Below are 69085 nucleotides of genomic sequence, written 5' to 3'. Positions count from 1 at the left end.
AATTATGTTTAAAACATAATAAACACTCGGGGTGCCTGGGTGGCTCAGTCGGTTAAGCGTCCGACTTCAGCTCAGGTCACGATCCCACAGCTTGTGAGGCCAAGCCCCGCGTCAGACTCTGTGCTGACATCTCGGAGCCTGGGGCCTGCTTCAGATTCTGTGCCTCCCTCTCTCTCTGCCCCAACCCACTCGCATTCTGTCTCTGTCTCTCTCAAAAATAGATAAACATTAAAAATGATAATAAAACATAATGGACATTCAAAACAGAACTTTCTAATTATTTTACTATTTTCCATTTTCTCTTTTCCATTTACTATTTTCTATTTTCTTAAGATTATTTTTACCTATTTTGTCTGTATGGTGAAAATACCGTCAAAGGCCATACTATGGCCCATCTCTTCCCAATTCTCTGCTCTGTGACACTGAAATCAATCATGGTCGGGGGGGGGGGGGGGATTTACCCCATGGATGTGGGCAACCTCTACAAACCAAGGTACTTCTCTGCTTAGAAAGGCATGTGTTAAAGATTTCCTAGTACACCATGGCCCAGATCTATATGTGGAGCCAGCCCTGGGTGACTTCCTGAGCTCCAGGCTCAGACATCCTACTGTCTGCCAAACACCTCCTCTAGTTCATCTGTCAAGCACCACACAGTCAGCCCCAATCATGCCCCAAACAAGCTCCCCATCGTCCCCACCCCCGAAGCTGCCCCATCTCCTCAATGCCTGTTTCATTTTGCAATAGCATCTCTCACCTGCTGTCCTGGGAACCTTCCCCGACTCATCCCTCTCCCTCTTCCCCAACACCTAAGTTACCTCCTGAATAATACCCAACTGTCCCTCCAGACCTCCTCCTGCCTCCCTTAGGCTTCCATGGTTCGGGCTCCATCATCCCTCCTGTGGATTCTGCCCCAGCTATCTTGTGATCTTGCTGTGTCCTCTATCCAACCCACCTCTATTTAGTCCCACAAAACGCAAATCGCATTTTGGTCTCTCTTGTGCTTAAAATCCTCAGTGACTTCCCAGTTCCTACAGTTGGAAGTACAGATACCCTTCACGTGGTCTTTCTCTCTTCCTCCTGTCCCTCCTGCTTGGTCCTTCTTCATCACCGATTCTGACATTCAGGGGCTCTTAGTCAAGAGTCGCAAAAATTGCTTCTGGCTAATTTACGTAGATAAGGATTTTATTATCCGACACTGGAGAGCTCAGAAACTCTCCAGGAAGGCCAGGGAGTCCCCCTTCAAGACCACACTGCCTGGAATAACGCCCCAAATTGCACCGCCAAGCAGACCCCCTGCCGCTACAGCCCCCGCGGATAAGGCAGCTTTTCCTGTTGGTGCTGGACACTCCCAGAAGCAGTGTCACCGCTGCCTGTGGTCCCTGGTAGGAGCTGCTACCACCAATATCACCTGCCCTCACCAGAGCAGACTGCCCTCCTTCCCTGATTCTTCGGGTTGCAAGTCTGGGACTGGCCTGTCTGGGGTTGAAGTCACAGGTCTTGGCTGCAAGAAAGGCTAAGAAAAAACCGTCAGCTCCTAGAGGGGGAGATGGACCCTGGCTCATAAGGTGGGAGATTCCCCCCAATATAGGAAGGGGAGAGTGTCAATGCTGAGGGCTCAAAAATAATGACAAATGTCCCTTATGCTAGCTTTTAATATTATACAAGTAAAATACTATTCAAAGTAAAATAACCAAGCAGCATAAGAAGGAAGGTGATAAAATGGAAAACTTTCTCTCCCTGAGTGTTCTCAGCCCCACTTGCCAGGGGCAACTACTGTGACAGTGTTTTGGAGGTCCTTGCTGGTGTGGTCCTTATATATCTAGATATAAGTAAATGTGTACATATTTGTATATAAGGGGTCTGTATATAACTATGTGTACGTATGTATCAAAATTGACTAGTTCCATATATGACGGTTTAGCACGTCAAGCTGTCACTTTACACTATTTCTTGCTATACTCCATGTCAGTACACATGGGTCCTGCTCATCCTTTGTAACAGCAACATAGCATTTCACTGGGTGGATGTAACACACTTCCCTAGCCAGTCCTCTATGGAGGGACACAGATTATTTCCAGTGCTGCAGTGAACATCCTTGCACAAATGTCTTGCATGTTTGTGTGAGTAAATCCAAGGAATAAATTCCTGGAAGGGGAACTGTTGGCTCAAAAGGAGCATGCATTTATGTTTTTGGTAAACATTGCCAAACTGCCTTCCAAAAAGCATGCACCAATTTGCAGCTCTAGCAGTGGCCTATGAACACTTTATTCCAGGCCCTGCACAGTCTGGCTGCCTCCTCACCTCATCACCTGTCACTTATATACCCTGCATTTCCAGCCACAGTGCCTTTGCCCATGCTGTGTCCACAGCCTAAAATACCCTTCCTGCCTGTCTTCCAGGTAAAAATCTTGCCTCTCCCAGGAGACCTATCACAGATGTCACCTCCTCTGTGTAGATTTCCCTGACTCCCCTAAGCTGCCAGAGTTCCCTTCCTCTAGGATACCATAGCTTCTTGGGCATAATTATGTCATAGCTCCAACTGAGGGCCTATGTGTGCCTGGCATTCTATGGCCATTTGACAATCACCACCATAACACACACACACACACACACACACACACACACACACACACACACACACACAAAGTGATCTAGTCCACCTCGTCATTCCTTCCTGGTTCTCCAGCTGCACTTCCTTTTATCTATTCCCAAGCACTGTCCTGTCTCAGTGCCTTTGCACTTGCCAATTCCCTCTCTGGATCTTGTCGATGTTGGCCTTGGTCCCTCTCTGGGGTCTCTGCTCCCATTGGCCTCCTCACAGAGGTCTTCCCTGGACACTCTGTCCCAAGTCCCCCCTCTAGTCATTCTGTTACATCAGCCGTTATCTTCATAACACTCCTCACAAGCTGAAACAATCTTCTTAGGTGTAAATGTTGACATGTTTGTTTTCTGTCCTGTGTCCCATTTCTGCACACACACAAACACATCATTGTAAGCTCCCCAAGGACAGGGACCTTGTTTTCCTTTTCCACTGTCTCCATTGCCTCAAACTTACCTGGCACCTGTCTAAATTCTCAATCAACCTTCGTTGAGCGAATCATCCATCATCCACTATTTTACAGAAAAAGAAACTGGCGTTCAGAAAGGAGAGCTGAGTAGCCCAAGGTCCCACAGTTAATAAAAGCACAGCTGAGATTCGAACCCCTTGAATCCCAAAGGCAACTGCATACAGCTTTTTTTTTTTTTTCCCCCTACTCTTGGCACTCTGCATTGTCTCCGCCGCCAGACTCGGCTCCTGGGGTCGGGACGCGAGTCTGACTCCCAAGGGTCCCCAGAGGAGCGTCGGAGGCCGCCCCCGGAGGCCAGCGGGCTCCGCGGAGATGTCACCCTCCCCGCCCCCTGTCAGTCAGGCTGAGGGGGCGGCGCGGCCGCCAGAGGGGGCGCTGAGCTCAGAGCTGCCGCAGCGCCCGAGCGGGAGCCGGAGCCCGAGCGTGAGAGCAGCAGGGCGCAAGGCGCGATCCGTGGCTGGCGACGCACCCAAGGCCAGGGCACTGCTGCGCCCCGGCTCAGGGCCCGCGCCCCGCCTGCTGCCGACGGACCTGGGCGCCTAGCGAGGCCCCGATTCCCCATCCGCCCCGAGCCCACCCCAGCCCGGCCTAGCCGAGCTCCAGCGTCCGCCGGCCGCAGCCGCAGCCGCTGCTCCATCCCAAGCCCGGGCTCAGCTTCCAGGTGAGGCGGCCGCGCTCCTGACGCCCGGGTTGGGGAAGGGCTGCGGATGGAGAGGGGACTGAGCGGGATGGGGAAGGGGCTGGGAGCAGAGTTGGGGAACCCGCTGGAGAACCGGGAGACGGCTCCGCTAGGTGCGTGTCAGTGTGCGCCCTGGGGTATGTGTGACTGCTGCTCTGTGTCTGCAACTGCCTGGGTGGCCTTGTGGACGTGCGCCCGTGCCCGTGTTCGTGTGTCAGGGTGTCCGTGCGCGTTTGAACGTCTGCGTATCCTGTATGTGCACGTGAGCGTGTCGGTGGAGAATGTTTGTGTGTATGGTCGTGTGACTCTGTCGTGTGTGTACGTACAGGCAGGCGCTAGGGCTGCGCGCCGAGCCCAGCACCCCGGTTCCTCGGGGCTGCAAGTTGCAGGGCCCCGGATAACCGAGGCAGTGGATCCTCCCGCGTCCCTGGGTTTCAAGGACGCTAGGACTCGTCGCGGCCCTGTGGCCTCACGCTGGGCAGGGGGTAAGACGGGAGGGGGCTCCCGGTCCAGAAGAACGCTGGGGTCTCAGGAGGGAGGGGAGGGGGCCCGGCGTCCAAGGGGAAGGGCTGCGGTGAGGGTGCGTGGCCAGCGCACCCGTGCCCGTGTGTTCGCCCTCCCCAGGCCGCCAGGATGGACGTGTTCATGAAGGGCCTGTCCATGGCCAAGGAGGGCGTCGTGGCCGCCGCTGAGAAAACCAAGCAGGGGGTCACCGAGGCCGCGGAGAAGACTAAGGAGGGCGTCCTCTACGTCGGTGGGCAAGGGGCAGGGCTTTGGGGCTACCGGTTCCGGTCCTTGGAGGGAGTGTGGCTGGGGTCCTTAGAGGGAGGGTGTGGGGGGGGAGGGGTCTGGGCAGGAGAATATGAGTCAGCAGATAGGGCCGGGTCAGCAGGGGTCACCGAGGACACAGCCAGCTGAAGGAAGCCTGGGTCAGTGATGACACCTATGGGGAGGGGGGAATGGGGGAAGAGTTGGTGAGGGTGAGGTTCAGCTGAATGGCCAGGGACCAATGTATTGGTCAAAGCAGGTAGCCTTTTATTTTCCCCCTGGTTCTTCACATGATTAATAGTTACCTGGAGTTGGAGTTGAGCCCTTACTCTCTGCCAAGTATTGTGTCAAGTGCCATAATGCCCATTACCTCACTTTTTGCTCCCGGCCCATTCCACAGAGGTCTAACTATGGTGCTCAAGGTCACACAGCTGCTGAAACCTGAAGCTGGAGTTCGAGCCAAGCTTTATGAACTCCAAAGCCCCTCTCCTTGCAGGCCCTCCCTCCTGGGGCTCCCTGTTCACCCTCCTCTCCAGCTACTTCCATCTCTGACTTGCTCTGAGGGTCTTCCTGCCTGCCAATGCCTGTGGTTGCACCATTGCCCTCTCTCTGGGTCCATCCTCCTAGCAGCTTCCAGCTGTGTCAGGAGAAAGACCAAGTGGTTAAAATCTCTCACCCCAAGGGTGAGAGGAGAGGGAGCCCCCAGGGTCATCGGCATAAGGGGATGCAGGGCCCCAAACTGACAATTACTGAATTTATATGGTGGTTCAGGGCTTACTAGTGTGTAGTAGGCAGAATTACCCTTCATGTGTGTTGAAGAGGGCTGGTTAATTCGCCCAGGTTTGTGTCAGATTTGGGATTGTGGCGATGTGCAAAATGTTTGTTGACTTCTTGCTATCTATGTACTAGGAGCTGCTGACTTTCCGGATAGCGATACAGATCATTCCCATAGTGGCATGTGACATCAAGTGGCTGGGATGGGGACCACTTCAGTAGGGGAACCCAAGGAGGTGGCATTTGAGCTGAACCCCAAAGAATAAGGAGCTGGGTGGGGGAGGGGAGTGGAGGAAGCAGAAAAGGCCTGAAGGAGACAAGCCTGGAGAGCAGAGGGCAGGAAGCAATGGTAGGGGATGAGATCAGAAAAATGGGCAAGAGCCAATTCATGAGAGAGCCCTTGTGGGCCAGGGCAAAGGATTATTACAACTGCCACGAGAGATGGTAAGCTAGGGACAGACATGATCTGATTTCAGCGTAGAAAGGTTCCTCAGGCTTTTGGGGAGAGACCAAATGCAGGGAGGCCTGCTGGGAGCTGGTATAGCTGAAGCTAGGGCACAGGTGATGGAGACAAGGCAGGGGCTTGAGCCCACACCTGCCAGGCCCCAGCTTTGGCCTCCCCCCTGCCTCCCCCCTGCCTCCCCCCTGCCTCCCCTTACCCAGCCCTTTCACTTCTATATGGATCCCTGGCTCCCTGACACAGTCTCCCTGCTAACAGACTCAAAGCACCCCCTTCCCCTTAGTTTGGCACCTCCTACTCCTCCCCCTGCCCAGGAACGCCTGACGGCCCCCTGTTCCTACACATTAAAACCTCAGCTTCCTATAGCCGCAGTTCATCGTCCCACCTCAGTCTGTATTTCCATCTCTGCAGATGCACAGACAGCATTGATGTGCTCTGTGCAGGTCCAGAAAGCACACCTCATTGTACCTGTCCGCATGGTTTCTGGTGCCTGAGATACCCTCCCCCACCCCCGCCCCCACCCCCACCCCCAGTCTCCTTTCTGCATATCTGCCTGTTCCCCATTTGTCAAGGCACAGACAGTGCTCTCTCCCCCCTTCACGTACCCTTGGAGGCTAGAAGTCCCCTCCCCACTACATGAGTTCCAGGACACCAAATCTGCCCTTCTCTTATCCCCATCCGACAGTGAGCCATTGGCCTGGGGCGGGGCACAGAGCAGGTGCCAACAAATGTTTGTGGGAGGACTGATTGTGTACAAGCAGCCTGCCCCCTGCTGTCTCCGTCTGGCTGACCTTAGCCCGGAGGATCCTGCCTTCCCATGCTGCCCTCTCCTCCTTCCACCAGCCTCAGCCCTACTAGACACCCATTTACCTATTCTGGGGTCTGCCAGCTGTTGCCTGCACTGCCAGATCCTCAGTATAGCAGACTCCCCACTTCCCTGAGGGCTCCTGCCCCCCACGTCAGATCACGCCATTTTGCCTTTCCCAGCAGCTACCCTCCCGAGAAGGCCTAGCCAATGCCATGGGTGTCAGTCCCCCTGACACCCATCGTGCACCTGAGACCCCTCACTTCAGCCAGAAGGAGAAATTCGCACCCCAGTTAGGAGAAGAGTCTTTAGTTGGAATGGAGTGGGAGCTGGCGGGGGTGAGTGTCCATAGGTGAGGTGTGGGCAGTCAGGCCTCAAGGACACCAGAGGAACCTTTCCAAATACGAACCTCCCAGCTCCAGCCCCACCCCCACCCCCACCCCCACCTGCTCACCCTGGTCGGATAGTTAAATGAAACCGGGGAAGTAGAGTGCTGGCTCTCAGGCGGCCTTCCCCAGAGGGGTGCGGGTATCATTTCAGGTGGAGAAGGGGCAGACTGTGGGGGAGAACTCACAGTCCTCAGGGAGCAGCTGTGGAGGGTTCAGTGCAGTGATGAGGGATGTACCTGTGGGATTTGGGGGCCCAAAGAGGCGGTGATGAGGCCAGGATGCCCACTGTTGTCTGGATCCTTCTGCCCACTCTGTAAACCCCATGCTTGCCAGAGTGTCTGTTCCCTCAGCTCGGAGTCCTTATGTGTGCTCCTTTTTGTCCCTGCAGGAAGCAAGACTCGAGAGGGGGTGGTACAAGGAGTGGCCTCAGGTACCAGCCCAGCCCTGGCACAGCCCCCTTCCCACACCTCGGGCCTGGGATCTGACTGGGATCTGGAGGTGGGGGGCTGGCGGTGGAAAAGGGTACCCCCAAAGATTCCTGAGAGTGTGCTCCATGAGGGAGGCAAGCCCTGGGACACCACGAGGGACAGATGCATCTATGTCTGCTTTACCTTGGCCCCCAATCCCCTTCTCAAATCCTATACCTGCTCCAGTGGCTGAAAAAACCAAGGAGCAGGCGTCACATCTTGGAGGAGCCGTGTTCTCTGGGGCTGGGAACATTGCAGCAGCCACAGGCCTGGTGAAGAAGGAGGAATTTCCCACTGATCTGAAGGTGAGCTTTCCTCTCGCCTTGCACACGCACACACACACACACACACACACACACACACATGCCAGGCAGGCACACCTGTATGGGTGCCACACCTTGTCTCACGTTCTGCAGGGCCCTGCTAGACTCAGCTCAGAATGAGTCTGCATGAAGTTGTGTATGGGTGTTGTGCTTCCTGTGGCAGTGACCCAGATCTGATTGTATACATGTATCCTGCTTGTGAGCGTGACCTCGACCACTTAGGGCCATGTCTGTATGTCACTGATTGTTCATTCATTTCTTGTCATTCAATAAGTATCCATGCCAGAGAGGAATTATTCTAGGGGTTGCCATAGTGAATATGTTCATGGACCTGACACTGTAGTGGGAGAAGATAGACAGTAAAAAGCCAACCAATAAACAAGATGGTTTCAGACAGGGATAAGTGCTATGAAGAAAAGACAAAGGTGATGCGATAGGGAGTCAAGCGGTAAGGGGACTGCTTTAGTTGGGAGGGCTGCTCTGACAAGGTGACATTTGAGCTGACACCCAAGGGATGAGGCAAGCCATGCGAGAATTGTATTTCGGGCAGTAGGGACAGCATGTGCAAAGGCCCTGAGGCAGGCATGAGCAAGTGTTGGCCATGGAGGAGGGGCGAAATATGCATCACATATTTGTGCAGGCATGTTCCTCCAGGGGGGAGTGACAGTGGCTGTCCACGTGCGCATGAAGGCAAATACTTTCATTAGAATACACTACAGCGTAAAAGCTATGATCTCTGAAGTGCTGCAGAGTTGGATTTGAATCCCAACTCCAGTGCATCCTGACTGTGTGACCCTGGGCAGATCCCATCACATCTCTGAGCCTGATTCTTTGGCTTTAAGACAGAAGATGAATACAATAGGGCTCTAACATAGATTAGGGATAATACATATTAGAGGTTCTCAAAACTTATGTGCGCATCAGAATCTTCAGGAGGTCAGGTTAAAATGCAGACTGTTGGCCACATCCCTAGAATTTCTGACTCTGTAGGTCTGAGATGGGACCCAAGAGTTTGCATTTCTAACAGGTACCCAGGTGATGCTGATGCCGCAGGTTCAAGGACCACACTTTGAGAACCACTGAGGTAAAGAGCCTGACTTGCATTCAGTGAGCGCTTAGTAAAAGATGACAGCCCTGCCATCGTATGAGTGATCCATACCTGCCCCCAGGGGCGCACGTGACCACAGGTGTGCATGGAAGTGCACCACCGTGACAGTGCGCTCTGTGGTCCTATATGTCTGCCAGACATTCCTCCTGTGAGGTGCTCCGTGTCTGTCCACATACAAGTGCAGACCGCCTTCGTGGGCGTGAGGATCTCTTCAACTTTTGGTTTGAGAGATAAGGGTACATTCTGCATGAGTGTATCCACTGGGCTCCGGGAGGAGACCCCACACCACCCTTCACTGCAGACATTTTACACAACTGGTCCTTTCCCCTGTTGGAAGTCTGGGACTTGACTCAGAAGTTCTGGTTCAAGTCCTGCCTATGCATTTTACCAGCTGTGTGACTTCCCGTTTCTTATCATTATTTCCAGGGACCGCTCCCATTCATTGATGTCTTGTACGGGCAGGCAGTGTTCTAGACACGTTACATGGAGTAACTCCACAACTATCTCACTTTATAGATGAAGGAACTGAAGCCCAGAGAGGTGAAGTGACTTGCCCAAGATCCCAGTTCCTGCCTGTCTCTCTAAGAAGGTGGTTGGGAGGATAAGCTCAGGTTACATCACCGGAGTAGCTTGGTGCCCCACAAGGCCGGCCCCTGTGCTGGGAGCTGGGGTGCTGAGAAATCCAGGTCTGAGTCTGAGTTGTCAGCCTCGAGGCTGTTTGTGAGAGGCCTTTGCACAGAACCATTTCTCTCAGGCCTCCTTCCTCCTACCAGCACTTGTGATACCTCTGCTCTAAGGGGGCTCAAGATCGTGGATTTCCTCTTTAAACAACAGCCCTTTGGGGTTACCGGGCATGGGGAACCCGTGCAAGTCCAGGATGCACATTTCTGAGTGTCTCCACTTCCCAGCCTGCTCGTGTGCATTATCGTGGGACCCTCCCCACATTCCTACTCTCATTTCCCATCCAAAGCAGCTGAGTTCACGGTGAAGTGACTTAACCTGATGCCAAATAGCTAGTGAGTGGCCAGGCTGGGATGTTTTTTAAGTAAACATTTTACTGAGGTACAACGTACACGCAGAAACCACACGACCCCATGAAATTTTCATAGAGGGAAACCCCCCCCCCATGTAACCAGCACCCACAGCAAGACACAGATCATCAGCCCCTCAGAAGCCTGCCTTAGACCTCCTTCCAGTCCCAAACCCCCCAGGCCCAGGCTAGGGTAAGATGAGTGAGGTGTCTGGGGCACAAAATTTGAAGGGGACACTCATTCTCGGGTCTCATTTGCATGGCCTTGAGAGTGAGTACCTTCTTAACATTTGTACCCTTATTCACCTCGCCTTTGTCCTGGCCCTGCCTCCCTTTCCAAGGGTAATTGCTTCTTGACTTCTGACACCACGAATGAGTTGGGTATTTTTCCACTTCATACAAATGTTATCATCAAGTACATGCTCTTCTGTACGTAGCTTCTTTCACTCAACACTGTGAGATTCAGCCATGTGTGGCATGCATTGTCATTCTTCATTCTTGTTACACATCAACTATCGTGTGATTAGCCATAGTGCACACCTCCATTCTGTTGTTGGACATTTGGGTCGTTTCCAAATGATGTGCTCAAGCTATTTGTTTTTAAAAAAGGTTTAAAGTTTATTTATTTGAGAGAGCAAGAAAGAGAGGGAGCAGGGAAGGAACAGAGAGAGACAGAGAGAGAGAATCCCAAGCAGGGCTCCTCACTGTCAGCAGGGAGCCTGATGCAGGGCTTAAACTCACAAACTGCAAGATCATGACCTGAGTCAAAATCAAGAGTCAGACACTTAACCAACTGAGCCACCCAGGTGCCCCACAAGCTGGGATTTTTAATACTGGGTGACTCTGAGCAAACTAATTTTTCCCCACCTCCCTCTTGGTGTACCCCATCTGTACACTGGGGGAAATGAGCCAGGTCAGGAGCTATAAACTCATGTGCCCACAGGGCCCACCTACACTGGCAATGTGAAAGAACTAAAGCTACCTGGATAGGGGTAAGGCAACTAGACCACAGAGGTGGTCAGGCAGGCCTTCTCAGTGCCAGCCCCCCAGGCTCCCAAGATTCTTACCTCTGCCCAGCAGGGAGGGACCGTGGTTATATGTGGAAAATGGGGAGGTGGTATACCCCCTACCTACAGATTCCCCCAGGGGTCCAGGAGTGTGCCAGCCCATATGTGGCCTTGTGCAGCCGTGCACGCACCCCAGGTTATTGTGTGCGCTGTGGGCAGCTAGCTCAGTCTTGTGTTTGTGCACATACATGTGCTCACCTGCAGGTGGCTGGCCGTGTGTCTGGCAACCCCCTACTTGTGTGCCTGCTGGTCTGCACCCATCTGGGCAGCAGATGCAGGGGGGAGGGGAGAGTCTTAGCTCACACATCCAAGCAACACCATGAGCTGTTGCTTCCAGCTTATCTTAAAATAGCAACCGCTGAAGAAATCAGGCCACACAGGACCCTGGGGGAGGGATGGGTGGAAGGTGGCAAGGGAATGGCTCAGAGCTCCTGCCCAGCCCTGTCTCAGAGCTTCCATCTCCCTCCAGCCCAGAGGAGCCTCCAGGGTTGTCTCTGGGGTCCTGATGCCCAGCAGAGGCTGACACAGGCAGGCAGGGATAAATGGGTGATTGAGCGTGCTCTCTCCCCATCCCATCCATCCAAGTGATGGAAGCGCAGGCGGCTACCAGCTACTGAGGGGACGGATATGGAGAGCCTTGTTTCCCCTTTCCACTCCCAGCTTCGTGGTGATCTGGGGTGATTTCACCCCTCACACCTTCACTCCACTTCTGAGGCACTCCAAATAAACAATTTAGTGAGAAATTCTGGTTGTACTGCCAACAAAGCCCAGCCTTCCCCCAATCAGCCAAAAGCTTCCCAGGGTACAAATTTCAGGAGCATCTCCAGCTGCCCTCATGGCTCTGTCCCTTCTCTGCCTGCAGCCAGAGGAAGTGGCCCAGGAAGCTGCTGAGGAACCACTGATCGAGCCCCTGATGGAGCCAGAAGGGGAGAGTTATGAGGAACCACCCCAGGTGAGGGGTGGCAGGGCTGGGTGGGGCTTTGGGCATCCTAGAAGATTGCCACCATTCCCAGCTAGGGTGGGAGGACCCTGGTAGGGTAGGGTTGGGCCAGGGAACTTCATACCCCCTTTTCTAGAACCAGGCCCTAGGAGGTGGCAACAGAGAGGGAGGACAGATGGCGCCTAGCACTGGGCCCCAGGCACCCCTGCCCTGGAAAGTCCCAGCTTCCAGGTTCCTCCCCTGCCCAGGGAGAGGGGCGTGCACTGTTCCTCCTTGAAGGGGAGGAGTCTCAGGGCCAGAACCTGGCCACTTGGTCTCCAACCACTTCCTCTTTTGCTCTTCCCCACTCCATCCCCCATCCCTCTACTGCAGGAGGAGTATCAGGAGTATGAGCCAGAGGCGTAGGGGCCCAGGACGGCCCCCCACCAGCAGCACAATTTCCTCCCTGTCCCCTGCCCCCCCCCCACCCCCCAGAGCCAGGGCTGTCCTTCTACCCCTTCCCCCCAAACACGAGATCTTCCTTTGCTCCGAGGGGCTCCCTTGGAGCCTGTGTTGGTGTCTGTCCATCTGTCTGTCCTACCCGCCCGCGTCCAATCCTGGGGCGCGGACAGGGCCGGGGCTGTTGCCCCCACGTATGTTGCCCTCCTCCCCACCGCATCCCGTCCAACGTCTGCGCGGGTGTAGCATGTTCTATGTATTTTTAAACGAAGATCAGAAAGCGACGGCTCCCTCCACACATCCCTGACAGAGACTCTCCGAGGGCCCCCCCGGGCAGCCCAGAGTCCCCCACCCAACTCCCACAACGATCCCAAGAACGTGGTTTTTTTTTTGTTTGTTTGTTTTTGTTTTTTTAAACCAAAACCAGGAGCCATGCTGTGCCATGCCCCCTCCCTCAGCCGGCCCAGTCCGAACGCGGGCGTCGTGTGTCGTGATTGTGGCATGGAGAGTCCCCCACCCCCCGTGTGAGCGTGTCCTGGGTGGGCGGGCCCGGGCGCCTCCCCCCTTCGCGTGTCCACGAATAAAGCCAATCTGTCTGTAGCCGCCGCCGCATGGGCAAAGGCAGGGTTGGGAGGTGGGTGGGGGCGGCCGACCGGCTTCCAGGTCCCAGACTACAGGTCTGGCACCCTCAGCCCAGGTACAAGACTGACCACCTCGGGCCTCAGTTTCTCCATCTCCTATCTTCCCCTGGGATGACCTGGAGGGAGAGGGTCTACGCAGGCTGGGAACTGCTGTTGGCTAGGTGTGAAGGTAGCCTCAGGCGCCACCTGCTGGACCGTAAAGCTCCTGCTGGGGTGCAAGGCCAAGGGAAGGAAGCTGAGCCGCACGCAGCAGGGCAGGGTGGACGGGCTCACACCTCTCTGCACACTCAGAGTAGGGACGCGGATGATAACGCACGCGCAGACATGTGTACGGGTATCCTGGTCCTTGCGCGCCAGCCCGAGTGTACGCACCTCAGCAGGCGCGCACGAGCAGACACGCGTGCACACACACTGATCGGCACGTGCAGACTCGCGCGCGCACTGAGTCACACGCGCGCCGCAGAGGAGCCCTCGGAAACCAGCAGCGCGGGCACTGAAAGACCCCGCTTGGGCGGGAGCAGAGCGTTTACAGGTGCATCCCGCAGCGCACACCTGACTAACACAGAAAAACCCACCCAAGGGTAAGGGGAATGGCAGTTGCCCCAGAAGGAGGCAGAGCTCGGGCAACCGATGTTCTATCCCTCCCGGAAAGGCGTCTGAAGGTTTTCAGCTTCGGCTGAGGTGGGCGAAGGTACGCAGAAAGCTGGGAGGCCGGCCAGGAGCCCTGAGAGGATCAGGATCGGCACTAGAGGGCCCCCAACACCGTCTAGGTGTGGGGAAGAAGGGGGCGGAGACGCCGCGGTGAGGCGCAAAGGCTCCGCCTCCGGCAGGGGAAGGCGCTGTTCTGATTGGCATAGAAGCGCCAGCTGAGGCTCCGCCCCCACCGGTGCCGCGCTGCGGCCTCTTTTGCCGCAGTGGCTCTCTAAACCTGGCTCGAACGGAGGCCCCGCCCCCGCCCTTGCGGAAGCCCCGCTTTGCTTTGCCGCAGGGGCCCCTAACCTGGTCTGCGCAAGACGTCACCCCCTTTTCTCCCGGATGCGACCTCCTTTCCGACTTTAGCCCTGCCTCGCCCTTTAGACCCGGGGCTGGTAGGAGCTTGCTCTATTTAATCAACTCCTAGGTGTTAGCGCTTCGTCTTTCCCTGAGTCGTTGGGGCCTGGAGATGGTGCCAGGGCCGCGTAGGCCTTGAAAGCTGCAAGAGACCCGTCCGTTCGGGTCACCTTGGCCTGCAGTATGCGAGCCATGATTTCCGGAAGTATTGGAGGCAGCTGGCAGACGTGTGCGTAGGGAGAACAAACCGGTGGGCTCAAGATTCTCTGATTCAATGTGTGGGTGCCAGGATCTCAGATCCCTTTTGACTGAATTAAGATACTATTTACAAACTCGTAGTTTGCAGGGATTGCAGACTCGTGGCCTTCACGTTAACCTTGGCCTGTGGAGATGTTTAATGTGCTGGCACAAGGTTTAAAGGTTTCTCATTTGATTCCAGTTAATGACAGTCCCTTTCCCTCCCTATTGTATTCATCTCATCCACTTCACTCATTTTAATGAACTACCTGGCTGGTAAAGAATGTAAGTTTGCCACCTCTTTTCCAGCTACCATCACCTGATCCCCATTTTTAGATGCTAAAATCAGGTACACCATCTGGCTTACGGGGAGGTTTATTCTTCCTTCCTGAGTGCCAAGCCACGCACCTGGTTTTCTGAACCTGGTTTTCTGCTCAGAGACCAATGTTGTCATCTGACAGGGTCACTTTAAATGCATTCCAGGCACAGGCCCAGATGCATCAGTGGAAGATACCAGCCCTGTGTCAGAGGGCAGTCCTGACTGTGGGTACACACGTGAGAGGACACCGCTGATGGGTTCCTCCCTTATGAAGGGATGGAACCATTTCTCAAGTGCCCAGTATGTCCCCAGCATCCAACACTTGTCTCCATTATTTTACTTGAAACCATCCTCAAGGATTCCTTGTTATTTTAAAGCCAAATTTATGGATGAGAGAATGGAGGCCAGACAGGCAAAGTTACCTGTCCTAGGTCATATTTCTGGGAAGTGGCAAAGTCCACATTCAGCCCCAAGCCTGAGTCCAAAGCTCACCTCCTTTGGAATTTTCCAAAACGACTTTCTCTGGGGGAGACAAAAAAACACCAACAATAGGGAAACGTGGAGGCAGCCACCGAGCAGAAATAACAGACACTTGTGCAATTTCATGGAGCCTGAAGTGAGATGAAAGGGGTTGAGCTGTGTGGGCACACTTACCTATGTGATGCAGGTGCATCTGCGTCTACACGTGTACATGGATGTTGCTTGAGTGTGTCATGTGTGATTATTTAGTCGTTCAACAATGCCTGCTCTGTTCTTAGAAGTGAGGGGCTGCAGGTCGATGCCTTGAGAGAGCTCACATCCTCTGGATCCACGAATACTTGGAATAAGATAATTTTGAGTTTTATGACAAACATAAAACAGAGTGATGTGATAGGATCTGACAAGGAGGGGTTGGTGACCAGTGTAAAATTGGGGTGGTCAAGTCAGGCATCTGAGGTGAGGTTAGAGCTGAAACCTTAATGAAAAGGAGGTTGGCATGGGAAGAGCTGGGGAGCAAGGGGCCACCTCTCTGTTGGCCAGCCCCGCCTCACCTGACCCACTCCTTCCCTTCCTTTGCCAGTGCTCTTTCTTCTACCTGGACAGTTCCACCTCTACCTGTTGAAATCCTTCCCTCCTCTGATCTTAGTCCGTAGCCCTCCAACCAGAAGTGATTTATTTCTCCTCATCACCCCTGTGCCACCCAGCTGTGCACAGAGAACCCACACCCCACACCGCACCCATATTAGCACTCAGAGGGTCTTTGCTGGCTGGCTAATCTGAAAATTGCCCTCTTCCCCCGATGAAGAGCTGGGGGCTGTCCTGGTGTTCCCACCATTCGCCTGTCTCCCTCCCGGTCTCCCCACCCCCATCCCTAGTAATGTGGTTCCACAGCTTTCTCTGGAACTTTATTTTTGTTTTCTCCCTTCCCTATTTATAGCTCTCTCCCCTCCGAACCATCCCTGCATCCATCCTGTTGCCTAGAAACTGGCTCTGGGCTGAGGGTGGGGGAAGGCCAGGCCCGAGCCCAGGCAGGGGGGAAGGAAGAGCTGTCACCCACTCCCCCTCTCGGCACCGCCCCCAGGCTCCCAGAAAGCCACTCCGCCCTCTGCCCAGCACCCACAGCTGTTTTATAAAAGATAAATCAAAATGTAAAAAAACAACAGCTTTTATGAAGTCCTTCACAGCCTCTAAAGGGCATGATGCGTGTGATTTCATTTGTGCCTCTCAATAGCCTACCCTGCCAGAGGCCTGCACCCATTTCTTCAGATGAGGAAACTGAGGCTTTGGTAAGCGAAGGACCCACAGCTGAAGTCTTCTCAGTAGAAACTCCGCAGCTCTGGATTTTTTAGACTTGGGATATTGGCCTGAAACACTGAAAAGAAAAATTTTTAAGTATTCAAAAAATAACATGATCCATGAATTGCAGAGGGTAGAGAAAAATGTCATGATCCCGCTGCACACTAAGCAATCGATCATGCCTCTGCCATGACCTCCACAACGCCCCCTCCCAAGCCACTCCACCATGCCCCTTTCGATGCCCCAACAATGGTTTCACCATGCCTCCCACCATGGGCCCACTATGCCACCTCGCAGTCCCCCTACCATGTTCCTACCATGCCCCACGATGCCCAGCTGTAGCTCATCTCTGGCCCTAACACTTATCTTCCACAGATTGGACCAGGAAACCTGAGCTTGGCTCCTGGCTCCGTCATTTCACCAAGCGGGGTGACCCTGGATAGTTCGTGGAACCTCTTTGAGCTTCAGGGTGCTCAGCTCAAAAGTAAGGATACTAATTTCCACCATGGCACTAATAAGAGAATTAAATGAGATACTGAGGAAAAAGTGCTTTGCAGACTGTGGATTGCTGAAACATGTGAGTGATCAATTAGAATAATAAATATTGGGGCACCTGGGTGGCTCAGTCAATTAAGCATCCGACTTCAGCTCAGGTCATGATCTCATGGTTTGTGAGCTCAAGCCCTGCATTGGGATCTGTGCTGACAGCTCAGAGCCTGGAACCTGCTTCAGATTCTGTGTCTCCCTCTCTCTCTGACTCTCCTGCTTGCACTCTGACTCTCTCTCTCTCTCTCTCTCTCTCAAAAATAAACAAACATTAAAAACAATTTTTTTAAGTTTAGAATAGTAAATAGTGTTATTGTTGTTATCATCAGGGCCAAGAGATGGGGCAAGGGAACCAAAGTGGGCCCTGGGATCAGAGAGGGAGCCCACAGCCTGTGTCCAGGAAGAAGGGCCTCTTTTCCTGGAAGAATGCAGGACAAGGGTGGAGACCACCTGAGAGCACCTGCAAACCACTGAGCAGTGGAGGACGGAGCCCCAGGTGCCTGATTCCTCTTTCTTTCTCAAGTGCCCCTGTTCCCTGTCCCTATCCCCTGCTTCCCCTTCTTCCTGTCCCCCATCCCAAGGCCCACTTCTGCCTTCAAAACAAGCTCTCTGGGCAGAATGGGGAAGAGGCCTGCCAAGGAGCAGCTGGGCCATGATTCAGCCTGAGTCACCCATCCAAATCCCAGGGCCGCCCCCAGCTGGGCCAGGGCCTGCAGCTGCCAGGGGAAGGGGGCTGGGCAGAGGGAGGGAGGGAGGGGCCTATGTGGGCAGTGGACTGTGCTCAGAGGTGCCTAGTCCAGGAGCTTTCATGAATATAGGGCAGTGCTGTGAGGGCCCGGGTGTGATGCATATGAAGAGGTGGGGTGGGGAGGTGACCCCATAGACATCTATTTGGGCCGACTGAAGAGGTAAGGTTTTCGTCTGTGTGTGTGTGTGTGTGTGTGTGCTTGCCTGCACATTCATGGGGTGTCACATGTATATCTGACTAAATGAAGAAGGGCTAATAGTGTGGGCAGAAGTTTGGCTCCCAGCTCTGTCACTTTCTAGCTGTGTGACCCTGGCAAGTTACTTAATCTCTCTGAACTTCTGTTTCCTCACTTATGAAATAGGAATAATAATATCAATCTGAGATGGTTTTCCGTAAGTGGTTTTTAAAATGTTTATTTATTGGGGCACCTGGGTAACTCAGTCAGTTAAGCATCCAACATCTGACTTCGGCTCACGTCATGATTTCATGGTTCGTGAGTTGGAGCCCCGTATCAGGCTCTCTGCTGTCAGTGCAGAGCCCGCTTCAGATCCTCTCTGCCCCTCTCCTGCTCATGTTCTCTCTCTCTCTCTCTCTCTCTCTCTCTCTCTCTCTCTCCCTCCCTCCAAAAATAAATAAACATTAAAAAAATAAAATGTTTATTTTGAGAGAGAGAGAGAGAGAGAACATGGGCGCAAGTGGTGGGGGTAGAGAGAGAGGGAGAAAGACAATCCCAAGTAGGCTCTGCACTGTCAGTGCAGAGCCCGACACGGGGCTCAATCTCACAAACCGTGAAATCATGACCAAAGCCAAAATTAAGAGTCAGATGCCTAACCAACTAAGCCGCCCAGCACCCCCACTTAAGTATTAAACGTCATAAGATGATGACTGTAAAACATTTAGGCAGCCAGTGGATGGTACAATACTACCACCACCATCATCATCTAGAGTATATTGGATCATACAGTGGTTGCATGACGATGGACACGCATCTGAGTGTTTGTATTCCTGTGTGTCTGTAGAAGCCCAGGTGGGTAGGGGGTCTGGATGAGTGTTTCTTAAAGGACTGAGTGAATGCGTAGTGTGTGTGTGTGTGTGTGTGTGTGTGTGTGTGTGTGTGTCTGAAGCAAAGATAAGAACTCTTCAGAAAGTGGGTTTATATGGCACTGTCTGCCATATGATCCACCCCCTCCCCCCCCCATATCACACCTTCCCCAGAGGCCATGATTTGCTGAAATTCAGCCTAGACCACGACGAGCGCTCAGGCAAAGGAACTGAGAAACTGCGGATGCTGCTGTATTGGGAATCTCACTTTCTCGAAAGCCTTTAGCCTCAAGCAGATCCGGAATAGGCGTGAAAGGGGGACTGTGTTTGATGGAGTGGCTATGAACATGAGAGAGCACGAGGGGCACGTGTGTGTGCGCGCATGGAGTTGGGGGTTGGCTGCCGTCTCTGCTCTGGTACAGGCTGCTTGTCTCCATGGCACCTGTTGCCACACACGCTTGCTTTTCAGAAAGTCGCTGGGATTGTTTATTCCGCCCCCAGCCTGGGCGCCAGCCAAGGAGCTGCAGGCACTTGTTTATCTTCTGGTGCGTACGAGCGTGTGTGGCTTCCCAGCAGCAAACCAACCCGAGGTACGTGCGCACACACACTCACACGGGTGTGGTGACCATGTTAGTTTTTACAGAATGAGCCCAAACCCCAGGATGAGTCATAACCCAGGCCCAGGCAGATTCACTCCACATAGGGACGAAGATGACCCCTCAGCAGCTCTAGGTAGACAACACACCAATTTAGCAGCCCCCAAAGCTCCAGGCAAATGTGAGAGCCAGTTGCTCTGGCTGCGGTCCCTGTGCTCTGGCCCCAACCCCAGAACTAATCACTGTACAGTGGTTGGCCAGGCCTAGGTCACTGCCCACTCCTAAAGCTGGCAGTGAGGCCCGTCCTACCCCACCACATGGGCTGGAGCGGGAAGGTGGTTCCCCAAGGCAAATGGAGGTGCTGTGGTCAGAAAAGGGTGCACAGAGCTGGGCCTGCCATAACCCTTGCATCTATCATGAGTGTTACACTATGCTTAGTGCTTGGTGGTTGTATTTCTCCCTATATCCTCTTCAGAGGTCTGAGAGCTGAGGTACATAGGATGATGTTGAGGCTCAGACAGACTTCAATCAAGGCTACATAGCTAGTAGCCGTCAGAGTCAGGATCTGAACCCACAGCCTACTTCTGTGTGCTTTTTGAGCTCTCACTCTGTCTTAGCAAGTGTTTTATTTTGTTGTCTGGAAATTTTCATTTTTAAGCATGTTTATATCAATAAGTTTGCATGGAACAAAAGTGGTTGGAGAGTGTGACAAAGGGCACAGGTGGAAAGAGGCCCTGACTGTGCCCATGTAGCAGACACAGCTGGATCTCTGACCACATGCCTTCAGATGCCCTTACAATTTCCGTACCCGCCAGCTAGACTCCCAACAGGTGGTACCTGAATCTTTGTCAAAAATCTGCCCCTGGGTTTTGGAACCCACTTTATCCACATGTACTGTGGGCCAGAAGTGCCTGGGAATTAACACACAGCTCCACGGGTGGGCCCTTCATCAATGTCTGCCAGGTGCTGGGATATAAATACACCAGCTCCTCTGCCTTCAGCCACAGGAATTCTGAGGTGTGCATTTACCCCATTTTCTAAAACTTCCTGTAGGATTAAGCTTCAGCCACCCACTGGGGTAGCTGGCTTAATAACCACCTCTTATTGGATGCCTTCCCCTCCTGGGTCACCTTTCCACTGCCCTGCTGGTGTCCCTACACCTCCCCAATAAACCACATTCCCTCAATCTTCATCTCAGGGTCTGTGAGCTGCCCCAGGACTCTGGATCCCATCCTCTTCTTCCATCCTGAGCATCTGGGCCTAGTCATTATGCTCTCCCTTCCTGGCATCTTTCCTTTCCCTCACTACTGGCCTCTCTCATCAGAATTCAAATGCCTCCAAATCTCCTCAACTTAACCTCCTATCCCACTCTAGAGATTATGATATTGCCTGTCTCCCTTCAAGCCCAAATTTTCTGAGAGAGTCATCTACTTGCTCTCTCTACTTCTTTACTCCAATTTATACATCAATTCCCCCACCCCAAGTCTGCCTTCCACCCCCACCGCTCCACTCACTGTGCTTTCATTAAATTTCCATTACCCTCTTTGCAAGTCCAGAGATCGCCTCTCAGGCTATATCTTGTCTTCCTGATACAGTTGACCGTACCTTCCTTCTGTAACATTCTCTTCCCTTAGCTTCTGAGACATCATTATCCTGAGTTTCTTCTGGTTTATCAGACTACTATTTCTCATTTTTCTTTGCAGTCTTTTCCTAGCTGGTACCTTAATGTTGGCGCATTCCTCAGGGTGGATGTGGGGCCCTTGTCTCACCTTATTTGGTCTATACCCTTCCTTCACATACTGACACCCCTCTTGTGACTTCCGTCACCAGAAACCTGGTCTGTTTCCAGCCTGGACTACTCCAGATCTCAGGTTTGGATTCAGATGTCTCAGCACGGCCACCCCACATTCTTTCCCAGGGCTCATCGGGTATCTGTCCTCCATCCAGTCATCTCTGCAAGGCGGAACTTCAGAGAAGCAGCAGAATCCTCTCTCCCCTCACAGCCACAACCATCCATGACCAAGGCCTATTGGCTTTACCCCTAAATAGGTATCAAACCTGTCCCCTCATCCATCCCAACAAGCAGTGCCATGGTTCAGGCATCATCATCTCTCACGTGGACAACTTCACGGCTTCCTCACTCATGCCCTGGTTCTACTCCTATCCACCCTCACCCTGCCCCAGGGGGACTTTTTAGGTCACAGGTTGGTTCTTGGCACTTTTCGTGTTTTATAAACCTCCCCAAGACTCGATGTCTTCATCCGTATCATGGGGCTGATAATGTTTACCTGGAAGGATTGTAGAGGGAATAAAATGAAACGATGGATGTAGAATAGGGTTTGTAAACTGTGAAGCGAAGTACTTTTGTGGGCATGAATGAGCAATTTTCAGGGCCTGAAACGTTAGGAAGCAGCCCTTGTGTGGTTGTTGTCCGTGGTGCTGAACACTGGTCCTGTACCCTGAGGTTTTCTGCTTCTCCGGGATGTTGGCTGAAAACGCCGGTTGGATAGACCTTCTTCTTTTAGCATCTGGATTTTAAAAATGATTTTAAAAAAGATAACGGTGATTTACGGTTCACTAGGTAAGCGGGAGGAATAGAAACTAGGGGTTTAGTGTGAGGTTTCAGGAGTTAGCTCCGCCATTAACTAGGTGTGTGAACCCAGACAATTAACCCATCACTATCTCAGGCTTCTTATCTGAAAAATGGGAATATAATATATAAATATTGTTCCTAAGTGATTGGAAATTGAAATTATATGACACCTGTAACAAAAACTTAGAACGGTGTCTACTCCTAAATAAGCGTTACATTAACGTTAGTTGTCACCATTTTTAATAGGTGGTTTCAAGGTGCAGGTGAGAAGGTTTTATCACCTCTCGGCAATTACAGAATTATTTGTTCTCCTCTGGGAAGTCAAAGAGGAGGGGACTATCTCCTCTTTCTGAGGAGAAACGTCAAGAAGGCCTCATGTCCTTGGCAATTCATATTCATCTGGAAGCCCCTGAACAGCTACTTCAGGTTCCTTCATCTTTCCAAGACTACTGTGAGATGATTAATGTTGGTCCCATTTTATAGATTGGGAAACTGAGGCTCAAAAAGGTGAAACTTGCTCAAGGGTACCCAGAGGGAAGAGAACCGAGCTTGCACAGACCAGAGAGTGGGCGGGCACTCTGGCTGGGGAGGCCCGTAGCGAGGGAATCGAAGGCGCCTCCCTCCGACCCTACTCGTGTTGCCTCAACTCGTGGGAGCGTGGGCGGCGGCGAGACAAAGGGGCAGGGGCGGGGCGCGGTGCCGGGAGAGACGGCCGGAAGTGCGGCCAAGGCGGAGGCGGGAAATTTCCGCGCAGGTGGATTTCGGAGATCGCGCCGACCCGGGTCCCTTTCCAGGCGCTGCGTGTCTTTGGACAAATGGCTTTCCCTCTCTGAGTCCCAATTTCCTCCTCGGTAATACAAGTAGAGGGTGTTCGCGGGGCTGGATTGAGTGAAACCTGACGAGCAGCGCGCCCCGCCCTCAATACGCGCGGCAAATGGACAGTCGCTCCGCCCCTCAGTCTCCCTGTCTGTGAAATGGGAACCCGGTCGAGAGGGGCGGGGAACCCAGGAGCCCGGGAACCTCGGTGAGGAGCGAGGGGCTAAGGGCGCCCCTCCCTCTCTCCGGCCTCCGAGTCCTCGCCGGCACCGCCCCCTCCCGGCTTCGGAGACCGCTAGTCGGCCAGCGCGCATGCCCGGGGCGGGGCGCTGGGCGGGAGCGCGGAGCCGGCGCGGGGGACGGCGGCGCGGAGTCCGCGGGTCCGCCCGCCAGCCCCGCCGGAGGCAGCCGAGGCCGCTCGGGCGGCGGCGGCAGCGGCAGCGGCAGCGGCTGGAGCTGGAGTGCAGCGCGCCAAGGAGACGAGCGGTGGCACAGCAGGGTAGGTGCCGAGCCCGCACCTGCTGCCCGCTATGGGCGGGCGGCAGCGACCCCATTCCTCTGCCCGCGGCCGCCCCAGAGCCGCTGTCCAGGGTCCTGGAACCACCTGGGTGGCGGGGCTCGCGCACCGTGCGAGGCGTGTGCCCAGCGTGCGCCGGTGTGTGTGTGCGCGCGCGGCCGGGGGCGGCGGGTGTCCATTTCCAGGCTCCTCGCAGGGGTGGGGCGGGGCGGGGGCGGGTCCCGCAGCCTGGGGCCCGGCGCTCGAGGGACCTTGAGGGCCAACCCTCCCTGTGTGTAGGACCCGGACCCTGCGCCCGGCCTCGCCGCGTGCGGCCGCATTGTTCGACAGGGTTGTGCGGGAGGGGGCGCTTCCCGCCACCGCGGGGAAGGGGGTCCACCCGCGTTGATTCATATGCCCCCTGGAGCGAGCTCTGTGCTCGAGTGGCTCCACTGAAACCACCGGCACTACTGAGCACACTCGCTGTCGCACACTCAGTATGGCATACACTCTGGGGCACCATCACACACCCCATTACACACTCACCGCGTTCATACATGGGCATCCCACTCCCGGGTGAGGCCACGATCTTCTCTCTCTCTCTCTCTCTCTCTCTCACACACACACACACACACACACACACACACACACACTATGGCCCTTGGTCATTCCATCCTACTCATACACACGGCCACCTGTGCACCCACCCAGTACGCTAAGTGGGAGCCTTGCGTATATACCCAGGCATAGCTACGCATTCACACCAGCCATTGCCTATCACAGAACACCCAACTCAACAATAGTCCCTTACCACAACACACTCACAGCCACCCTGCTCTGACCTGCTTCTGCCCATTCTCATTTGCTCATGGTATCCCTCACGTACCCCTAGACCCTGGAGTAGGCTGTGCACACACTCCCTCTCCCACACTCTCCATATCTTAGCTTGCTGCCCATCCCCTGCACTCACTCAGCCCAAGTATGTGCACCCCTGATTGTGCACTCTTGCCCTCTTGTGGATGAACGGATGGATGGTCTGGGTCCATTTCTGGAAAAAGGTATGGCTATCACCCTTTGCTAGACTCTTTCTCCCCTATGGCCCTAGGCAGGAAGCTTTGCTGCTCCAAGGATACTAGGAGACAAGGGGCGGAGAGGGTGAGGGGCAGCAGACCCAGATTGTCAGACACACGCACAGGCATACACTCACACCTTCTGGAGTACTGCAAGCCTTTGTTGGTCTCATCACCACGGGAGGAGGTGTTTGCAGGTGCCTGGCAGCCCTTGCTTCATATAGAGAAGAAGGAACGGACTGGCCAGGTCTCTGGGCTGGAAGAAGAATTCACAGGGGCTCCCCTGCCCAAGCATCTGTGCCTACAGCCAGGCCAGCTCTCCATGAGTGAGACCCTGAGGCCATGTGGCCACACGTGTGTACACCCACAGGTTCCAAGTGGCCCCCACAAGACATAAATACATAGGCCATTCTGCACATACAAGCTGCATGTATACACACGCAAGCTTTTCTTGAGCAGAATGCAGGAGCCAGGTCCTGCCTCTCCAGGCTGGCTTAAGCTGGCATAGACATCCATAAGCAGTCTGCATGCTCCTCTGCATGCGAGGTGAGCTGGCCCACACACCTAGGGAATCATTTCAATCTTCTACCTCAGTCAGGCCACATAAGTGTGCAGGCTTATCTGCTCATCTTGGTGGGCGTGTGTCTGTTGGGACATGCTTCCTCAGGTCCAAGGGATCAGGAGGACCCTTGGCCTGACCCCAAAAAGCAGAAAGGGGCTTTAAGAGCCAAGCGTCAGTGTCCAAAATCTTAGCTGATACAAGCAGGAAGAACCCAGGATTTGGGTTGAGACACAACAGGCTCTGAACCACAGCCCCCGGCACCAGCTGTGTGCCCTTGGTCAAGTCTTTTTTCCCTTTGACTTCAGTGTCTTCATCTGTGAAATGGGATGATAATGCCCCCCCACCCCCTGCCATGAGATCGTTGTGGAGTCTAGATGACAAAATAAGCCTGAGAGTGCTGGGCCCAGGGCTGAGCACACAGTGGGGAAAGTGATGGAGCTGGGTTCCAGTGAGAGGGTAGGGCATAAGGAGGGGGTTAGGGACCTGGGCTGCCTCTTGGAGAAGTGGCTGGAGGATACTGAGGCTCCATCAAGAGCCAGGAAGCACCCGGTAGAACTGTGAGCAGCAGAGCCTCTGAGAATGGTGTCTTGGCAGATCTTAAACCCAGGGCTGGGCCAGCGATTCTAGATATAACTACATCCCTTCCCCCATTTCACAGACTGAGGCCCAGACTGGAAATATTCACTCAAATTCATGGAGCAAGTCAGTGACCAAACTGGCACCTGACGCCACATCTTTCTAATGCCCTGACCAGGCTCTTTGTCCCTACCCCAGACCTTCTAGCATGTCAGAAAACAGCAAGCTGGGAACTGAGAAGCCAAACTCTTCCGGGGGGTGGGGGGGCAGGTGGCGCTTTCAGAAGAGGCGTGTTACCCACTGGGCCGTGCCTGCCTCTCAGTGTCCACTTCTGGAAAATAAGAACACAGCACCTGCCTGGAAGGTGTATGGGGCCTGCACATAGTAAACATACTACAGGCTTGATGTGCGTGAGGTCATCTCCCACCCTTCTCAGCATCTAGGTCAAGTGTCAAAAGTCAGGTGGCTAGAGGCCAAGGGGATAGCCTACATGAGAAGCTGGCTACAAGAAAAACCTTCAATGATCAATAGTAATGGGCAGCCAGCTTCAGTGCCCAGGACCCCATAGGGAAGTGTGGAGATTGTGGCTCGTTGGAGAGTGCACCCCCATCCGAGAAGGCAGCCACTGCTTGGCTCCAGCTGACTGTTGGCATGCAGGAAGCATGCTCAGATTGCCAAATTCTAGTTTTCTAAGAGAATCTGGAAATCTGATTTTGCACATGAAATCTTACAATTTTCAAATGTCGACCAGTTAATTCCTTTAGAAATTTCTTCTTAGCACTCTGGGTCAAACAAGCAGGTCTGAGGGCGAGATTTTGCCAGTTTGTGCCCCTGCTGTAGCCACCTCCCTCCCCCCCGCCCCATCCCCTGCCCCCTCCTGGGAGCACAGCTGGGCTCTGACAGGCTGAGTAGATAAAAACAGGCCTTCCGTGTACACAGCCCAGCCCCAAAGTGAGCAGAGCCCCGCACGCCCCTCATCTTCTCTAGTCCTCACAACAGCCCTGTGGGAGCAGGGGAGGCCTTGTCAGGGTCCCCAGTGAGGAGAAGGGACATGCCTGTGCTGCTTCCTTTTGCTCCCCTTCCAACTTCACTCCAGCCGCTCCAGACTTTGTATGGCTACTTCGGATGCTGCCCCCAAACCAAGTGCCCCACTGTTGCCTACAAGATGGCCCCTGCCCCAGGGTCCCCATTTTGGTGATGACCCTCATCCGCCCAAGTCCCATAAGCCCAAAGTCTGGGGGACACAGTGGTGAATGGTCTCAGCTGCGTCCCTATTCAGGGACTCGAGGTCTAAGCAGGGACCTAGAGGTATAAACGGCACATAACGTGTGTCTGGATAGGGGAAGAAGAAGAGGCCATAGGAACTCCAAGGAAGCTAGTGGACAAAGAAAGCTCACTGGAGGAGGAGGTGTTTGAACGGGGACCTGAAGGTTTAATGAGAGCCAGGCAAGAAGGTGTGCAGAGGCTGAGATGCGAGAGACTGTGAAGCCATGGATAAGCCCAGAGAGGTCGTGGTGCATGTGTGTGTGTTTGTATGCACTTTGGGGAAGTGCATACTGAAAGATAAAGCTTAGTGGGTTAGTAACTACACAGGGGCTTGGAAGCACATTATAGAATTGGACTCAACCCTAAAAGTAATAGGGAGTCACTAAGGTTTCTTTTTTTCCCCCATTTTTAAAAAGAGTGATATGTGCACACATAACCAAAATTTCATGAATCACAAAGGGGCATAGCAAAGGAAAGAAAGAAAGAAAGAAAGAAAGAAAGAAAGAAAGAAAGAAAGAAAGAAAGAAAGAAAGAAAGAAAGAAAGAAAAAGAAAGAAAGAAAAAGAAAGAAGGAAAGAAAGAAAAGAAAAAAAAGAGTCTCTTCCACCTCTGGATCCCTGGTCTCACTTCCCAGAGGCAATTGCTACTAAATTTCATGGGTTTCCTTCCAGAAATTTTCTTTTTATAAATAAACCCATATATGTGTATCTGACCCTTTTTGTATCTGCATGCATGGGGTCCCACTAGCCAGGCTGTCCCTGGATTTTTTCACTTAATTTATCTTGGGCATCCTTCCTCATCACTCCGTACACTCTGACAGCTGTGGGGGCTCCGTGTGGCTGTCTCATATTTCATGAATTAGCTTCTTGGTTTTCTTCTCGTCACCAACCGTGTTCTCTTGCACCCTCGGTGCACCACCGATCCTTCCTCATGACCATGCCTGGAGGTGGGCTTGCTGACCTAAATGCCAAGTGCACTGTAAACTTTGATGGGAATTGACAAATATCTTTCCAAAAAGATTACAACCAGTTTACTTTCCCAGCAAGAACAAAGACGGGTTGGAGCCAATGAGCTGCATAGTTGGACCAACATATTAGAAAGATCATTCAGTCCTTCATTTAACAAATATTCATAGGGAGCTACTTGCTTACTCTATGCCAATCATTGTTCTCGACCCTGAGGGTATATCCATAAACATGACAACGTTCCCGTCCTCCTGGAGCTGACATTTTAATGGGAGAGACAAACCACAAGTAATAAACAACTGTATGTAATATGTCAGATGGTGACAGGTACTGTGAAGAAAACTGAGCAAGACAAGGGCGACGGAGAGTGCCACAGTGCTGGGGACTATGGGTCAGGGAAGGTCCCAGGAAGGTGACCATGAAGATATTGGGAGAGAAGCCCTTCCAGGCAGAGGAACCAGCCAGTGCAAAAGCCCCAAGGCAGCGGGTGTCCAACGATCAGCAAGGCAGCCGGTGTGGCTGAAGCAGCATAATTGAAAGTAGTAGGGGGGCGCCTGGGTGGCTCAGTCGGTTGAGCATCCAACTCTTCATTTTGGCTCAGGTCATGATCTCACGGTTTCGTGAGTTTGGGCCCCACATCGGGGTCTGTGCTGGCAGCTCGGAGCTTGCTTGGAATTCTCTTTCTCTCTTCTTCTTCTTTCTCTGCCCTGCCCTCGCTCATGCTGGCTCTGTCCTCTCAAAATAAATAAAAACTTTTAAAAATTAAGAAAAAAAAAAGTAGTAGGAGACAAGGCCAAGATCAGTGATGGGGCCAGAAGATGCAGGGACATGTAAGGAGTTTACTTTTACTTCACACAGGATGGGGAGACACTACATGGTTCTGAGCAGAAGAGGGATGATCTGCCTTGGATCTTGCTAAGATCCCTCCAGCTGCTGTGTTGAGAATGAACTGTTCGGAGCAAAGGAAAAAGCCAGGATAATCCAGGTGGGAGATAGTGTGAGTTTAGTTTAGGAGATATTCTGGATATATTCTGAAGGGAGATCCATTATGTTTTACTGATGGATGGGATGTGGGGTGTGTGAGAAAAGTCAAGGGTGACTCTAGGGCTTTTGTCCCGAGCATTAGTGAGGTGGCTTTGGGAGAGATGGCAGGCAGAGCAGGTTTGGGGGGAACCCAGTGCCCTGCTCACTCTGGCTGCTGATATGTAGTGGGATGGAGTTGCTCACAGATCCAGCTGCCTGCCAGATCCTCTCCCTGGATGTCCCCCAGACACCACACGCTCAGCTTGTCTAAAACACAGCTCTGTTTTCCCCCAGATCTCCTGCCTCACACACACACCCCCACCCTGGCCAGAATCCTGAGGGTTGCCCCTACTGTCACCTCCTACAGCTGGCTGGCTCTTGTCAGTTTTCCCCAAGATTGCTCAATTCTGCCAACTCTCTATCCCTGGGACCTTTACTGTACCAGCTCTCATCTAGATTATTGCAGAGAAGGGCTGGGTGGAATGAATGAAGAATTGGAAGGATGAGAGATTAAAGAATGATTGGCCAACCCCTCTCCTCCAGCCTCCACCCCAGAGCAGTCTTTGAAAGCACACATTTCAGACTATGTCCCTCAACGATAAACCATTCACGTCTCCCCAGGGCCTACACAGACCCAAACTGGTGGGCTACAGACGTGTTTTGTTTGACCCACATAGTGTTGTTTTTCTTTTTTAACCTTGAATTAGGGTATTTTACGTTAAACTTCTGGGTTTCCTGCTGCTCACTGATACTACCAGGATGTACTTCTCCAAAGCAGTCCTTGGCTGGTGGAGTAGTGGCCCCCACTTCAGACAGGGCACGCACTCTCTGGTTTGTCCCTTTCCCCACCATTTCCTATTGTTTTCTACCCAGCCTGCTCCCCTCACTTAAATTACCTGCCTGGCCCCTATGGCATCAGAGTTTGTGACTCATGGTCTGGAAGACAAAAGCGTAACTTCTAGGTAGCATGCTGCACGGGGTGGGCTGACGAGGTAGATGAAGGGTGCATGCTGCATGGGTGATGGCAGATAAGCTGAAAAGTTAGTTGCAAAGGGCCTTGAATGCCATTTTAAGAAGTCTGACCTTTATCCAGAGGGCCACTGGGAGCAGAGAAGCAGGGGAGTGATATGGTGGGACAGGAGTGGACCAGATGGGGGCAGAGAACCCAGAGGAGGCCCAGCTGCTAGAAGACAGGTGGGAAGGAGAATATAGAGACTCCTCCCCACTAGGTCGTCCTGAGTCTGAGTCTGTTTTCTCTGTGTTTCAGAACCAGATAGCAGCCTGGGGCACAGGTATGGTCACGAGGGCAGTTGGGCAGTGCTGAAGACCCAGCCTGGCTCCAGCTTCTTTGAAAGAACTCCAGCCCCCCAGCACCTCAGCCCACAGCCCTCCGCTGCCCACAGGATGGGAGCCTGGGGGCTGGGAACCCAGCCATGAGGGACTCCTGCCCCTCCCAGCAAAAGGCCAGCCCTGCACTCCTGAGGCACACCCCTACCCAAAGCCCAGGCATGGACTCTAGACACAGCAGCCCCACTGGGGCTGGGGAAGGGGCCTCCTGTTCTGAGGGCCCTGGCAGGAGCTTGGCCTGCCCCTCCCTGACCTGCATCCCTCCCCAGGAGGCAGCCACCAAGGAGACATTGGGGGCACATGGAGCCTTGATCTCAGGGACACAAGAAACCACCTTCTCTGGGAAGCCAGACCCTGTGTCCTCAGTGAACACTGATCTCTCATCCTTGGAGAATAGAAATCCTGTGTTTTCAGAGAAGATGGATTCCAAGTCTTCAAAGCAGGCAGATTCCACTTCCATGGGAGAGGAAGATGCTGGGCCCTTGAGAAAGGCAGAATCCATGTTTATAGTAAAAACAGAGCCCGCAGTCTTGGGAAAAGGGGATCCTGTGGCTCCTAGAAGGATGGATCCTGTGACCCCAAGAAAGGAGGATCCTGGATCCTTGGGAAAGGTAGATCCTGTGTGTTCTGACAAGGTGGATACAGTGTCCCCAGGGCAGGAGGATCCTGTATCTGCTACCAAAGTGGATCCTGAGTTCCCAAGAAAGGAGGAGCCCAGGTATTCAGGAAAAGAGCTTCCTGTGGCCTCAAAAGAGGTGGCTTCTGCATCTGTGAGAAAGGCAGATCTTGTGTCCTTGAGAAAGAGAGATCCTGGGCCCTCAAGAAAGATGGATCCTGTCTCCTTGCTAAACGCAGATTCTGCATCTTCAGAAAAGACAGATCCTGGGTCTTTGGGAACACTGACTCCAGGGTCATCAGGCAAAACTGAGCCTGTATCCCCTGGAATAGTAGCTCTGGGGTCCTCAGGAAGGATGGATCCTACTCGCTTGGGGATGACAGATCCTGCATCTATGGGAAATACAGAAATTGTGCCCCCCACAAAAGAGGACCCTCAGTTCCTGGGGAAGGTGGATCCTGCCTCCTCAGGAAAGGAAGATTCCATGTCGACGAGAGTGATAAAAACTATGTCTGCTGGGCAGATGGGTCCTGTATTTTCAGGAAAGATGGAACCCCCATCTTTGAAAAATATGGATCCTGTGTCTTCAGGCAGGGTGGGACCGGTTTCTTTGGGGAAGGTGGAGCCTGTGTCCTCAGGAAAGCCAGAGCCCTTGTCTCCCGGGCAGGCAGAGCCAATGTCCATGGGAAAGACAGAGACCATATCATCACAAAAGGAGCACCCAGTATCCTCCACAAAGGTGGACCCCATTTCTCTGGGAAATACAAAAACAGCATCTTCTGGAAAAGTGAACCCTGAATTGAAAGGAAGAATAGACCCAGTGCCCTCAGGTCCAGAGACTCCCAAATTTCTGGGGACAGCAGGACTCTCATCCTCTGTAAAAGGCGAGGCAGTGACTGGGGGGGAAGCAGATCCACTGTCCTCAGAGAAGGCAGGTCCTATGGCCTCTGGAATGGTGGGTCCCACAGCCTCAGGGAAGGCTGATCCCCTGGCCTTGGGCAAGGCAGACACTGTGAACAGAGGGAAGGCAGAAACTATTCCCCCTGGGGAACTGGACTCCGTGTCTTCAGGAAAAGTGGACCCCATGACTCTAGAAAAAACTGTCCTGGCATCCTTGGGAAAAGCAGAAACTGTGCCAGAGGAAAAGGTGGATCCTGTGCCTCCAGGAAAGGGGAATCCTATGAACTCTGTGAAGGTGGATCCCCGGGCCTCGGGGAAGGCAGAACCCAAGTCTGAGGGCAAAGCAGAAACAAAGCCCCTTGGGCAGGAGGGCCCTGCGGAAAAAGCAGAGGCTGCATCTCTGCAGAAGGAAAATCCACTGGCTTTGGAGAAAGGGGAGCCGGAATCCTCAGGAAAAGCAGACCCTATTGCCTCTGGGAAAGTGGAGCCTGCGGTCCTGGGGAAGGCCGACGCTCCAAGCAAAGCAGAGCCCTCATCCTCCGGGAAGTTGGCCTCCCTGCCTCTGGAGAAGGCGGAGGCCTCCTCTTCCAGGCAGTCAGATGGCAAACCCTGCGGCCCAGGCGCTTCTCCCGCGGGTGCCGGTAGCGGCGGAGGCCTCCTGGAGCCAGCGCCAGCGCCCAGCACAGCGGTCTCCAGCCCAGGCCAGAAAGACCCGATAGTCGCCGGGACCGAGAGAAGCCCCGGCCCAGAGGCCGCAGGGCCCCCGGTGGGGCCACGGACTCGCGACAACTTCACTAAGGCGCCGTCGTGGGAGGCCAGCGCCCCGCCGCCGCGCGAGGACGCGGGCACGCAGGCGGGCGCACAGGCCTGCGTGTCGGTGGCCGTGAGCCCCATGTCTCCGCAGGACGGCGCGGGCGGCCCGGCCTTCAGCTTCCAGGCGGCGCCTCGCGCGCCCAGCCCCGCGCCCAGGCCGCCCTCGCGCCGGGACGCGGGCCTGCAGGTGTCGCTGGGCGCCGCCGAGACGCGCTCGGTGGCCACCGGGCCCATGACGCCGCAGGCAGCCGCGCCGCCCGCCGCGCCGCCCGCCTTCCCCGAAGTGCGGGTGCGGCCCGGCTCCGCACTGGCAGCCGCCGTGGCGCCCCAGGAGGCGGCCGAGCCCGTACGCGACGTGAGCTGGGACGAAAAGGGCATGACGTGGGAGGTGTACGGCGCCGCCATGGAGGTGGAGGTGCTGGGCATGGCCATCCAGAAGCATCTGGAGCGACAGATCGAGGAGCACGGCCGCCAAGGGGCGCCCGCGCCGCCGCCCGCCGCCCGTCCGGGCCCCGGCCGTGCGGGCTCCGTGCGCGCCGCGCCCCCAGAGGGTCCCGCCAAGCGCCCGCCTGGCCTCTTCCGCGCGCTGCTGCAGAGTGTGCGCCGCCCGCGGTGCTGCTCCCGAGCCGGACCCACGGCCGAGTGATCTCCTCCCCTTTCGTACGCCCGGGTTTCCAACCTTTTCAGGTTCCCTTCTTGACCCCAAGCTCCTAGAAGGGATCCCTTAGACGGGCGGGAGGCCCCCGAGGGGTGGGCAGCCTCTAGGGCCTTCTCATCCTTTTCTTTCCAGCCTCCTTCCCCGCCAGCCACACAAATGAACCCTCGCTACCCAGCCCCCTCGTGGTCATGAGACCACGAACCCAGCCCTGACACCCACCCTCCTGTCCCCTTACAGCTCTCACCTCCACTCCCTCCGGGTCACGCTGGGTGACCTCGGGGCCCTGCTCAGCAGGCCCAGCCCTGAGAGCTGAGGCAGGCTCCTGAGATGTCCAGATTGGTAGGCTGAAGTCATCAGTGGCCGCCCGGTCCCCAGAACAGGAGAGACTGTACAAAAGCTCCGAGTGTGCAAGGATTGGTGTGTGAGATCCCTGAGTGTGCAAGGCTCCAAATGTGAGGCCCCTGGAAGAGCGTGAGTGTGTGTCCATGCAGTGGGCTGGCCCCCATGGCCCCGGGCATGTCTTGCATGCTGGTAGTCATCCCCAATTCCTGTCTCCCTTTCACCTGGCCCCATCCCCAGCCCTATCTCCACCCTCACTGGACACTTGTTCACAATTCCTGACAGGGGGAAGGCAGCTGCAGGGGTGCCCCTGGGGGGCACAGTTCTAAGAGTCTCAGAAAGGTCAGAGGCTCTCAGACAGGTCTGGGAATCACAGACAGAAGCTCATGGAAGGTCTTGGGTCCCAGGCAGCCTGACAGCTGGTCTTGGGTATTGGGGGCAGGACGGAGAGCTCATTCTACAATCCCAGTTGTCCTCTCAAGGCTGCCCTCTCCCACCCCTCGTCCCCCCTGTGCTGTGAGCCCCACGAGTCCCTTGTGATCACTCAATACCCGTTTCCCCCCACCCCTCCAGCCACAGTTTTTGGCTACAAACTGTCACAATATACATTGGTAATAAAAATTTCCCCCAACTGTTGTCAGCTGTGATTGGCTACAGGCAGAAGGGGGGCAGAGCAGCAAGATATATTGTTGTGTTCAGGGAGGGGTAGGTGTCATTTAGGGGTGACAAGACCTCTTCCAAGGTGCAACGGAAGAGCGGGGGCCATGTGGGGTTCTGCAGCCTGGGTCCTGTGGCAGCGACATCACAGGTCTGTGGTGTCCAGGCCAGCATTGGTGAAGGAGAGCTCCTGCTGTCCATCTGTGTCCACCTTCCTTCCTGACAGCACTGCACCCAGGGGTTCCGTATCTAGCTCCACTGGACTGTGTAGGGGCTCCTTCTGTGGGGAGAAGGAGGGAAGGTGTGAAGGCAGAGACAAGATGGGTGATTTCCTCAGTCCTTAGCGGAGTGGGCCTTCAAGCCCACGACAGATGGCTCCTTTACAGGGGTCCCGCCTGTTCCTCCTAGGGCCTCAGTTTCCTGACTGTGTCCCAGAGGCGGTGACAGCCCCTAACGGTGCAGACACACTCAGGTGAAGGGGTGGGCCTGAAGGGGGTCTGTTCTGGCCTTTGCCCCAATCCACGGACAGAGGAGCACTTTGGTGTTCTTCCCAGTCCTGAGTAACACCAGGCCCTGTGTCCTGGGCCAAGGAGCCAGTCCTGTCCACTACCTGCCACCTGCATCCCAAGGCAGGCCACCGTGCTGGGCACAGTCTGTCCGTGACCTGGGCACAGGAGCCCCCTGGGGGAGGGATCACGTACCCCGCTTTACAGATGGCTGAGGCTCAGAGGGATCGCATGGCCAGGAAGAGGCAGAGCAGGGTTTGGATCACTGGTTGTTTTGACACTAAAGCCTGTCCGTCGCTGCCTCTGGTTGAATTTGGCATCTCCTTCTGCCACAGTCAGAGGGACACAGCCCACCCGGGGTCCCACCTGCAGTTCATTATGGCACGCACTCCCTAATTGGTTCTAATTGAACCAACTCGTCTATTGAACCAATGATGGCACTGCTGATTATTCGAGCCTACACCCTGCCAGCTTTCGTATAAAGGGTATGAACAGAGGGAACCAGGTTTTTTAGTACTTGTGTCATGCCAGGTGGTTTTTTATACCCACTCAAACTTCATCCTCACAAAGTCCTGCATGGTTAGTGTTCTCATCCCCACTTACAGATGAGAAAACTGAGAGCTAGAAGGAAGCCGCCCACCCAGAGTCACGGCGAATGAGTAGAAGAGCAAGGATTGGACCCCATTCCGAAGCCATGGGGCTTCCCGGGGCCTGGCGCAGGGACGTGCCCATGTCATCAGCAGGTCCTTCAGCTCTGTCCTGAACCCCACCCCTTCAGAGAAGGACCCCAAGTCAGAAGCCCCAGGCACCCACTCATCCCCCATCTTGCCTTGGTTTCCTGCTTGTCCTTTTCCAGGTCCACAGAGTTGTCATCCAGGGAATTGAGGCTGTGGGGGAGATGGTGGGGCTCACATAGTTAGCAGTCCCAGTCCTCCCTGTCTGTGGCCAAGAACCACCATCGCCTCCATCACTACCACCACCGACCAGCCTGGCTGCGCGGGCCACTGCTCACCTCATGTGGTCTAGGTCACTGGAGGAGGATAGGGACTCGAAGTTCAGATCCTTTGTGGGGAGGTTCAGCATAGGGTTGGCCCTGGAGAGAAGGCCTGTTTAAGCAGTTGGGAGCCTCAGACACCGCACGGGGCCTCTTACCCACCCTTTGACCCCCGCTCACCGCTCAGTGGTATACATGTTAGTCCCAGGGATGGCAGAAGCTGAGGGCATCACCCCTGCTGCTGTCCTCCGGGCCTCTTTGGCAGCCTTCATAGCCCGAAGCTTTCGGTGGTAGCTGTGGAGAACCAGGAAGAGGTGGGGGGCTACTCTCCCTGCACACCCACTGTGTGCCTAGTGCAGGCCCTGCGAGTGTGACTTCACAACAACCCCGGCAGGTGAGAGTGTTAGCTCTATGTACGGAGGGTACAAGTAGGAGCCAGAGATAGGATATGATTTGCCAAAGGCCACAGCTGGCCAGCGACAAGACCTGGAGTCAAATCCAGAGGTGGCTGCTGCCTCCAAATATATTGGAAAGGGAAAAAGAAGCAGTATTTATAAATGGATAGTATGTGCCAGACATCCTGCAGGTTGCAAGATGCACACTGCTTCCTTGTGTGCTTTGAGGAATCTAGTGTTGTGCTCATTCTGCAGATGCGGAAACTGAGGCTTAGGGAGGGAGAGATGAGCTGTCCAAGTTGTCACGACAGGTCTCTGGGGATTAAATACAGATATACCAGATGCCTACACCCAAACTCTTTCTACCCACCATATGTCTTAGATGGTGGGAAAGGTGGGGTTGAAGACGGAAGGGGTGATGGGAGCAATACCTCTTCCGGGTGCACACAAGGGCCACAGTCATGATCACGATGACCAGCAGCAAAGCCACTCCCAATCCTATGATGACACTGCTGAGCAGCTTTGGCAGGTCTGACTCCTGGCTCTCCTGGGAGCCCTGGAGAAGAAGCATGAGGGAGGTTGTGGGTTGACATTCCCCCTCCCAATGCCCCCATTACCTCCACCATGCTGACACTCACCAGCACCACCAGCCCCAGCTGCAGCAGCCGCGTCAGGGAGTCCTGGTCATTCCGGATCATCCTGGCCACAGAGCCCCACTCAGGCCCGAGGGACATTGGCATCCCCCAGGCTTCCTGCTCACCCTCCTGCCCACCCCAAGGGCAGCCCCACTCACACACTCAGCTCATCAAGTGTCAGGGCAGACCCATTCGAGAAGACAAAATAGGCATCGAGGTAGGAACGGCCCCGGGCCCTGGAATGGGGCAGGGATGAAAAGTAAACAACCCAGAACCACCCAGCAGGTCCCTCATACTGCTGCTTCTTGTCCTCCAACCACTGGGACTGTGGGCACTCACCGAGTCATGGATTCTATGTCCTGAATGCTCACAACGTAGACAGTAGTCCTGGTGGCCTGAACGAGGGCCCTGCAAAGGGGGACGATGTCGCAGAGGCATGGGGTAGGGGCCCTAGTACAGCCTGTGGCCAGTGGAATTAGGAATTGTGTTAATTAGAAAGGGGCACCCTCTCTGAACAGCTTCATTGGCTAAGCAGGTAACACCTCTGCAAATCAGGCAAGGCAGCCCCTTCCTCTGGGGCTGGGTTTATGACTTAGCAAGCAGAATGCCCTTGTGCAGTGCACAGCCTTCACAACTGTACATGGCGGCCCTATTTAGGCCTCTCTCTACCCAGCCAACCCTAGGCTTCTAGGAGCATTGAGAAAGGAACTGCAGGTACAAGTATGGATCAAAGACAGAGACAAAATCAGGGGTAGGTCAGGGACAGAATCGACATACATTCCATCCAGGTCCTGTCAGGGATCAGACTCCCAGGCCCTGTTCTTCCCCACAGGCCCCTCTGGATGCCCCAGACCTACGCTGTAATCTCTTCCATGTTGGCGCCCACCTCCTCCTTGTTCATGGAGAACTGCAACCTTACACGGTAACTTTGGTCCACAGTGAAGAGCTACAGGAGGAAGGCATGGTGAAGATGAGGCACGAGGGACCTGGGAGCAGGCAGAGGGTACTAGAGGCAGGGCCAAACACTCACATTCAGGGTGATAATGGCTTCCTGAGCAGGACCCACAGAAGGTCTGTCCCGGGCCTGGACTGTCACTTGGTAGGTGCCTTGGAGGGTGGAATCGAGGTTGGTCACCAGCCTATTGGAGATGGAAGAGCACAGCTTGGTCTTGGGACCCAACTGAAGTCCTCTGGAACCTACTTATGTACCTGCTAGGATGAGGAACTCACTGTCTTGAGGCCCTCCCTTGGGTTCCCCCCCCCCCCATCCAGGGGCTGCCCACAGTTACTCAATGTAGCCAATGAACACATTGGCCTCCAATGAGGTGGAGACCCGGAAGAAGCCCTGGAAAGGGGTCGTGGTCCCATCCTTGGCGATGAAATCCACTTGGAAGATGGAGAACAGGATGGCCCCATTGTTCCCTGAGTCATCGTCTTTGGCCTGGGAGAAAGAGTGGATGCCACCTGGGAGCCAGGCTAGGCACCCCTCCACCCCCAGCAAGACTCAGCAGCTAAGATGGCCTGGGAGACTGGTCCCATTATCTCCATCAGCTTCTCCAGGCCACCTCAACTAAGCAAACATTTTAGGCAATGTTCTTGCTCTGCAAATCCAGGTTTGGACAAGTCCCTGCTTCTGGCCCCCTAACTCATCAAGTCACTGCCCAAAGCCCTTCCCATGTGGAAATCCTGCCTTGCTTCCCCTCACCCACTGCCACACACACACACACACACACACACACAAGCACAAGGACACTCAAATTTCCTGAGTAGCTACTGTGTGCCAGGCACCTTCCCTTAGATCCCTCATTTCAGTATTTACTGACATTGGTACAAATTCCCCTAGTAGGCCATGAAAGCGGAGGTGAGGGCACAAACATTTTTATTCATTCTACCGCCTTTAGAGAAAAATATACCAACATACAGACCATGAGCCTGCTGTTCAGAACGAAGCCAAAACTGGTGTTTATGTTTCAAAAAAGAGCCAATTTAAAGAAAATGGGTCAAAGTTATGGCCAGACTCATGACATTGGACTGCAACCGGCTGAAGATTTGAAGACTCTTTAAGGCTTGAAAGAACCTGGAGAGGGAGAATTACTATTCCCATTTTGTGAGAAGAAACCAGAGCTCTGAGAGAGACGCTGTGCTGCTGAAGGCCCAGCTCGAAGTAGGGAAGGTCAGGCCCAGCCATCTCCAACACCCGTGCGCTTTCCACAGCCCAGGGACTGGCATACCACTCATCTGTTAACCCCAAGACTACTGCTGGGAACTGCCAGCTTCTTGCCCAGGAAGGAAACTGAGCTCCAGAAAGGCAGGCAGCTCCCCGGGTCGGTAAGAGGCCCGAGCAGGCCTGGTCCCCAGGGCTGTGTGGGAGGTCTCAGCCTTCTGTGAGGCGTGGCCGGCACCTTCTAACAAACACACCCACATCCAACACCATAAAAACGCTGAAAGTATGTTTATAATTTTACTCTGAAAATTACTTATCTCCAAGGAGCTCATTTAATTTACAGTTGCTATGATTTCTCCGTATTGCTCAAGAATTCTGGTGTAGTGAAAGAAATCTGGCCTGCAAATGGTTTCTATGGTCATGAGAATTTTTAGAAAAACTAAATAACAATTAATGGAGTTGAATCATATCAATCAGGCATGTGTTTGTTTCCATCCTGGGGTTTTCTCTTCATGTGTTGGAGCCAACAAATTTCCTGTCTAGTGTTAAAACATTTTAGGGGCAGCTGAAAGGCCTGAAGGCCTTGGTCCTGTGTCTCCTGGGGCTAACGCGATGGACAAAGGCGGGAGCCAAGGACTTACCTGGACAGAAGCCACCTGCTGGTTGGGCACCACAAGTTCTGGGATGATAACTACAAACGTGGACAAGAAAGGGTCAGTGGAGTCGGGGCCCGTGCCCACTTGTCTGAGGTGCTGACCACAAGCCCAGCTCAGAACTCATTCCCCCAAACTTTCCCTCGACCTCTTTGTCACCAGAAACCCCCATTACAATGGCCTCTGAGCCGTTAGTTAGCAGCTCATCCACCTCCCAGTGTGCAGATAATGAGGAAACTGAGGCCCAGAGAGGGAGGGAGGGACTGGCCCAGGGTCACATATGAGTTGGGGCAGACCTGGGATAAAAACTCAGATCCCCCCTCCTTTTGAAATCCTGGGAAAGAGGCAGGATTGGGGACCTTTCTTTCTTTCTAAGGGCCCACTTGGGGCCTGAGGAGGGTCTATGGGAGCTACCTAAAGGTAATTCTAGCAGAGTATGGAGGGAAAGGCTGGCTGCTTACCGAAAGTCTTATTGTCAGGCAGAAAATAGGGTTTATTATCATTCGTGTCCTCAATGGTGATGGCGAGGCTTCCTAGAGGAACAAGGTTGGCTCGTTCTGGTCTGTAGGCAAAGGCCTGACCCAGAAAGCCTGGGCCTCAGGCACACTCCCAGCTGCCTCCCTCCATGCATCTCCCATCCTCAGCCCCCTCCCCTGCTTTTGACCTGAGGTGTCCACTCAGTCTCCTCTGGCCTTTGTGGCAGGGTGTATCCTCCCCATACTTCAGAGAGGGTAAGCAAGTTGTCCAAGGTCATCCAGCAAGAGCATCAGGCCAGGATTGAGCCCAGCCTGGATATGTCCCACCTGACCCCAACATTGTCCTGACACTTGCTAGCTGTGTAAGCTAGGTTATTGAACTGGCCGCTGTGTGCCTCAGTTTCCTCATCTGTAAAATTAGATAGGGATCACCTACCCCACGGTTGTGTGGGAATAACATAAAGAAATGCTTATAAGGTGCTTGGCATAGCTCTTGGCTATAGCAAGTTCTCAAAATATGCTAGCTCTTAATGTGGTTATTATTGCTATCATAATCAAAGGCGGGATACGAGCACTCTGAAGCATGTTCCTTCCTTTACACTGCCTCACAGAATAATAGCATTATTATTCTACACGCGTGTTTTCTTTTAATCTGTACAGCCAACCTACTACCCAAGTCCACTTGACAGATGGGTAAACTGAGGCTTAAGGAGGTGTCACAACTTTCCCAGTGACACAGCTGATAAGGGCTAGAGCCAGAATTCGAACCCTGACCTTGTAGGTCCCAGCCCATGGCTGCTATGCCGCAGCCTGCCAGGCCACCTCACCATTGTCGCTGTAGGCCTGGAAGCGGAGGTCCGTTGTGAGGTCACAGGCCCGCACGACTAGCGTGACCAGGTCACAGGTCTCGTAGTCAATGGCCTCACTCTGATTGATGAACACAGAGCCATTGGCCGACACAGAGAACCAGCCACGGCACAGGCTGCCCACGTTGACCCCGGCCTTGGTGCAGATGACGTTCACAAGCTGTATCTCCAGCTGAGCCATGGTATCCACATCGCGAGCAACCACCTCAGCCACCAGGCCATGCTGCGAGCCATTCTCAGCCACACGGACGCCCCGGAGTGAGGCTGAGTCCAGAGTGGGCGGTTCATCATTCACATCCTCCACAGCCACAAGGATTTCTGCTGTGGCCTCTCTCCCCTGGGGGTCTGGGTTCTCGGCACTCACTGTCAGATTGAAGAAGGGCTGTGTCTCGTAGTCCAGACTCACATCCGAGGGCAGCCAGAGGCGGCCCTCAGCCCACCCAGCCTCCAGCATCGAGCCTCGGAGCACGAAGTTGTTGGCACCACTCCCTGAAAGACTGAAGCTGATGCGGTTGTTGGCTTCCGTCTGATCCGCATCCCAGGCCTTCAGCACGCCCACCAGCTCTCCTGTGGGTGAGGACAGAGTTCACAGGGACCCCTGGCCCAGGCATCGGTGGCTTCGTCTGCTCTCACCTCCCTCAACTGCACCCTGGGGGGACCAGATGCCTCACTGGGCCCCAGCCCCAGTGCCTGGCCTGACCCAGGAAGGACTTACCTGGGTCCCTCTCCTTCACCGAGAAGGAATAGATGGACTGGTTGAAGACGGGCAGATTGTCATTGATGTCCTGTGGGCAGAGGTAGTTCTGAGCCCAGGGACCTCAGGAGGACCCACAGTTCGGCCTCCTCCGAGCCCATCTGAGAAATCAGTGCTTCCTCTGACCCAAGGCACAGAGGCTGTCAGTGTCTCCTCAGAGATCACCGTCCACTTTGCAGATGAGAAAAGGGCCTTTGAGAGGACGGAACTAGCCCAGAGCGCACACCTGGGGCTCACAGACCGGTCGCGGGACCTCTGAAGTTAGTTCTATGATTTCAGGGAGCCCCACCTCCTTCTTGTTTCTCTGACCACAGCTCAGAGCCACCTTAGACCCTGCCTTCCAGAAGGGTGGTTGAGCACCCCCATCAGTGTCCCTGCTGGCCCAGCTCAACTCCCCATCTTTGGATTTATTGTGTTGGCACCAATGCCACTGTTTTCTGTTCTCACCTTCCTTCTCTGGCCCTGGCCACTCACACCTACAAATGCTGCCACTGTTGTTACAGCACAGAGCTTCCTTCCCAAACACTGGTGTGTGTTGGGGGCAAGGGGTGCCCTTGGCTTTTCCAGCCCTTCCCCGGGGTGGCCCACAAGTATCTGCTTTTGCTTTCAGCTTTTTTAAAATAATGGTTCAACAGACATCTTTGAAAACAAAGCCGTGTCCCCCTTAACTAGATATATTTTCTGGGGGTGATTTCCCAGAATGGCATTGCTGGCTCAATGCACACGGCCAGCCGCCTCCGAAGTCGCAGGGGTCGCTAAGAGCACAGCTCTGAGTCAAATCCAGCTCCCCCTCGGCTTCACGCATGACTTTGACTTCTCTGGGCCTCAGTGTTTTCATTCTGCAAGATGGGTCGTAGTGCCCAGTCTAGGGGCTGTTATGAGGACTAGTTCATGGGTGTGAAAGGACCTACTTGCTCAGCTAATGCAATTCTGCTTGCTTCCTTCTTCGTGACCTACTTCACCCCAAGGACAGTGAACAAGCTGGCAAGTCCTAATTTGGCTTCTGTTCCTCCATGTTCCCTGAGGTCTCACTCTGATCCTTGTAGGAAAGCAGTGCATCCTGACCCAGTGGGACACAGGGCTGCTCTGTGGGATGTTGCGGACTGTGCATCGCACAGCCCTAGGAGGCGCCAAACACATCACGGACATTGTAGAGGTGCACATTTGTTACAACACTTTTCTGAAGGAAGGTGCCCTGTGGGCTGGTGGCGGCCTTAGAACCAGAGAGACTGGGTTCAAAACCCGATTCTGCGACCCTAGGCAAGCTACGCCACCTCTGTGCCTCAGTTTCTTGATCAGTAAAATGGTAATAACCATCCCTACCTTGCAGGTGTGACGGAAACCCCACAAATGCTGATTTTCATCCCTTCTGTTTACCCCGGAGCGGTGGTGAGGAGATAGGAGAGTTTCAGGTAGAACTTTGTGAATGATTATTAGAGCCAATACAGTGAGTAGTTCGTGCCTTATCTGTGGGAGAAACGTTCCAGGAGCCCCAGAGGATGCCTGAAAAGGCAGATGGTACCTATATGTACTGTGTTATTTCCTATACGTATGTACCTATGATAGGGTTTAATATATAAATCAGGCACAGAAAGAGATGAACAATAGCTGCTAATAAAATAGAACAATTATAACAATATACTGTGATAACTGATAATGCAAATGTGGTCTCTTTCTCTCTCTCAAAATAGCCTTTTGTCCTGCACTCATCCTTCTTACTGTGAGGCTGTGAGATGATGAAATGCCCATGTGATGACATGAAGTGAGGTGGATGACATGGGTGTAGTGATGTGGCGGTGGGTAGCTACTGACCTCCTGATCATGTGTCAGAAGGATCATCTGCTTTGGGGACGCTATTGACTGCGGGTCACTGGAACTGAGGAAAGCGGAACCGTGGATAAGGGGGGGCCCGACTGTATTCACGGAGTACCTTCCTTGGCCCAGGCACTCTTCAAAGCCCTTTCCATTCACTAACTCACTTTAGGTTGTTTTTATCACCATTTTACAGATAAGGAGCATGAAGGCACAGGGAGTTTGAGTGATTGCCTAAGGCCACACAACGGAGCCAGAATTCTAACCCAGGCGGCCTGGTTCCCGACCTCTCTTGCCCACCATACCGCAAAGGGCAGAAATGTGACTCAAGTTGGAGGGGTGGAGTGCTGGCCATACGCAATGAGCTCCCCAACACAGGGCCCACCCTGGCACCCCTCCTACGGCCGAGCCAGGCCTTACCTCCACATTGATGGTGATATTGACTTCAGTGCTGAGGACAGGCACACCACAGTCAGCCACAAGCACGGTCAGCACAATTCGGCCCCCCAGGGCAGGCTCAATGGCCTCTCGGTCCAGGGGCCCCTGGTTTCTGAGGATCCCTTTATCAGGGTCCACTGAGAAGTTGTGGCTGTAGGGGCCAGGCAGCAGGATGAAATGCAGATGGCTGTTGTTGGTGTCTGGCTGGTCGTTGTCGTGAGCCTGTGCGGATAACCAGCATTGGGCCATCAGCTCTCAGATGCTCCCCAGCCCCCCTTCTGCAGCCTGGCCTCCCCCTCCAGCACTGGCACGCAAGGGCAATAATTAGGCCTAAAGCCAGCGGGATGCTGGCCAATCTCTCAGCCTCAGTCTCCCATCAGAGGGTCAGATCAACAGCTTGCAAGAGTTCTGAGGTCTTAAGCTCCTGATGTCAATCATTTGCCCCACAAATATTTCCTGCCTACCTACCGTGTGCCCAGCCCTGTTCTAGGCACCGGACAATCACAGAGCCATGACCAAGGCAATTCCCTCATGGAACTGAAATTCTAGTGGAGAGGGGGCATGGGGGAGTATGTTATAGCTATTCAAAATTCAAAAACAGGGGTGCCTGGGTGGCTCCGTCGGTTGAGCGGCCGACTTCGGCTCAGGTCACGATCTCACGGTCCGTGAGTTCGAGCCCCGCGTCGGGCTCTGGGCCGACGGCTCGGAGCCTGGAGCCTGCTTCCGATTCTGTGTCTCCCTCTCTCTGACCCTCCCCCATTCATGCTCTGTCTCTCTGTCTCAAAAATAAATAAATGTTTAAAAAAAAAACCGAAAAAAATAACAAAATTCAAAAACAAACAAGTATAAAATAAGCGTGAAGTCCAACCAGTTTCTGATTTTCCCACAATGACTACTTCAGTGCTGTTGTTTTTGTTTTTGTTTTTTTAACCCGTTGATTCTTCACCCAATTCGTGTGTGTCCGTGCGTGTGTGTTCCTGTCCCGCCAGGGTCCTGAACACATGTGCTTGGTTTGCCTTCGGGGTGGTCCAGCATGGAGAATGCAACAGGTTCTTTCAGTCCTTTGCATATGCCTTCCCCTCACCCCAATGCCTTCTACGCCTCTCTGCCTGACTCCAGGCCAGGTTGGTGATTGCCCGGGGCCTCTACGTCCCCTGTGCTGTCTTTCACACAGCACGGGTGACACCCTTGGGTGACTCTCTGGCACCCTCCCCTAACTGAGAGGCACCTGCAGAAATATGGTGGATTCATCTGAGAGGACCTGGGGCCCAGCAAAGGGGCTTTGAATCCAGGGCTGGGCTACTCTGACTTGGAAGCAAGTCTTCCTCCTTGCCCATCCCCCACCTTCAGCTCTTTCATCTCAGCTCCACTGGGACTTGGTTATTAAATGCCTCCTGTACAGGCAGCCAGAGATGTTTGCTCCAGAAGCCTGACCCTGTCTGTTCACCCCTCAGCACTTTGAATTTGGGCCAGTTAATTCACCAAGCGCTTCTCGGGGCTAACGCCGGGCACCGTGGTTACAGCAGCAGGTCTGAAATGCTCCTGCCCCAAGGAGCTCACAGAGCAGAGTGAGAAGTTATCAAGGAAAAAGAAGAAAAGGCTCAGGTTTCAGGGCAGAGAGGTCTGAGCTCTGGCTCCAGGGCTGCCACTTACTCGCTGTGCAAGCCCCCAAAAGTCACTGAACTTCTCTGAGCCTCAGTTTTCTCCTTCTGTGAAATGGGGATCATTACAGCATCTGCTTCACAAGTCAGTCGGGACACCAGAGGTGGGAATGTGCCCTGGAAACCACACAGCCCCAGAAATACGAGAGCATTCTATGGCCACATGATTGTCATTCTGAGGACCTGGTTTCTCTCCCACCTCTTACAAGACCCCCTATCGGATGACTCAGGGGAGATGCTTGTCTCTGATGTTTCTTTGGAGCCAATAGTGGGTTTTTATCTCATAAACTCTGTGAAGCTAGCCACTGATATTTCCTTTTTTGCATTGGCCATCAGGGAGCTCAGAACTGAATTTTCAGCCCACTCTTAGCAATTGTGTGGCTCTGGGTTCTAACTTTACCTTTGTGCCCATTAGCAATACCATTCTTATTTTCCCTTTTTCCTTATTTCCCCCATTTTTACCTTACTTTTAATCAAAATCACCTCAAGTCCCTTTTGGAATGAAACGGGGGGCTGAAATTAAAAAAAACTATATGTTTTTGAGGGCTTGCTCTATGCTAGGCTTTACACTGAGCACTCTGAATGCATTATCTCATTATTCTCTAGTGGCCACAATTGTCCTCATTTTCCAAAGAGGAGACGGAGGCCCAGAGAGATAGATTAACTTTCTCAAGACCACAGAGGAGAGCCCAGATTCCATCTCAGGGCTGGCATGACTACAGAGCCAGGCTTGGTCCCTTGTCCCTGTTCCACCTGCCAGGTCCAGGCCGGCTCGCACCTGGATGGTCACAAAGACATTGCCCTCCTCCTCCTGGACAAAGATGTTGTAGGAGCCGGTGACCACAGGCGGGTTGTCATTGACATCCAGCAGGATGATATGCAGTGTGGTGGAGGTCGACAGTTTCCCGCCGTCTGTGGCCTGCAGCGTGAGGTAGTACACAGCCTCCTTCTCACGGTCCAATAGCTCGCTGTTCCTCACTGTCACTGTCCCTGAGTCTGGATCCACCTCAAAGACGTCTGCCCTGCACAGGGTGGCCAGAGTGAGCAAACAAAAATATAGGATGCCCACTTAAATTTGAATTTCAGATAAGCAATGAAAAATATTTCAGTATGTCCCAGGCAATATTTGCAATCTACTTATTCTAAACAAATTATTTGTCGTTAATCTGAAATTGGAATGTAACCTGGCATCCTATTTGTTACCCACCTACAATAGCCCCACTGTGAGGCAGAGAGGCGGGCCCGGGTCCCGCTCATCCACCTGCCCCCTGCCCATGCTGAGACCTTACCCGTTCCCCGGAAGCAGGCTGTAGGTGATGCGGCCCCCATCACCCGTGTCAGGGTCGAAGGCCTGTGAGCAGAGAGTTAGACAATGGGACACTGTTTGGAAATGATGTCACTCCCTGTCAGCTATGCAACTGATGGGGACAGGGCTGTCCTGCTTCTTGACACAAAGGGAGAACCCCTAACACACTGAGATTCACAAATAGACTCCCCACGCATATGTGTACACACTGGCTAGGACGTGATGACATCAGGTGATACAGAGACATGGCAGGGTCACGGTCCCCAGGTCTGCCCTTCTCCATGTCTCTCCTGGCCCAGCCCACTCAGGTCCCCATCACTCACATGGATGCTGTTGGTGACCACAGTGCCGTCTGGACTGTTCTCCGAGATACTGAGGTTGTACAAGCTGTGGGTGAATGTGGGTCTGTGGTCATTAACATCCCTAATGTGGATGGTCACCAGGGCAACAGAGAAGTTCCCACTGACTGAATCAGTGGCCACGACCTGAAGACAAGGGAAGAGCAGCAGCATTGGGACCAGAGCACCCGTGGACCGCACTCCCCGGCACCCCAGAGCACCCCTCACCTGCACCAGCATCACTGTCTGCCTCTCGTAGTCCACCAGTGCGGGAGCTCTCACAAGCACCTGCACATCCACTGAGCCCGCCGCCCGCTCGGGGGAGACACTGAAGGCTTCGGCATCGGGGCCCCTCGTGGACAGCAGGAAGGTGCCATTGCTGCCCTGTAGAGTTGGGCATATAGTATAGCAGAGCCCCCACCTCCTACAATGCACCAACCTGTATCTTGCCTGTGATCCCTGCCCATAGGCTCCTGCCTGAGGAAGCCCAGACTTCTGAAGTCCCATAGGTGGGGCACTGGTGGGGGGCTCTCGAAACACTGAGGCAAGAGGGCCCTGGGGAAGCTGGGCTGTGCACTCCCTGCAAATGTGAGCTCATCGGAAGAAGACATCTCTAGGTGCCTGGACTCCTGGCTTGGGCTGGAGAGACAGAGCCTGGACACATTCCCCTCACTCCCAGGAGACGTTACTGAGTCTTGCTTACGAGCTCCCACTCAACATGCTCCACCACCCGTACCAACACCAAATACCAGTAATGCCCAACATCACCCCATTACCCATAGCACCCTCCATCCCACACCCCCTCCGCTCTACTCAACACCAACCACTAACTCAACACATCTACCCACCCACCACCACCCAGTGCCATCCTCCCCTCCACATTTTGTATCAACTCAATATCACCCAATACTACCAAATACCATCCATAGGTATTCATTGCTCAACACCACCCCGCTCAACTTCCACTTAAGAATACTCTCCAACGCAGCACTCATTCAGATCACTCTGTGCTCAGCACTGCCACATCCCCCAATATCCAATACTGCCCAACACCCCTCAACTTCACTAAGCACCCATCACCACCCCCTCCTCAACACCACTGAAAACTATACTCCATTCAACATTACCTAGTATCCAGTACTAACCTCCGCTCAACACTGCCTTTCTTTTCACCACCACCTAGCACTGCCCTGAACACATGACTACCCATCAGCATAACGTAACCCAAGATTTCCAAGTATCGCCCAATAACTCCAATTTTCTACCACTGTTCATGATCAGCACCAGCAACACCCACCACTCACCTCCCCACCTTGCATCTTAGTACCGCGTTCTATGGGTCAGTCTCCACCTCCCTCTCTCAGTCATCTCCCAGCAGCACCCTCACCCAACCACCCCTTGTCTGGGTCCACCTGCCTTGTCTGGGTCGTACACGACCATGGTGAGGTCATCGATGGGGATGCGGGTGGAGGCATGCTCATCAACATAGCCAGTGAAGTTGACTTGGGTGTCTTGGGGAGTGAAGGTGCAGGCTGGGAGGCTGCAGTTGTAAAACTCGGGTTTGTGATCATTGACATCCGTCACCCTCAGCGTGACCCATATGCTCACCTTGGCATCTTGCCCATAGATGTTTTGGTGTGTCTCGGTGGCCTGAGAGCAGAGCAGAGGCCAAAGGGCAGCACTCAGAGAACAAAGGCTCAGAGAGAAGGGAGATTTAAGGCCAGAAGCTGAGAGTTGGGGTGCAAAAGGGGGCAGTGGAGCCCTCACTCACCGTGACCTGCACCTTCACCTCTTCATCCTCCTCCAGCAGCTGCTCACGGTCCAGGGAACCATTGACCGTGATCACCCCATCTGGCCTGATGTCAAACAAGCCGGGCCTTGTGGAGTCTAGTGACAGGCAGTAGGAGCTGCTGCTTCCAGTGGCTCTGGCAGAGCCCCCATCCCTCCCCCAGCCTGGGAACACCCCCATTCTCACTGGAAATGCTGTAGATCATCTGGGAATTGATGCCTCTGTCACTATCCACAGCCTCCACCTTCAGCACTGGGGTTCCCTGCGCAGAGAACCACCCGGTTCGATGGCCCAGACCCTTTCCTTGCCTCTTGGGCCCACCCAGGCCCCCTCCTTGTCCTCTAGCACACCTGGGGTGCATCCTCAGTCACAGAGGCTGAGTAAAACTCCCTGATAAATTGGGGGTCCAGGTCCGGCTGGTCGACCACAGAGATGGACAGGAAGACAGGCGAGGAGCACTGGGTGATGAAGCTGTTGTTGTATATGCCGCCTGAGTCCTGTGGGGAGACAGGTCCCTGTGAGCCCGGGCCTCAGGTCACGGCACCCCTCCGTCTGTGCCCCCACTCACGCAGGCCTCCAGCTCCAGCTGATAGAAGGCACTTTTGTTGTTGTAGCTGAGGTTGCCATTGAGGATGATGGAGCCATTGGGCAAGATCCTGAAGAGGTGCTGGCTGTCTCCAGTGCTAGGGATGACCTAAGGCAGAGCACAGTCAGGCCAGGCTCCCCTCTGAGAGACCTGGGTTCAAATCCTGGCTCTGCTCTTGACCAGTTCTGCCACTCTTACCAGGTCACATAACCTCTCTGAGCCTCAGTTTTCGCCTCTGAGCGAAATGAGCTCAGATATTTCATCGGTGGGTTGAGAGAAGGGTCAAATGAAGTAAAGTATGTGCTAGGCACATCATGGGCACTCAGTTAACAGGAGCTATCACTGGCAAACTTGTCTTCAGGAGAACTGAACACCCCCTTGGACAAGACACTGAACATCTCCAGTCGGCCACCAGGCGGTGTGATATGAACTCAGCAAGGGCCCAGACAGTGCCCTGGGCAAGGAGGTGAGAAGGAGGGTCCTGTCCACAGCTTGGCCAAGTGAGGTCCAGCAGGGGCCAGCGAAAGGTTTGGGAGCTAGGGCTGGGCCACCACAAGGACACACACTGTCCTCAAGCCGACACTCAAGGTTCTTGCAGGTTGTGTGGGAGATGCTGCCCCCTGGTGGCTATGAGGGGCAGTGGGACCTATACTCCCAGGGACTTGCCAACGCTCACCGCCTGTATGGAGTACACCACGGCTCCTGCAGACTCCGTGTCCGGGTCCTTGGCCACCACGGAGAACACCAGGGAGCCGACTGGCAGGGTCTGTAATGAGGAACTCTAATCCATCCCCTCCATAACTGAGCACTCACTTCCCCTCCCTGAGCTTCAGTGTCCCCAGCTGTACCACAGGGATAATGTATTCCAGAGCCTGAAACCCAGTGTTCCCCTTTCCCTCCCACCTGGGCTGGGCCTCTGGAGACAACTGGGAGGGGGGGGGGGGTAGGGAGGGGGGAAGGTTACCCCCTCTTCCTCTCCCCAACACCTCAGCTGGCTTCTGATTTGCAGAGCCCCTCAGGATAAGGATGAGCAATCATTCAGGAACCCAGGATGTGTCACCCCCCTGCTCAAACTTCCCATGGGCTCTCTGTAGCCTGTAGCAGTATATTCCAGACAGCACCCTGCAAAGCTGGAAGGTTCTCTGGGGAGGCCTTTGCCAGCTGTGACCTGTCCACACCTTCACTATTTCCACAAAGTGGTCAAAGTGATTTTTGAAAATCATGAATCAGACCACATCACTCTTATGTTAAAAACTCTCCAATGTTTCCCCCATTCTGTCCAGAATAAGGTCCAGACTGCCTATATGGCCCTCTGAGGTCAGGCCACTGCTCACCTGTCTGACCTCACCTCCTCCTCACCTTCTACCCTCCGTTCACACCCACTTCCTGGCTATCCCTAGAACACCCCAAATTCATTCCCAGCTCAAAGCCTTAGAATCTGCTGTCCCACTGACTGGACCATCCTTTACCTGGAGCATCCCATGGCTGGCTCCTTCTTGCCAGATAGGTCTCTGCTCAGATGTCACCTACTCAGAAAAACGTTTCCTGGCCACTCAACCTAAACCAGCCCCCTTCCTGGTCACTTTCCTCCATTTTGTCCTGTTTCATGCTCTTCATAGAACTTAACACTGTGTAAAATAATCCTGCTTATTTAATGTTTTATTGATTATTATCAGTACTCTTCATTAGAATGTGAGCTACTGAGGGTGGTGACCAAGTCTGTCTTATTTACCAAATATTCTCAGCACCAAGGACACTGCCTGGTACATAGTAGGTGCTCCATCACAGTCAAATGGCTGCCTGGATTTCGCTGGTCTTGTGTCTGGCCTAGTATGGGGTCCGACATCTTATCATCTTCAAAGCCACAGGGTAATGAAGATCCAGGAGTGATGTTGTATTTGCTGCTCAGGGACCATTGGGGAACCTCCTCCCACACAAGCAGTTCAAGTGGGGCTGTCCTCCCTTGCTAGAAGGGAGGGCTCATGTACAAACCTAGCCAATCAGAGTATTCCATACCTCTAGGTTCATGGGCACATGACCCAAAATGAGCCAATGAGAGTCAGCTCTGGAGTTTTGGCCAGGACTATGGAGAAAGAGGCACTCTATGTTCAAGTTGCAAAGCCTAGAGTTTCAGAGAACACTTTCATCACCACAAGAGAGAATGGCCCCCTTGTCCAAAGATGGGGACAACAAGAGAAACAGAGCTGAGACATGGAAAGAAATCTCTTCTTGATCACATGGTTTGAGTACCTGAATCCAGCCATGCCTAAAGTTAGTGTACCTCTGAATTTTTCAGATACATGAGAAAACCAGTTCCTTTAAAAAAAAAAATTGCTTTCGGGGCGCCTGGGTGGTGCAGTCGGTTAAGCGTCCGACTTCAGCCAGGTCACGATCTCGCGGTCCGTGAGTTCGAGCCCCGCGTCAGGCTCTGGGCTGATGGCTCGGAGCCTGGAGCCTGTTCCCTCTCTCTCTGCCCCTCCCCCATTCATGCTCTGTCTCTCTCTGTCCCAAAAATAAATAAAAAAGCGTTGGGAAAAAAAAATTAAAAAAAAATTGCTTTCATAACTGAAATCATTCTAATCCAGTCCGACTGATTAACATGTTGCTGTAACTATTGTTCATGGGGTTACATTCCCCTGGATTTGGTTCCTGCAGCTGCCCCTTCTAAGAGGTGCTTTTCCCTGATCTGGACCCCCTGCTGGCTGTCTCTTGTTCTTTGCACTCTAAGAACTTCTGGGATGCCCGCATCACACACACACACACACACACACACACACACCCATTAAGGCAGATGTTACCTCATTGATTTTGGTGGAGAAGCCAGTATTCTGGAAAACGGGAGCATTGTCATTTCTGTCCTCCACGATCACATGCATTTCCTTCTGCACCTGCAGGTAGGAAAGCCCAGGTGAGCCTGGAAAATGTGAGCGCTTGAGAAGACAAAGGGAGCAATGTCTGGGTTGGGAGTGCAAGTTGACTTCACTTCTCAGGCAATTAGGCAGTATGTGGGATAATCTTGTATTCGATACAACTTCAAACACCAGAAAAGTTGCAAGTATAGTACAGAAAACTCCCAATACTCTTCATCTAGATTTACCCATTGTTTGATTTCTTGCTCTCCATGTGTTTACAGAACTATTTCAGAGTAAGTTGCAGACATAATTAGGTCATTTCTAAAACATCTAAAATGTGCCTGTCCTATTATAGGAATGGTCATTTTCGCTTGTTTGCCATAATTTGAAGCTGTGAACAAACTTAGGTGTCTATCAGAGGAGACCAGCTAACACAGTATGGTACGTCCCCACGCTGGAAAATACTACAAGAAACAGGTCGTGAGCAGACATGGGCAGAGCTCCAGAGCCAATTGTTGAGTGGACAGCATAGTTCAAGATAATAAATACAGTAAGATCCCACTTGGGTTTCAGAAAATGCACAAAAACGACAATCTTTCTTCCGTGGATGTATGTATATATCTACATACATACATACGTGTGTGTGTGTGTGTGTGTGTGTGTGCGTGTAAATGCATAGTGAGGGGTGTGAAAGAACAGTGACCGTGGACGCTTCTGCTGGGGTGGCTAGGGAAGTGTCATCCCAGGGACTTGAGCTTTAGTTGCAACTTTCGAGATGTTTACGAAGAGAGTATGTTCATGAATATCCAAGTCATTAAAATGATTTTTTTTAATGGACAGAGTTTGGGGAATATGTTATGAAGACAAAATCCTCCACTTCCACAGACATAAGGCACAGTGGTATAAGTGTGTTATTTAGAAACATGAGCACGGATACCAGCTTGTTCAGCCAAGGGAGTTGAAAGCAATTGGCTCAAAAGAGCTAAGGTAGGGAGGTATTTAGCACCTGTCTTTTATTAACATTTATATTAATATAAATTAATATAATTCATGTTATACTTATAAACAGCATATTTATATAATTAAAGTAAATTAATAATAATATTAAAATCTTGGTAATATTGCGTGACCCAAAATGGGCAAGTATAATTTGGATGAAAATAAACATCAAATTCAGCTTTTGTTAACTAGGGCCCTCTCTGCTTGCTTGAGGTAGGGGACAGTCAGTCAAGAGTGGCCTTTGGTCCTCCGCTCTCTGATCCCAGGACCACCCTGCCCTCCCTTCCCCCCTTCCAACTCACTGGGTTGTTGTGACCGTCGCTCACGGAGATAGTGATGGCGAACAGGTAGAGCGTCTGCAGCGGGCAGAGAGGAGAGGCCCCGAGGTGGACTCCTGCTCAGGGTGGGAGCACAGACAGGGCCCCCACCTCCCCGCCCCCTCACGGGGCCCTCCCAGGCTGCTGCCCTTTACCTCGTAGTCCAGAGGGCTGGCCAGCTTCACTTCCCCAGTGGCTGGGGTGACAGTGAAGAAGTAGGCAAATTGGCCACTAATCCCATAGGTCAGAGGGTCCTGGTCACGGTCCTGAGCTACCAACCAGAAGGCCTCGGCACCTGAAGGTGGGACAGAGAATGCCCACAGTCCATGGTCACCTCTTCCGGCGCTGGCCTAGCTGAGCTGGGCTAGGGGCCCTGTGTTCTCTGGGACCTCCCGGCCACCAGGGCTCTGCCCGCTGTGGTCATAAATGTCAGGTTTGGCTGTCGCTCCTCAGCACCCACTCCGTGGCCTTTTGATAACATCATGCTGATTTCCTCTACGGTGAGACCCCATCTGCACTGGACACGGCAGGGTGGGCTGTTATCCAAGCATCTCCCTTTCCCCTGGCCCTGGGATTGCCTCCCTGGAATTGGTTGAGAAGAGACCAGAGATGACTGGAATGGAAGTATCTAGCTGCAGCCTCTGGGTGCATCTTAGACGAGGACCGCTGGAGTCCCTCTGGAGGTGCCTGGGCCTCCTCTAAGCCTTTCCTTCACCCGGAGACTGTGCCCCCAGAGCCTGCCAGAAACACCATCTGCGCAAATGAGCGTCTACTTGCTGGCCTCCCAGGAGCCCGGCTCTTTCGTTGAGCCTCCGGAGGGCATGTCCCTGGGCAGAGCAGAGGCTCAGAGATAGCGGGGGACTTGAAAATCCCAAGGCCTTTAATTCTCCAGTCTAAAAGAAACTTTTTACAGGTTCATCAAACCGTGCTCCAGGGCCTCGCCTCCTTTATCACATCCAACCTCCGCTCAGCCACCTCCAGCATCAAAACTTACTCTCTCCTCAGCCAGCCCCTCCCATTGTTGGACAAATGTCCATGAGCAAGGGCTCTCTCCATCTCACCAAAGTGTTTCCCTGTAACTCCCACCCACAGGTCCCCAAAGGCCACAAGCTGGGGTGCCCCTGGGCCCCTTGCTACTTGTAGAGGACCCACAAGAATATTTCATTTCTGTCATAAAATATAATTGTAATATTTATTTTAGAGTAAGGGGCTCACAAAGGCAGAAGTGCCGTGTGGCTCAGCGCCCAGCCTGAGGGCCTCAGGGACCCAGTCCTCCCCTTTTGCCCATTACAGCTTTTCAGAGACAAGCTCATCAGCGTGCCCCGGAGTCAGCTTTCTTTAGCCAAACGGCCCCAGCTCCTCCCACAACTTCTTGGACAGCTTGGTTACAGTCCCTCCCCTCAAGCCCCCTCTTCCAGGAAGACCACCAGACCACTGTTCTGCTAAAAAGATGTTAGTGTCTGCTTTATTTTTCCTTGGTCGTGAGACACGCTGTCAATTTAATGACTGTTTTGGGGGGGAGAAAAGTCACTCTGGGTTAGATGACTATCTCAATTGTAAGACACAACCTGGTTCAATTACAGTGCAATAGGATGTGGCCCTTATGCCTAAGGAAATATGGGAGGTGAGCAGGTGGGTGTAAATCCTTATGTGTTTATATTTGTCCATGGGCATAGAAAGATGTATCAGTGGGGAAATGCTCTTTAAATGCTCTTTTTTTCAGGTTGACCTGAAAAAAGAAATAAAATATAAAAAATCAATACAAGACACGTATTAGGTCTCTGTGTGTAAAGAATTATATGGTTTGTCACTAAACGAAAATTGATATATTTAAAAAATTTTAATGTGTATTTATTTATTTTGAGGGGGGAGAGAGAGAGAAAGTGGGGGAGGGGCAGAGAGAGAGAGAAAGAGGAAGAGAATCCCAAGCAGGCTCCAGGCTATCAGCTCAGAGCCCGACACAGGACCTGATCCCACAACCTGTGAGATCGTGACCTGAGCCGAAATCAGGAGTTGGACACTTAACCGACTGAGCCTCCCAGGCACCCCTAAAATTGATATTTAAAACACCGTAATTATATATTTTTTAAAAATCTGCCTGATGAAGCTAAACTATTGTATAGCGTGAGTGTCAGAAAAAGAGGTCTTGTGTGAGAGAGAAAGGACAGGGAGTGACCGAAGGGACGAGAAAGGGGACCTGGGAGTGTTGGCAACATCCTAGTTCCTGATCCAGTGGAGGTTACATGTGAATTCAATGCACTTTCCTGTACATATATTATACTTCAAAATAGAAAGTCTAGTTCGTGAGTTCGCGCCCTGTGTCAGGCTCTGAGCTGGCATTGTGGAGCCTGTGTGGGATTCTCTCTCTCTTTCTCCCTCTCTGTCTCAAAATAAAATTTTTAAAAAAAATAGAAAGTCTAAATGACATAGTTTTTAAAATCTGCTGAAAATACTTCCCATTGTAAGAGAGCTGTAGAATTTGTCTCAGGAAGAAGGAAATCACCCTTTACTTTTTTTTTTTTTTTTTTAATTTTTTTTTCAACGTTTTTTATTTATTTTTGGGACAGAGAGAGACAGAGCATGAACGGGGGAGGGGCAGAGAGAGAGGGAGACACAGAATCGGAAACAGGCTCCAGGCTCCGAGCCATCAGCCCAGAGCCTGACGCGGGGCTCGAACTCACGGACCGCGAGATCGTGACCTGGCTGAAGTCGGACGCTTAACCGACTGCGCCACCCAGGCGCCCCAATCATCCTTTACTTTAAAAGCCCAGGGAGGAGGGGCTCCTGACTGTCGGTTAAGCGTCCGACTTCAGCTCAGGTCATGGTCTCTCGGTTCGTGGGTTCGAGCTCTGCGTCGGGCTCGGTGCTGACCGCTCGGAGCCTGGAACCTGCTTCGGATTCTGTGTCTCCCTCTCTCCCTCCTCCGCTTGCACTCTGTCTCTCTCTCAAAAATAAATAAACATTCAAAAAATTAAAAAAAAAAAAGTTCAGAGAAGAGCCATGTGGTTATAAAAAACCCTCATTTGGTATGGCTCAGGGAGGGAGGAGCACTGCTCTGAACAACGAAGGAATTAGTTTTCTGTTTCCAGGGAGGTTGCAGAGGGAGGAGTGTGCCCCAGGGGAGGGGAGGAGAGACAGACAGGGGTCAGGCGACCTGACCAGGCTCTGAGTGGACACTTTTGTGACAACAGTGAGTGTGGCTTCCCGATTCATGCTGCAATTCCTGCTTTCTCCCCAAACCTTCAGTAGAGGCTGGAGCTGGCTGGAGGGGACCAGGGACTGGCCACGGAGAGGGAAGAAGGAACGAGAGGTGAGCCTCAAGCTCCAAAAGAACATCCACAGGAGGGGCCTCTGGAACTAGCATGGGGACTTAAGCTGTTTTGTTTAGACATTAAAGTCTTACCCCAGAGAATGGAGATCTTGAAGGCATTTGGGTTGTAACACCTGTGACATTTGTTTGAAGGTATGTATGTGTTTTATCTATGACCAAACAGCTATGAAAATATATGTAAATGTCGTTCATGTTTACACATTACTTCTCTGTTGTACAGAGAACATTTATAAATATCAAATGGTTGGACACCAGCCCAGCCCTCCAGGGGACGTTGTGTCATCTCTGAGTGAAATGAGACTATTACCTCCCTTATCCTGGGCATTAAATTTTTACTAATATAACCCTGAATAGATCTTGCTGTCCTGGCAACCACACCCAAAGGCACGTGGCCTTCGTGCCTGCAAAGTCCATCCCCATCCTTCCCTCAGATCTGGGCATCTGAATCCCAGGACAAACTCTGGGTTTCACTTCCTTTCATGCAGTCTCTTGTGTTAGGTTGGAGCTTTACATACCTGAGATCCCAATTCTGATGCTAAGACAAAGACTGTGGCTTGTCCCCCAGTAGTCATACTCCTCCTTTCCCTCAGAGTAAGAGAAGCCCAGATTTTGAGCTGGTTACATGGTCAACCAGAGTAAAGACTTCATTTCCCAGGTTCCCTTGAAGCTAGGTGTGGATATGATGCTAAAATCTGTGTGTGTGGAGTCTGGAGCCTGTCCTTATGACAAAGGGCCAAACTCACGTTGCCCCTTCCTCCTCTGGCTGGCTGGAATAGGGTGAGGCATGAGCCATCTTGGACCACGTGGATGAGGGCCGCACCTGAGGGAAGGCAGAATCTGGACGTGGAAGGAGGGAGGGTGCCTGACACCAGGAGCATAGAGTTGGGAACAGCCTACTGTTCTCATGGAACAGAACCCCAGACAGCCCTGGACTTGTTGCTGTAGATGGCTATATGAGAGAATTATAAACCTTGACCTTGTTTACACCTTGGTTGTTTGGGGTCTATAATGTACAGCTGAGCCTATAGCCCAGTGAAAATAGTCATCTTTGTTTCTGCTTCTCCAATCCACATCCTGCTGGGAATTTGGTATTCGTTCCTATGGTTCCTCCAAAACGATATTTCCCAAATGTCATCCCCTCTTATACGCTGCCACCATCTTTACCATAACCAAATATCTCATTATTTATGATCCTTCTTTTAATCCACTTATCATTTCATGTAAGTACATTTATTTTAAAAGCAAGCTTTAGATCGTGGCTGTAAATAGAAATCCATTTCACTTGCCATAGATAGAAAGTAACTCTACAAACAAGGCAATAAAAATAAAGCAAACTTATTAACTTCTGGAGAGAAGTGTGTGAAAGGCTCTGAGTCTGAAACCTACTCTCTGTTTAGGGGCTAAAAACAGGGACTGGAGGGAAGTTAGCAAGTGGGAGAGTTGGAAGAGACAGAATTGTCCCAAGTGGATCCTTTCTCCTTGGGGAAATCAGAAACACCAGAAAGTGATGGGAAACAGGAGGAATGTTCTCATGGGGTATCTTGGTTATTTGATGTTGTGTGAGAGCCCTGACGCAAAAGCTGAAGAGGAGGAGAAAACAAATTTCTGGAACTGACTCCCATCAGTCCACCTTTGCCCCTTGACGAGCCATGCAGCTGCAAGGATGGGGAGCTAGCTCCTAAGGGAGGCCCTGGCACCCTCTTTGGGTAAGGGTTTGGCACAGTCTCTGCACAGGGATGGTTACTCACCCACTGGTAGGTCCTCAGGCAAGTTCACTCTCGTCATGTTTCCCGAGAACATTGGGGCCACATTGGCTGCCACTGTAGGAACATAGAGCACTGGAACACCTGGATGCCATTGCAAAGCCTGACCCCCACCAGCCCCTGTGGGAGCCCATACCAGTCCCAACCTTCAGCCAAGCTCACCCGCCAGGGCCTGTATTGCTCCCCGGGCCTCCCCAGGGCAGCCAAGCATGAGGCTGGGTCGTAGGAGCTGGAAGTTTGCTGATGAGACAGTGCCCCTTCCTTCTGGAAGGTCCTGCCAAGGATCCCCAGGTTAGTGCTACTCTGATAGGGAAGGAGAGGCACCCACCGGACACCATGAGGGTAGGAAACAGGAAGCAGGACAGCCACAACCATCCCATCATGTCTGGAAGGACCTAGGAGAAGAGGTGTCAGGGAAGAGGCACCTATACACATGCCTCCCTCCCTTTGGCGGACCCCCCATCTGTCTGGGTCTGACCCAGGCCACCCACAACTACCATCAGCAACTCTCCTACAGGGCCCCTATCATCCTCTGCCCATTTTCCAGATGTCCCAGGGTAGGAGTAATGGCGGGAGGGGGGGCGGTGGTACCCAGAGGGGTGGGCAAGGTAGCTGAGCCTGGTCCAGAATTCCATTCTGAGAATGACTCTGAACTTGACTCCAGAATTCAGTGTCTACTGTGTAGTAGGTACTGCTCTAAGCAAATTGTATGTGTAATCTTGATATTCCTGCAACTATGAGGTGGTTGAGAGAATAAGGGGCTTTCCTGGGGCCACACAGGAAATCAATGACAAAACTACACTCTTTTGGGGGCGCCTAGGTGGCTCAGTTGGTTGAGCATCCAACTCTTGATTTCAGCTCAGGTCATGATCCCAGAGTCATGGGATTGAGCTCTGCTCAGCATGGAGCCAGCCTAAGATTCTCTCTCTCTCTCTCTCTCTCTCTCTCTCTCTCTCTCTCTCTCGGGCACCTGGGTGGCTCAGTCGGTTGAGTGTCCGACTTCGGTTCGGGTCATGATCTCTCAGTCCGTGAGTTCGAGCCCTGCGTCAGGCCCTGTGCTGACAGCTCAGAGACTGGAGCCTGCTTCGGATTCTGTGTCTCCCTCTCTCTCCGCCCCTCCCCTGCTCATGCTCTGTCTCTGTCACTCTCCAAAATGAATAAATGTTTTAAAAAAATAAAAAAAAGATTCTCTCTCTCTCTCCCTCCACCCCTCTTCCCTGCTCATGCTCGGTCTCTCTCTCTCTCTCTCAAATAAAATAAAATTTAAATTTAAATTTAAATTCAAAAAAAATTGAACACAAGGCTTTTACTCTTCAGAATTCACTCCCCCAGCCACTACACTACTCTGCCTATTTGAAGTGTCTAAAGCTAATAGCATCCTTCAAAATCAGGTGCCCGAGGAGGGACTGTGACTTATCCAGGACAATCCAAAGACTCTATGGGTGGGCAGGGTCCTTTGTCCTACTTGCGGACACATTTAACAGCTGCCTTTTCAGCCTTTCCCAAAGTGTGCTCTGTGGAACACTGCCCATGTAAGATGCCCTACAACAGGAGGGTTCCCTGGTTAAGTCAGTTTGGGAAGGACCCAAAACTATGGGACAACCAAGAGAAAAATGGCCTCAATCTATGGCTGATTCCAAAAGATGGGACCCTCCAAAGGGGAGAGTAAGGAACAAGGGAGAGAGAGAGACCGGCTTCCAGAGCTGATCCTGACAATGAAACAGCATCAAAACCCAGAAGTCCTCTCCCTCTTACCACGCAGCCCTCTCCCAAGTTCCCACCTCAGGAATATACCCATTTTCCCAGGTTACCCTGACTTCCCTTTTCTGGAGTGCCCCACATCCAATCCACGGGGACCCCTGAATTTCTCTCCATCCCACAGAGGCCACACTCACAGGCCCCCTTCCCCCCTTGCCTGGCTCAGCCCTCCTCCAGGTCTCCCTCCCCTTAGTCTCTAATCCAGTTCGCTCAGCTCAAGTAATCCTTCCTTGCCCCCTCTGATGACCTCCCTCCCCTGTTCAAAAGCCTTTGATGGCTCCGCATTGCCGGAGTCCACACTGCATAAAAGGGCTTCCACAGACCATCCATGCCTGACTGCCATCTCCCATGCCTCGCATGGCCACAGGTGCACCCCGCTTTCCCTCACTGCCAGGGAAACACGGGGGTATCAGGTGGATTGGTAATTTTAAATATCTGCTGACATTTCCTGAGCACATACTATGTGCTGGGTACTCTGATTCAGTCATCCATTCTTTTATAAATATTTATGGATGTCTACCATCCACCATGTGCTATACCTTGTTCTCAGCACTGGGAAAATAATGGCGAACAAAAGACTCTGCGTGCTGCCTTCACCAAGCTCCTGGCTTAGTAAATGAGACAGACCCTAAACAAGTAAACACAGTGCTATCTAACTGCTTGCTGCATCCTGTGCTATGAAGGAAGAGAATGTGCCTAGTGTGGGAGCAGAAGGAGGGGTGCCACTTTGGGCACTATGGCAGATAAACTGGGCTACTCACTTTTTGACACTTCTCCCAGCAAGAGATGAGGACTAGGTCTGCCCGCCTTGAATCTGGTCCATTCATCATGTTTTTATTTTCTCTCTTTTATGAGACTTTAACACCTGGGGGGCCTTGATGGCCTTTCCCGAGGTGAGCTATTTCCTAGAGATGACAAATGACTTGCCTGCAAACACTCCTCTCCTATACAAACCAACCAATCCAGAGACGACACCCAAACCACCTCCTTTATCTAACTCACACACCAGGTCAATATTCCCCCTGCCCTAAGTCACCCCAGGGCCGAGCACTGGACAGCTAAGGACAGCCCCTAGAGCCTACCAAAATGATTCAAACTACTTAATCCTAATCTTGCTCTGCTGCTTGACCTGAAGCTTCCTTCCCATGGAAAATGCACGGAGGCTCTGGGTCGTGCTTTCTCCTCCTTCCTGCCTCCTGACCAAAAGCTTCCCCATGTGGCCCTGCATGGTGTGGCAAGCCACCTCTTCAAGAAAACTGTAATAAAAATTCTTACAATTGCCTTAGCCTCTCCATGTCATTACACAGTCACCTCCATGAATTAAAAATCCCACTGGTTTTATAGTTAAGACATCTGGGCAGGCCCCATGACTGATTGATAGAATATGGCACCAGAGATGCTATGCCGGTTTCCAGGCCTAGGCCTCAAGATACTGGCAGTTTCCTTTCCAGTGTCTTGGAACACTCAGTCTTGGAACTCAGCAGTCATGCTGCAAGAAAGCCCAAGCAGTCTCTTGAAGAGACTCATGTGGAGAAGAACCGAAGCCCCTGGCCAACAGCCTGGTTGAGCTCCCAGTGGACAGCTAACATCCATGTGAATAAGCCGGTGCATAAACCATCCCAAAATGGATGCTCTACCCCCAAATAAGCCATCCCTTCTGAGCCCTGCCCAAATGGTAGATCTCTAAGCATAATAAATGACTGTTGCTGTTTGCCAGTAAGTCCTAGCATGGTTGGTTATGTAGCAGTGGATAATGGGAACACATAGGGCTGAGTCTCTGAGGAAGTGACGTGTCTGACAGATAAGGAAAGGGCATTGCGTGAGGAGTGGAGGAGGGAGCTTCCTGTTCAGGAGAATTCAACATTTATCTCCACTTCTTCCTTCTTGAAACCCCACTCAAATGATGGTAAAGATTTTAGAAGTTCAAAAGAGTTGATGAGAGATGAACAACTTATCAAGCTAATGATAGTGAAAACCAGAGTACGGATGACACCCACGAGAAGCCAGCTCAAGACCCCAGAAAGGCCAAAGCATTGATGGTTCTAGAACCCTCTGAAATCGGAGGTGTGGGGTGGCCTAAAAGCAGGAAAATTAGTTGAAAGTTTGCATGTGGAGCCGTTAGACTCCCAGATACCGCTTCTCCACCCATGCAGTCAGGGGGCTGACATCCCACCCCCCACACACATTAGAGAACTTACATGGAGGCTACTTCCTGAAAAGGCTGAATCGGAGAGATCTGGAGCGGGGGGGCCCTAGGCCTGGCAGAGGTGGGGTACCACAGCAAAACAGGGAGCTAAGTGAAAGACTGCACACTAAATGGTGACACTCTCAGCCCCTTGTCCCTTCTCAGTTCCAAAAGCACTGGCAGATGATAGGACACCTCCCCCAACCACCAGAAATTTAAAAAATAATAAAAAATAAAAAATGAAAAAAAAAACAGAGAAAATGGACCCACTTAAGAGGAAACAACCTACAGATTCTGAAATGTAGGGGCTTCCATTGACTCACTTTATGGTGCGGCTTCTAAAAGACAAGTTCTGCCTTGCCCCCTGACCCAGAGCCCCCACGGATTTAATTATGTATGAACAGGAACCATCAGACATTGAAGGGAAGAGAGATGCCATAGCATGTGGGAGCTCCTACTGAAAACTTCCATAGCTTCAGGAAGTTTACAATCCGGTTGGCACGATCTTCGTGGCTTGAAGTCAGGGTGGAAGTATTTACACCATGGAAATAAGCAAACACAATAAATCATGGAAACCTGCACACCAGTGACAGACACTGAAAAATTCAAACCAAGTCAAACAAAAATATGGGGAAAGACAATTCGGGGGCTGTTTGTTGTTATAAATCTCATAGTATGATTTGAATTTTTTATTTTTTTATTAGAAACATTTTTTGATTATTTATTTTGAGAGAGAGAGAGAGCGAGAGACAGAGTGCGAGCAGGGGAGGGGCAGAGAGGGAGACACAGAAACTGAAGCAGGCTCCAGCCCCTGAGCTGTCAGCACAGAGCCCGACACGGGGCTCGAACCCACGAACTGCGAGACCATGACCTGAGCCGAAGTCAGACACTCAACCAAATGAGCCACCCAGGCGCTCCTTATTTGAATTTTTTAAATTCAGGGCCCATGGGGCGCCTGGGTGCCTCAGTCGGTAGAGTATACGACTCTTGATCTGGTGGTTGTGAGTTCAAGCCCCACCTTGGGTGTAGAGAGCACTTAAAAATAATATCTTTTTTAAAAAAGTCACAGGGCACCTGGGTGGCTCAGTCGGTCGAGTGCCCAACTCTTGGTTTTGGTTCAGGTCATGATCCCAGGGTTATGGGATCGACCCTGGCATTGGACTCTGCGCTGAGCATGGAGCCTGCTTAAGATTCTCTCACTCTCTCTCTTTCTCTCTCTCTCTCCCCCCCACCCCCCGCTCGGCCCCTCTCCCCCTTTCTTTAAAATAAAATAAAATAAATCAGTACCCATACTACTTGGCTGAAGCGAGCACTGTTACAAAGTTGCTCGGTCAGTATGAGAGGTGGTCCCGGGTCAGGTAAGAACCCCGGGAATTGTAAGATGGGCCCTGTGGCTGGACCCAGGAGAGAGAGGGGCAGGGAGGGAGACGGGGATGGGAAGCAGGCAGAGGCAGATCACGCCTGGCCCTGTAAGACAAGGCGAGGATGGTTTGCTTTATTCTAAGGAAAACGGAGGGTCATTCCAGGGTTTTAAGCAGAGGAGTGGCAGGGACTAATTTGCTTTTCTAGAAGATCTTTCCAGCTGCTACATGCCGGTGGATTGAAATGGTGGCAGCAGGGCTAAAGAGAAGAGGCAGGAATAGAGGTATTTTGGGGGCAGGACATAAATTCACATCAGCTCTGCACAACCCATCTTGCCGACAGAGAAACAGGCTCAGTGGAGCTCACAGCTAGAAGTGAGGGGGTCTTTCCCGTGGGCTTTCCCCAGGGCTCCAGCAGGAGGCGGAAAAACCCAGTTCAGCTATGGGCCCCACACCTTCAAAACATCTGTTATCTCAGACCTAGTGATCCAACGAACCTAAAATAAAGAACTCTTGGGGCGCCTGGGTGGCTCAGTCCGTTGAGCGGCCGACTTCAGCTCAGGTCACCATCTCGCGGTTCGTGAGTTCTAGCCCTGAATCAGGCTCTGCATTCACAATGCGGGTTCTCTCTTACCCTCTCTCTCTGCCCCTCCCTCTCTCTCTCTCAAAATAAATAAATAAAGTAGGGAAACTCTTTCAGCAGAAAAACTGTTCGTCACAAGTGGTTATTTGTAATCATGGAAAATGGAAGTAACCTAAACGTGGGAACACCAAGCAACAGTCAAGGAAGATGGGACGAAGGCCTCAGTGGAATATGTGGCAGGTGTTAAGCATCCCGGCAGTGAGCGACAGCAGCTGCCATGGAAGGAACATGTACTCCATGCTGGACACCGAGCTGGGCACTATTTGACACAGGAACACTTAAGATAGGCACCATTATACCCACTTTACAGATGGGGAACCTAGAGGTCAGAGAGGCAAAGAGCTTACAGAGCTGAGAAGCAGCAGAGGCTCTCTGGGCGATTCACTCTAAGCCCATTTCCTCCTTTGTAAGATGGACTGACAACTCTACGAAGTGATAGGGGTGGGGGGAGTGAATGAGAAGAGAATGTGCCAGCTCAGCCCCTGGCACACAGAAAGCACTCAACAAATGCAAATCCCTTCCTTCTGCCTGTTGTGCGGTCATCCTCACCATATGACTGCTCCTCCCAGTCCTACGCGAGACGTTGACGGCCAGGCGGTGGAGGATGCTGGTGTGATGGAGCTGGGGTCACCATGCAGTGACTGGGGGGGGGGGGGTGCCTGGAGCGGGTCGTGGAGGTGGAGTTGGGCCAGGACGGTAGTTTGGTTGGGGGTAGGGATGACAAAGGGATGGAAGCAGGGACGGTGGTGGCAGTGACGTGGGGATACCGTTTGTGATGATGAGGGTGGGGAGGCAGGTGGAGATCGTGGTGGCGGTGGGCACACAGTAGACGCACAGATGGAGTTGGACCCTGATGATGGCGGTAGACAGCTGGCATCCACTGTGTGAGCAAAATCCGGGGTACCTCAACACTGGCTGGATGCAGCCAGTCCTGATGTCCCCTTGCTGTGTGATCTTGGACCTCACCCCTCACCTCTTTCGTTCTCCCACTTCCCCTCCTTCAGGGGTGAGTCAGCAGCCACAGGGAAATTAGTCACTAAGTGTGCAAGGTGTGCTTTTCACTATGACAAAGTGCAATCGGGAACACAGGAAACCCCTGCCCTCGGGATACAGTCCTCAAGGGGAAGGAAGCCGGCAAGGATGGCCCACGTGCTGTGGCTGGCACTTTGTACCCTGTGCCATTCAGTCCTTGGCACACCACGGCCCGGGAGCAGAAGGGACGTGACCCAGTCAGTAATGGGATCAGAACCCAAAGCAGGAAGTCTATTCTCTGTCTTTCTGGGCTTCTGATTTTCTCTTCCTCATCAGCCAGACTTCTCCCAGACAGTGTGTGTAGAGCACCCAAGGGCAAGGTAGAGGGAGAACAGCCTTAACTGGCAGGCATCCTCTAGGGTCCCCAAGGCCTCCACCTCCTGGCCTCCTTCCTATAAACCAGCTACACTCATTGCTCATGGAAGCTTCTCCCAACTTCCCCCTCCCATTGTCTTGGGGCCTCAAGAAGCCTGCTGATCCTTACTCGGGGCAACAGTGATATATCCAAAGTCTTGCCCCTGCATCTGGTCCAGACCATCCCAGAGAGGTGGCTGTCAACCCCTTTTATTCTTGAGTCCCAGGGAAGATAAGGCTCCTGCCCAACGCCCGCAAGCCAGTTGGGGGCAAAACTGGACGCCTCCCTTCCACCCAGTCCAGTGCTCTTTCTTGCTGCGGTCCTGCCTCTCCTCCCCACTTTACTACCTCCACCCTGGGTTTCACACAATCTTGTCCCCTTGTTACAGAGACTTTTTACACACACACGCTCACTTGATCATAATGAGGCCAAAGTTCTACGGTCCAGAGTGTCACCTCTGGATTTGGTCATTTGAGAAAAATGTACAGAGCCTGTGTGAGCTGGACAAGGAACAAGAACGAACGTGCCCCACCAGTGAGCCTTCTCGCCCGCTGGGCACAGCGACTCCCAAGCACAAGCCTCCACCATGGCTCTGGCGGCAGGAAACACTTCCTCCCCCTCGGCCTGGCAGGCTGAGTCCTCACAGGTCCTGGGTTTCTCTTCCCACACAAGCCGGTCCCCTTCCCCCTCCTGTGGTCCAGTGGCACTGGATGCTCCTGTTCTCCATCCACACCCTCTATTTTCCTCTATCCAGGCATTTGCATATGCTGTCCCCTCGCCCAGAATGCCTTCCCTCACCTTCTGCATATGTGCAAATTCTCTCCATCCTCTAAGGCCAGGTCAGGTGCAGAGCCATGTGTATGCTTTGGTGGGCCCTCCTCTGGCCCCTGAGTTTCTGGTCTCCCAGCAAGGGCAGGGGACAGAGCAATTGCAAATGAACAAGAAGTGAATGGTGTTGCCTGTGGGCTGGGACTGGGGAGAGGCCTTGATAGTGCCCTGGCCGGCCCACCCCGGGCCTGTGCCGCTGGGCAGCCTGGGCGCGAAGAAGGCAGTCTCACCCCAGCCCCAGTACCACTCAGCCACACCCAGAGGCTCTTCTTTCCCTTCTACCTCTCAGTTTGCCTTCTAAAAAGTGGGACTATCTACATTCTAGAAATCCCAGCTTCCCTCTCCCCACACTTTCCTTCCTCTCAAAAAGTACTCCTTGAAGAAGGAGTGATGTCAAAAAAGAAGTGAATTAGGGTGCTTCTGAACCCCTACTGGCCACATGAGATGTGCAGGCCCCCCACCAGGAGTGCCCCTCTCACCCCTCCCCTGCTTGGATGAGGCACACTCACCCTGGCCTGGGAAGCACTGGCTCCTTGACCCCAGTGGGAAGAGGCAGCAGCCACAGTTCCCAACAGCCCAGGGCACCCACACCGTCTCCCACACAGGGGGTGGGGACCCCAGATCTGCCCAGGACCTCCAAGAGGGCCAGAGAGGGTGGTGGCCCTTGTCACCCACAGGCCCCCAAAGAGCTGACTCGGCCAGCATGGCCACTGCCAGCTCTAGCTCATTGCATACTTTCTCTTCTGCTCTGTTTCCTTCTCACAGCTGTGCCCCAGCTGTAGGAATTATCGTTTGGGGTGCAGTGAGAAAACTGAGGCTCTGAGAAGTTCAAAGAGGGATGTCCGAGAGCGTGGGACAGGGCATTAGACCCAGACTAGCTCCAAATCCAGGAGTCCTTGGGTGAGCCTTGGTCTGGGCTCCATTTGACTTCATGGGGCCCTACCTACACCCACAAGGCAGACACCAGCCCAGCCAGGGAGCCCCGGTGCCAAGATGTGGACCCCAAGAGCACTGGGCTCCCTGCCACAGGGCCCCTCCAGTGCCCATCACCCCGGCTGTTTCAGCAGCAGATAGATACGGAGGCCAATGGCCCTGGGTTGGATTCCAGAATTTCACTTACTCACTGTCGCCCACCCCCCAGGCAAGCCCTTGCCTCCTCTGAGCCTCAGTTTCCCTCCTGAGAAACGGGGTGAGGTTAAGAACCATGGAGTCCATACACTGGTGGCCATCAGTCAGATCCCAAAGTTCCCTGAGCCCACACCGGTGTCTGGTGCCCCAGCCGTGCAGTGCCGGCCTCAGGGAAGAGGCCCAGCCGGGCCCTGGCTCTCACACCAGGCCAGGGCTGGGGCCCGGCCTGCAGTTCGTCCCAGCCAGACCCTTCCTAGTACTGGCTGAGGTGGCACTCCAATCCATCACTGACCACAGACCCAACTGGGCTTCAGAGGCTCTCCAGCTTCCTTCCTGCACCCTTACCATCCTGACTCCACCGATGTGGAAACTGAGGTCCAGAAGAGTTACAGAGCCCACCCAAAGTCAGGACGGAGCTGGGATCTGAACCCACGCAGTTGGGGTTGGAGCCCAGTTCTTTCTCCTGGAGCTCTGGAGCCCTCCGGCTCAGCCCCTCTGTCTTTACCCCTCGAGCTTCTTGTGAAAGAGGCCGAGGCAGGTTAACGTACTTGCCTGAGGGAACCGCCTCCCTTCTGTCCTGTGAGAAACCTCAGTGGGTCCAGATTATCCAAGGACTTGGAAGGGAGGGGAGCCATCAGCACCTGGGAACAGGTCTTATTAGCCCCACACTGAGAAGAAACTGAGGCCTGGCAGTCAGACCGGGACTCCCTCAGCTCCAGGTCCACCCAACCCAGAACGAGCCCTCACTCCCTCTGCCCGGGGCTCCCACCCAGCTGGGTGGGAGCCACAGAGCTCACCTTGGCCTCAACAACCTTACTCAGCCCCTACCCCTGGCCAGCAGCCCACTGAGGCCCCGTTGCAGCCAAGCTGTGCGGTCCCTACCTGTGCCCCGGAAGGGGCCGTGGAGGCGGCAGATGGGCACCAGCGGGCACCGTCTGGGGCCTGCAACAGCGTGGCCAGCAGACTTTAGCACCATCTCCTCCTCCCTTGAGCAATCATTAACCCCACCAGAGACCACACCTCCCAGGATGAGAAGGATGGGACAGACTCCTCAACAGGCACTGACTGTGGCTCTAGCAAGGGGGCAGGAGGGCAAGACTGAGGCAACCCGCCCCCGTACTCCCAGGACAGAAGGCTCAGGCCACAGGAGAAAGAGCCTGGCAGAACCCCAGCCCAGAGACCTGGGAACAAGG

General features: G+C 53.1%; 3 protein-coding genes across 5 annotated transcripts; 2 read left to right on the top strand and 1 right to left on the bottom strand.

Annotated features, from left to right (window-relative positions):
• The first annotated feature begins 3431 nt into the window (after positions 1 to 3431).
• Positions 3432 to 12916, top strand: SNCB (synuclein beta). Of its 2 annotated transcripts, none has more exons than XM_058724133.1 (6): positions 3432 to 3729; positions 4372 to 4501; positions 7332 to 7373; positions 7597 to 7715; positions 11801 to 11890; positions 12251 to 12916. In XM_058724133.1, exons 2-6 carry the CDS (start codon positions 4381 to 4383, stop codon positions 12281 to 12283), a joined length of 405 nt encoding a protein of 134 aa, XP_058580116.1. In that variant the 5' UTR covers positions 3432 to 3729; positions 4372 to 4380; the 3' UTR covers positions 12284 to 12916. The 2 variants fall into 2 exon arrangements, with proteins under 2 accessions (XP_058580116.1, XP_058580124.1); XM_058724141.1 differs by lacking the exon at positions 3432 to 3729 and adding an exon at positions 4097 to 4232.
• A 9714-nt stretch (positions 12917 to 22630) lies between these two features.
• GPRIN1 (G protein regulated inducer of neurite outgrowth 1) lies at positions 22631 to 33941 on the top strand. Of its 2 annotated transcripts, XM_058724104.1 has the most exons (3): positions 22631 to 23178; positions 28473 to 28599; positions 29905 to 33941. In XM_058724104.1, exon 3 carries the CDS (start codon positions 30071 to 30073, stop codon positions 32957 to 32959), a length of 2889 nt encoding a protein of 962 aa, XP_058580087.1. In that variant the 5' UTR covers positions 22631 to 23178; positions 28473 to 28599; positions 29905 to 30070; the 3' UTR covers positions 32960 to 33941. The 2 variants fall into 2 exon arrangements, with proteins under 2 accessions (XP_058580087.1, XP_058580093.1); XM_058724110.1 differs by lacking the exon at positions 28473 to 28599.
• A 36-nt stretch (positions 33942 to 33977) lies between these two features.
• Positions 33978 to 68831, bottom strand: CDHR2 (cadherin related family member 2). Its single transcript, XM_058724122.1, has 32 exons — positions 68775 to 68831; positions 58931 to 58997; positions 58588 to 58659; positions 53664 to 53803; positions 53494 to 53547; positions 52139 to 52228; positions 50017 to 50106; positions 49323 to 49448; positions 49105 to 49251; positions 48941 to 49016; positions 48737 to 48852; positions 48382 to 48615; positions 47194 to 47349; positions 46951 to 47112; positions 46611 to 46672; positions 46100 to 46343; positions 43643 to 43882; positions 41372 to 41441; positions 40618 to 41223; positions 39776 to 39847; positions 39303 to 39352; positions 37787 to 37938; positions 37528 to 37636; positions 37355 to 37443; positions 36837 to 36905; positions 36656 to 36733; positions 36501 to 36561; positions 36294 to 36418; positions 35648 to 35761; positions 35486 to 35566; positions 35303 to 35360; positions 33978 to 34247 (listed from the first exon to the last, which is right to left on the bottom strand). The coding sequence occupies exons 2-32, from the start codon at positions 58983 to 58985 to the stop codon at positions 34113 to 34115; spliced, it is 3933 nt and encodes a 1310-aa protein (XP_058580105.1). The 5' UTR covers positions 58986 to 58997; positions 68775 to 68831; the 3' UTR covers positions 33978 to 34112.
• Between the last annotated feature and the right edge of the window lie 254 nt (positions 68832 to 69085).

Source organism: Neofelis nebulosa, chromosome 1 (assembly GCF_028018385.1).
Source record: "Neofelis nebulosa isolate mNeoNeb1 chromosome 1, mNeoNeb1.pri, whole genome shotgun sequence".
NCBI classification, from domain to species: Eukaryota; Metazoa; Chordata; class Mammalia; order Carnivora; family Felidae; genus Neofelis; species Neofelis nebulosa.
This window is presented reverse-complemented; position numbering and strand designations above follow the sequence as displayed.

Coding starts and splice junctions, on each gene's coding strand:
- SNCB (XM_058724133.1), top strand. CDS start 4,381: ATGGACGTGTTCATGAAGGGCCTGTCCATGGCCAAGGAGGGCGTCGTG. Junction 4,502..7,331: donor GGAGGGCGTCCTCTACGTCG/GTGGGCAAGGGG, acceptor TTGTCCCTGCAG/GAAGCAAGACTCGAGAGGGG. Junction 7,374..7,596: donor GGTACAAGGAGTGGCCTCAG/GTACCAGCCCAG, acceptor TACCTGCTCCAG/TGGCTGAAAAAACCAAGGAG.
- GPRIN1 (XM_058724110.1), top strand. CDS start 30,071: ATGAGGGACTCCTGCCCCTCCCAGCAAAAGGCCAGCCCTGCACTCCTG.
- CDHR2 (XM_058724122.1), bottom strand. CDS start 58,985: ATGATGGGATGGTTGTGGCTGTCCTGCTTCCTGTTTCCTACCCTCATG. Junction 48,616..48,736: donor AGGTGAAGGTGCAGGTCACG/GTGAGTGAGGGC, acceptor CTCTGCTCTCAG/GCCACCGAGACACACCAAAA. Junction 35,361..35,485: donor AGTGACCTAGACCACATGAG/GTGAGCAGTGGC, acceptor TCTCCCCCACAG/CCTCAATTCCCTGGATGACA.